This window comes from Daphnia magna, linkage group LG10 (assembly GCF_020631705.1).
Source record: "Daphnia magna isolate NIES linkage group LG10, ASM2063170v1.1, whole genome shotgun sequence".
NCBI classification, from domain to species: Eukaryota; Metazoa; Arthropoda; class Branchiopoda; order Diplostraca; family Daphniidae; genus Daphnia; species Daphnia magna.
The window spans coordinates 3908782-3977482 of record NC_059191.1 but is presented as its reverse complement, the minus strand read 5'-3'; the positions used below and the strand labels follow the sequence as shown (position 1 = coordinate 3977482).

Below are 68701 nucleotides of genomic sequence, written 5' to 3'. Positions count from 1 at the left end.
TATCTCTCCGTGGAAATCTGATCGACATAACTACTCTTACGTTTGGTACAGTCCGGCATACCTACCCCTGTGGTTATTGTAGTTCGAAATACCTTCCACTCCGATCAATACAGACCGATATACCAACCTCTTCAATTAATCCAGTCCGACAAACCTACCCAGTCGTTTTTTTTTTATCCGACGTACAAACCACTTCGTTTAAGATAGCTCAGACTCACCTACCATTTCTTTAGAAAAATCCGACATACATACCCCTTCGCCTAATATAGCACGACTGTCACTTGCAGGGCTGCCCCCACGGGCAGGATTGTAGGTGGCAAGGGACTTATTTTTGTTGACGTGTTAAGTTGCTATCGCCCCTTCCTAAGGTCAGTGTCCTTCAGTAATTTTTATGACGTAGGTATGCACGGCTTGTCTACTTGTTACAGACATTACCGTTTTCAGTGTTCAATTAATCAAAATATTTTTAATATTGTGTTTTGTATGTATTGAGACAAGCTCCAGTCTACCTCTGATTAGCAGCACTCAAAGATCTTTTCTGAAACAGTGCACCATCCGACATTAAGTCATGTTTTATCACTTTTTATTTTTTTTTTCTAACTTTCCATTACAGTTTATTAATATTTTGATTTATTTATTGGTTTCACTATTTAAAAAAAATCTTAATTTTAATCACTTTCTTAAAGTACGTATTCCGGATCGATCCCGATCAGCCAGATCAGTCAAACCGCTCCGCATAAAAATTGCTCAACGGCTCTGACTAGGTCGGAATTAACACAAAAGACCCGGCGACATATTGTTTTTACGGCATATTAAATAGCACCACTTAAACGAGTCTTGTAGTCAAATTCTGAACATTGAACTATAAACTTGATTTAACTAAACTAAATTTTAATATTCATTTTTGATAAATTTCGATAATAAATTAAAAACCCAAAAAAATGAAAACACTGACAATTATTAAAAATTGGTTTCCAATTATTTTGTAAAAACTGGAATCAGCTGTTGTGCCAATACGTTTCGATAGAAGACCGGGTGTTAGGTGTTTGGAGCTGACTCTGACTCTGAACGACTATTTTTAACTTAAACCACGATTAAAAATAAGAAATCTTTAGTTGAAATAGTAAATCAAGCAACTTAGTGCATAACAAAAAAAAATAACAAAAAAATAAAATAATACGGGGTAAAATAATAAGCACTCGACACCGCCTTATTTATACAATGACTAATTGTTCAAAATTGTCAACTAATTGTTCACAATGATTCCTACGTTTTTCATATGTTTAACCGGTAATTTTATTCAAATATACAAAAATAAAAAAAAAACTACAATACTTTACAACAACAAATGAAGATGGTCTCTCTCACTATTTAACAAATGAATGGAGAGTGACCATGTTGATTATCACGCATAATATACAATAGCGGTGCACACAATTGCACCGGACGACATCACACCGCTAGAAAACAAATCCGCAGTGATCTGGACCAATCAGCTTTTTTCAGGTTGGGATGTGTGGTGCACCGAGCTGAGGCTGATCGGGACCAAGCACTAATAATAAATACAAGAAATTTTTCGTTGCAAGAGGGAATTATGTGTCTTAGCGCAACGAAATATTTAGTTTCGATAGATTCCACCGATTAGTTAGCGTCTGCTTTGAAAAAAAATTGTCCTACAGCTCAACAGAAGCGAGCGAGCAGCGACAGAATTCAAATTTAAATAAGTTTAGATTTTTAAAAGTGTATGTCTTTAAGAATAATTTCATAAGAACAATATATTAGGCAAACATGTACTTTGTTTTCATGGACCGAGATGATTGTCTGTTCTCCCATTTGACGGTACTAAATCGTTATTCTTTATGAGTCTTCACGACTCCTACTTTGTCAGAAACCATCGAGAATGATTAATGTATATTCTGGTCCTGATCTGTGTTTCGTACAAGAAAAAATCTATATTAATAAAATAAATTTTGATTTCTTTCAATTCTAGTTGATTTTCCATAAATTTGTTTTCTAAGCATCTAGCTGGTTTCTGTTTTTCAATTTAAAAAATCGAGTTTTGCTTCTAGTGCTTGTGCTCTGTATGCAAAGTCTTCTGCTTATAATGCTGCTTTGGTAAAATTCTGTCAAGTTGGAGTGCTTTGATATTTATTATGAAATAGGATTATTTATATTGATGGTAGAAGTCAGTCTTACTGACAATTCTTTAGCTTTTTGGTTACTTTTATCTGCAGGATGTTAAAAATGTTCTTCTAAGATGTCTTTTCCGTCATTGTACGTTTTTGGGTGTTTTTTAAACGCTATCATAAAGCTGTAATTTGTATGCGTGTAGCTAAAATCTTTTTCAGGAAGTCTTGTCAGCTTCAGCGTCACGGAGCCGTACTCTTATCGGTTCACATTCCCGCTGTAAATGAGTATGCTTTAATTTCTTTTCTTCTGCAGATCTCTGTTGATCAATCATTTATTTATTCATTTCAATGTTGTGTATCTTAAATCAGGATAAGATAAAATAAGATAAGATAAGATAAGATAAGGTAACAAATGAACAACGTACATTCAAGGGGTATTAAATCTCCCAGAGGAAAAGATGAAATTCGGTTTACAATGTGAATCCTGTCCAAACGAGAAATGAGATATTTTATCATAAACTTCAATCCAAATCGGGAACCTGCGGTCGATAGTACGATCAGAAAATACTGTTTTGTAAAAACAGCAAAAAATCGTGGCAATCACCAATGAAGTTCAAGCAAATCTCCCACATAGCTATAACAGATTGAAGAATTTGAGCAAAATTTTCGATTTTCTGAACTGATATCCTTTCAAACCTTTCCAAAATTTTTCCATTTCTATAGCTTTTTTTTCATTCCATTTTGCTTCTTCATTTAGATCTGAACCCACAAATAATATATATAATAACTCATAATCGAAAAATTGTTCTTTAATGTAATTTAAAAACAGAACCCCTGCCGAAGCCTTCCCTAACGCAGTCAGAGTATGTTTCCCATTTTTCTCCATCTACTCATATCATAATTCTATACATTTTGTTAAATCTTTGCAGTTTGCTGGCCACCAGCAGATTTCGCCGTCAAACCACGATATAGGTACGGTTACAACCCAATGATCACCTTTGTCCTCCAAAAAAAGAAAATTCCCCAAAAAACAAGAATCAAACATATGCATTTTGGACTGGAACAAGTAAATAACTGTTCATAAATTATTACCCTAAATTCTGTTTTTTTGCAAGCAGGTTTATTTATTAGGTACAATGTACCAAAAATTAAACATATAAAAAAAACCAATTGCGTATCTGTATACAAAGGGCTTTTGATTATTTGAATCTAATAATATCTTGTAACAGAAGAAAAATGGAAAACAATGTGCAGATAATTATCGAATTTTGCAGAAACTGAAGAATTATTTTGTGTAAAACTAGTTTAGTTGTGTTTTTCTATGCAAAGTGGGAAAACTGCTATAGAATTTCCAGTCTCAAACCTATTGTAAGGTATTAATATTTTAACTTACTTTTTCATTGTCGTTTCTAGTAAAGTATATTTCAGTAGCACAAAAAATTGGGGAACAACTCTTTAGGAACTGAACTGTGAAAAGTGACTCTCTACTTTCTATAGAACAAAATTTTTTATACGGGTTTCATGAAGGTCGAACTACAAGAAAATAAAGTTGAAACGTTTGAAGGGTAAATCAGTCTGTAAAACGTCTAAGGAAGAAATTACATAGAAAAGAGGGGCGTATAGAAAATTAATGTTACGTAAGAATAAAGGGTAGGAAAAATAATGAAAATAATAAAGAATAAATTGTTTTGGTTCTTTGCATAGCTATCCGGTTCCAAAAGATTGCGTCTCGCAATCAATCAAGGTCAAATTTGGAACGGAATAGAAAGTGAGTCAAAACAAAACAAGAAAACAACATTAATTGATTCAACAGAACAGCTGCTTCTTGATGCGCTTGTCTTAGTGCGTCCCGGTGGAATTTGTTCCGTGGAGGCTCTCCTTGTAGAAAAGGGCATGATGGGGCAAAAAGTTCCGGGGCGGGTTGTTGAATAGAGGCGGGTAAGTTTACAATAGTAATGGGCGGGGATGGATTTGAGGGGTTTAATAACGCGGGGTGGCCTACTTCTATATCATTATCAGATGTTTTGGTGAAGAAAGTGAAAGGGTTACAAGTACTTAGAAAAGAACAACAAGGCATGTATCTTGCAATAAGGGAACATACTCCACAAAAATGAAAGAAAAAGAATCCGATAAATCCCATCCCTAGAAGACTACAAATGCTACTTGACCACCTAAGAATCTTAGACGACAGGGAAACGTTCTTTTCTTTTTGGAGTGAGGAAAGAAGAGTGCTCATGTGAAATGGATTTACAAGGTCGATGCTATGTTCTTCTTTAGCAGCAGCAATTATATCGGCGATTGCAGCTGCGGTGCTCATCGGGTGGGGGGTTAGCGCGGGGTGTAAACTTAGTGCGAGTAGCTTATCAATTTCATACGGCAAAGTGTTGATCCAACTATGTCCTTGGATTATTACACCGGGGACGATTGGATTCCAAGAACTATTTTTGTAGAAATGTGCTCGGCCGTTAATGTTGACGAAATTTTTGTGCCAGTAACAGGGGGTGTAAGGCGTCAGTTCCCATCCTTCAGTGTCTAAAGTGTAGTCGCCGAGTTTGGGTTGAGGACCACAGCTTGTGATTTCAGTGGTGATCGTTGAATTTTTCGGGGAGCATTGATAGACGCTGATCGATTCACCAGTGGCTATCAATTTGCTACATGTGGGTAAATTAAGGTAACTGGCAGCAAGCCATCCACTGTGTTGTGCGGTGGCGATAGCAGTTTTGTATGCCAGCATTCGATTTTCACATTGCAGAACTCGAATTTCTCGAGCCACTCCATTTATTCCATCGGTAGTTCGGTCTCGTGCGTATTGAAAATGTGCCGCTCCGCTGATTTCAGCCCGGATAATGTCAGCAATTTTTTCGATGTCTTCTTCCAGTGGTTTACTCGGATGAGCATTGGTATCAGTTAAAGAATGTAAACGTAAAATAACTTTGTCCATTCCGATTACTTGTTTGTAACTCTTTTTCGGATGAATTACAATATTCCTTGTTAGTTGTATTGTAAACAAAGTCAAGTTGTTGTTAGACATCACGAATTCTTTCTATTTCACTGTTGTTAGTCAGGTAACGTTGAGCGATACCTGTTTCCACAAGCCTTAGTTTGCACTGTTGAACTTCTCTTAACGATTTTTTCCAGACAATGGTCACTAGGTTTTGAGAAACGGATCCGTTGATCCCTCCCGGTATATCGCCAATGGGTGAACTTATCGTACAGTTAGCGCACTCAGTTTCTAAAGTAACTTCTTCTAATCGACAGTTGATCAGCTGATCAGCTGTGACTTGAAGCCAGCTACCCTGCACATTTGGAATACGTTCGAACGACCACTTATTGTTTCCTAAGTAGTCCATGCTTTTGCCATGGCACAATCGGGAATCACGAATTTTTTCACATTCATGTGCATTGACTTCTATTGGCACTCTTGATTGACTTGGAGTTTGCCAACCCCAGAAGTCAGTATAGATGTGTTTCTTTTCCAGCCATATGGTACACGAATGGCCAACAAAACGGGTGATTTGGGGAAGAGTAGAATAGACATCATAATATACTGGAATAGCGGGAAGGGGGCTTATTTGATAATCACAGTCATCGCTAGTGAATTTTAGGAACCCTTTTGTCTGAGCAGCCGTACAATTACAAATAGTGATGTTAAGAGCATGGAGGCGACAGAAAAACGGTATGATGAGGAGAGGTAGAAGACATAATCTATGAGAAAAGTAATTTCAAAATCAATATCAGGGATCCATTCTATGAATGATTAAGATTACTAATACAAAGTTTTTTTTGAATTTAAACACGGTTTAAAGATAGTCAAATTGATTCGGACGTAATTTACAAAAAAAAAATTTACAGCAATACAATTTCAGAATTTGACAACTGGTTTTAAAAGATTCCGAGGACGTAACCCGAGGCGACGCTCTGGTTGTATGGGTAAGGTTGACGTCTCTGGAATCGGTTTGGAAGGTAAGGAAATTGTTGGTGAACTTATCATTAAATTTGGAGTAGGAGGAATTGTGGGTGGGGGTCTCATCAAATTTTGAGTAGGAGTTTCTTTTTTAGAAGGAATTTGTTCTAACTCAGATTGAAGGTTTGTTTCTAGGGGTAGAGGAAAAGTTTCGAGTTCATCTACGGTTTCTTGTACGAATTTTTCTGCTTGTTTCTCAATTCTTACATAAAAAAAGTCGACACCTGGTTCGTCTTTCCAGATCATTGACTCAAAGAGGGGTTTTATTCGATTCACATGTACAAGCTGAGTTTGTTTTCCTACGTCTTGTTGTATTTCCACAGTACTATTGTTGTTTATTTTCAAAATTCAAAAAGGGCCTATAAAACGAGGAATGAGTTTTTTACTTATTCCCGCCAAGGCCGTTCGCATATCCAGTAAAACTTTATCTCCTACGTTAAATTTTTGCTCTTTTACGCGTTTATCGTACTGGGCTTTTTGTTGTTCACGAGCTTGGGAAACATTGATTTTGACAAGTTGAAAGGCTTCGTGTAAGCGTTTCATAAATTGACTTTTATAGTCTGAGGGAGTAACTATTACTGGGGGAAGAGGACGGAGGAATGGATCAATCGGCATGACTGGATCACGACCGTGATTTAGAAAATATGGAGTCTCAAGTGTTGACGAGTGGACAGAATTATTATAAGCGAAAACAACGGGGCCTAAAATATCCTCCCACCGCTCGAATCCATTCTCCAAATATTTCCTTATCATTTCAACAACAGTTTTGTTGAATCGCTCTGTTTGCTCATTAGTCTGAGGGTGTTACGCAGTTGTTTTCATGCGTTTAATGTTTAAAGCTCTACAAAGCGCAGAAAATAATTCAGAAGTAAAATTCCTGCCTCGATCTGTAATTATTGCTTTCGGGGGACCATGATGTAAAATAATTCGTTCTACTAAGGCTTTACTAGTACTGAGGGCGGTACAGTTGGTAAGAGGAATGACTTCTATCCATTTAGAAAAGTAATCCGTGATTACTAATATACAATTGTTTCCTTGAAGTGAATGCGGTTTGATTGGACCTAGGAAATCTAAGCCCAATACTTCAAAAGGTCTTGTAGCGAGGTCCAACGGGTTGAGATAGGCTTTCGTACTGTGTACTCGACGTCCCAGCGCACAAGGTTCACAAGAAGTGCAATATTCCTTAACATCCCGTAACATGGTAGGCCAATAGTATTTGTCCCTTAGACGAAAGAATGTTCGCCTTGTTGCCATATGTCCTGACAATGGGGAATCATGGTATTCTTGTAAAAGTTGCTTTCTCAGAGAAAGTGGAACAACCACTTGACACTGTTCAAAGTTTCTTCTTTTCACTGACGTAGGTTCGTAGTGTTTACATAAAAGACCATTTTCTACAAAGAAATAATCTATTTCACTGACCCAAGAAGGCATCGGGCCATCTTCTTTTTTCCAAGGTTCATTTTGTTCCAAAAACGTAACGATTGCTTTGCACCGAGAGTCTTTCTACTGTTCTTGACACATTACGTTGTTGTCTGCAGGAATGGCAGATATTAGATTCATCGGTATTCTTGAAAGAAAATCAGCATTTTCGTGTACTCGACCTGGTCGGTACTGAACACTGAACTTCATATTTGATAACAAGATCGCCCATCTACCTAGTCGCCCTGTTTCGTCTTTAAAAGTCTGCAGCCACTGAAGAGGCCTGTGATCGCTTACAATAACAAAAGGTTGATCTTGTAAGTAATGTCGGAAACGTTTTATCCCAAACACTACTGCTGCGGCCTCTTTTTCTATTGTCGAATACTTGATTTCCCCTTTATTAAGATGTCTGCTTGCATAGGCTATAGGTTGGTCCTTTCCGTCTTTCATCTGAGAAAGGACGGCTCCTAAGCCATAGTTACTTGCGTCCGTGTAAATCAGAAATTCCTTTGAAAAATCCGGATATATCAAGATAGGTTCTGATATTAAACATTGTCGCAAGTACTCAAAAGCTGCAATTTCATCTGTTTTCCAAGTTACACTATCAGTAGGTTTTCCTTTAGTCTGTGATAACAAGGGGTGGGCGATGGTAGAGAAATTTTTTACAAATCGTCTGTAGTAACTGGCTAGTCCCAAAAAAGATTGTAATTCTTTTACTGTACCTGGTCTTTTGTAATTCACAAGGGTTTCAATTTTAGCAGGGTCTGGTTTTATTCCTTCAGCCGTAATTACGTGTCCAAGATAGGAAACGGATTGCGCTAAAAATTCACATTTTGACAATTTCATTTTTAGGTGCGCGTTTTCTAAGAGGGAAAAAACAGCTAGTCTTCAAATTGCTAAAATGCTCTTCAATTGTTCTTGAAAAAATTATTATGTCGTCAAGATAAACGAGACAAATTTTTCCAATAACTCTTCGTAAAAATGAATTCATCAGTTTTTGAAACGTTCCCGGGGCGTTGGTTAAACCAAAAGCCAAACAATTCCATTCGTATAAATTGTCATCGACTATGAAGGCTGTTTTTTCTTTGGATTCCTCCTCGAGCTCAATTTGCCAATATCCGGAGGCAAGATCTAATGTGGAAAAATACCTCTGTCCCACAAGTAAATCTAAAAAGTTGTCAATACGAGGTAAAGGGAAAGAATCTTTTTTTGTAATTGCATTTAATTTTCTAAAATCTACACACAAACGGACATCCCCTGTTTTCTTACTTACTAATACTATCGGGGCTGCCCACGGGGACATTGAATAACGAATTATTTTATTATGCATCAGTTCCTCGATTATATTTTTAGCTATCTCTTTTTGCTTTTGAGACGTGCGATATGCCCTTTGACGAATAGGACCTTGTCCTTGTCTGTCAATGACATGTTTTACTAAAGAAGTATGGCCTAACTCACTTGTTTTAAAAGCAAAACTGTTATAATTATTTATTATTAATCTACGCAAATTCTCTTTGTTTTTCTCATCTATGTCTGGAAGAGCCGACTCAACGGCTGCTGTGTTGATTGGAGTTGAAGCTACGCTAATTGAAGCCATTGTTTTAACAGGCTTTCTTGAAGGTCTGGAAATACGAAGGGTTCCTAACACTGTAGGGCGAGGTAGAAATATGGTTTTATCTCTTCCATTAACAGCCACCACACGGAGCGAACGATTTGGTGTCGTAGAGATGTAGGGTTCCAAGCTAAGCCCGGAGGGAATATTACAGCATCTAACAAAATGACAAGTATTGAGAGGGTTGAAAGGGTGAGTTTCCTCTTCTCTAGTCTCTAGGAGACTAGTAGAATTTGGAGGAATTCTCAAAGATTTGCTAATCACAAAGGGATTTTCTGTTTCCTGGAAGTGATCAATTTCCGGGACTCGGTAGATGGACTGTTGTTTTCCGTTATAAATAAACTGATGCTTCCAAAGTGCATCGCGCCCTAGAACGCAATCTTCAACAATTCCATTTACGACTATGAATTTCTGCCTAAGTGCTTGGCGTGGCGTTTCTTCTGCCACAAAAAATTTAACGGTGATTGTGCCTTCCGTGACGAGGCGCCTGTCATTTATGCTGAAAAGATCCACATCTACCCCTTTAGTGACATTAATTAATTCCTTTCCTTCTTTAAGCTTATGAAAAAATGTGTTGCTAATAACACTTCTCTCGGCTCCAGTGTCAAACAGCGCTTTAACAACAGAATTTCCTATTTTTATTCTTATCCTAGGAACTGTAGATTTTACTGCTAAACTATTTATATAATGTCGGGGCTTTTTCTTAGTTCCACCGAGGGGCCCAACGCTTACATCGGTAGTTTTTAGTTTCCCCTTTCTTCAAACAAAGTTTTTTCCCATTTCCGTCATAACCCTCTGGAGGAGTGGGTTTCAAATTTTTTATCTGGGGACAAAAGTTTGCTCGGTGTCCAATTTCTTTACAACGAAAACATTTATCATTAGCTTGACTCTCCCTTGCTTTACAATTGTTTATTGAGTGATAGCCCCAATCGTTGTGAAAATAACAAAAATATAAATCCCCTGTTTTATTGATTGGAGGGTTTAACTGTGGTGAGCGCTGCGAAAAACTCACGTTTCTCCTGGTAGATAATTGCCTTTGCATTTTCCCCATGTGTTCTTCTAAATGTTTTTGGTGGGTGTTTGATTCCACCTGGGTACTAAGGCGATCTAAAGCCTCCTTTACTTTAGTCAATTCTCTATTAGGTTCGACGTATTTGGCCTGAAAAGCATTTAGTCTGGATCTAACTTGGGCTTCTTCTACTGCCATGGCCGTCATTTCAGCTTTTTCTATGAGTTTTTCAAAAGTTTCGAATTCTTTATACTTTAGTCTGGTCTGGACGTCGAAAGACAGCCCTTCCAGAAATCTGTCCATCATAATTTGCTCTCTGGAAAAAGCTGTTGCTTTATCTATCGTGGATTTTATAGGGTACGCTAAGTGGAAGGCCTTGCGTATACGATTCGCATAACGTCTCATATTCTCTTCGGGTTCCCGTTGCATATTATGAAATTCAACGCTTTGTTTAGATCTGGTCTCTGTAGAGTGGAAAAGTTTAATTAAACGCTCCTTTACTCTGTCATAAATTTGCGCGCTAATTGGGTTTTCAAGTTTAAAGTTATCAAACTCATCAGCCGCTTCACCATACAATTTGGAGCGTAGTAAGATAATTTTTCTTGACTCCTCAAAATCGCCTAAAACCAGTACTGATTCTAGATGTGCAAGCCAGTCATCAAAGCGACCGGAGCGATCACGGTCTACGTAAATTCCGACGTTACTAAATAACGTCATTGCTCGGCTTTGTTGTAACTTTTTATTTTTATCGATGGCGTTAGAAATTAAATTGTTTGTGTTTCCTATACTGTTTACTGTTGACGGACACATTACTAAGGGATTCATTTTAGGAATGGAGCTGGTAACTGAGTACTTTGGAGTTGCTCCGTTATTACTTTGCTTATTGTACATGCTTGGGATTTTTACACTTTGTCCACTTAACGCAAGTGGTTGTGTATTTAAAGGGGTTGATGTAAGATATGAAGGCTGAGAGCTAGTTCTAAAAATAGGCTGTCCATTATGCTTCGTTTTCTGAGAGGAATTAATGCAACGTTTAGTATTCGTTAGAACGTGTTGCACAATACAATCAGCTGCTTTAGAAGCATCCTCATAATCCATTCCGGATTCCATCAAACGGCTCAATTCTTTTACGTATATTTTAATGGGCATGTCTTGGTTTGTTTCTTCTGACGGTTTGTTTTGCATGATTTTGTTTGACTGCTCAACGATCGACGCTGGAGTAAAGGAGACCTTCCGACTTTGTAGTCCTTGATACGGTAAATAGTTACACGGAGTGGACGCTAACTGTGATTGAGGGATTTGAGTATTCATACTTGACTGTGAATGATTAACCGCCGGACAAGTGATTGTTGTGGTACTAGGGGTCAATTTAGGACAATCTAAAGGAATCTGATCACCTTGCGTGTGGATTTCCGCTCTTACAATTTTGATGGGTACGCTGTTTTTAGTAGTTTCCTCCTCAGTTTCGAGTGTTACTAAGGATTGGGGCACTAAGTCTGATTCTGACCTATTTTGTTGTTCTCCCGAGTGCACTGATTCATACTCTGAATCAGTACTTTCGTAGTATGTTTTTAGACCACAGTGCTTAAAGAGTTCAATTGGTGTCAAAATTGTGGGTTCGGTTAAGAGTAATGCTCTTAAGGCTGTTCCTACTTCTTTGTTTGTTAACTCTATTTTTTTTTCACTTCGAAGTAAATACTGCAATTCAAAAATAAGATCTTCAACAGGAATTTCCGTTATTCTCGTATTTCCGTATTGCTGATAAAACCATGCCCGATCTTGGTTCTCTTCATTTATTAGTTCTAGGTTTTGGAAATCTATAGAGATATCTTCTGTGTTTTCTACCCTATCTGTTGTTTTTTCAAGGTCCGTAATTGCCCGAGCCTGTTCTAGTAGTTGATTATATGATAAGAATTCTCTTGTCTCCTCGCCTATCAGGGGTTCGACTACGGTTTCGTCTTGTGATGATACTTGCATATTAAGTACTTCGTTCAACTGTCATCATTTCTCAATTCTTTAATTTCATTGAAATCAAGAAGATCAATATCGGATTGATGTGGGCTATCACTATCTAGTTCAACACCTAGATTTTCATTATTTCTCAAAATTGACGTCGACCCGCCTCCTGATCGTAAGGAAGTGAACCTTTCACGTACTGATCGAACAAATCTTTGTATTAGTGGCCCTTTTCTTACAGATCTTCTTTCTAAAGTGGTTTCTAAACCGCTATCCTCATTTGCACTCATCTTTTATAACGAACTAATTCCTAACAAAGCATGTTCTTTTATAACTATGAAAAGTTATCAAAAAATTCTACCAAATTGGAAGCCAAAAAACGAAGAGAAGGCAATAAGTAACACTTATTACCATAAAAATTTATAACAAACAATAAACAAAAAAAACACACGCTATTCAGCTTAACACGAAAGCCGAGTTCGACTCCGCTGCCACCAAATGTAAGTTATTAATATTTTAACTTACTTTTTCATTGTCGTTTCTAGTAAAGTATATTTCAATAGCACAAAAAATTGGGGAACAACTCTTTAGGAACTGAATTGTGAAAAGTGACTCTCTCTACTTTCTATAGAACAAAAGTTTTTATACGGGTTTCATGAAGGTCGAACAACAAGAAAATTAAGTTGAAACGTTTGAAGGGTAAATAAGTCTGTAAAACGTCTAAGGAAGAAATTACATAGAAAAGAGGGGCGTATAGAAAATTAATGTTACGTAAGAATAAAGGGTAGGAAAAATAATGAAAATAATAAAGAATAAATTGTTTTGGTTCTTTACACTATTGCCTTTAAAAATCGAAAGCCTTTCTGCTTTACATTTGATATCATTCAAATGCCCCAGGGTTTAAATGTCTAGAAAAAGTATAGACTATGTTTTAAAGTACACTCCCCTACCCGCCAGACTAACAAGAAAAACATCTGCAATAGAAAACAGAGTCACCTTCTCTTGTTCGTTATGGTCATTCTCGGGTCAGGTAAAGTTTGGATATAGTATATATATTGTAGCGGATAAAAGAAAATTATCCCTGAGGGATTTAGTTTACTAAATAACCGAAGGTTTTGAGGTCTTTATAGCAGCATAGGCTCCTCCTCCGTCGGCCGAACTGAGAAGCTTTATTCAGAATTTTTTCAACCAATAGGAATCTTTGAAAGTGAAAATGGTCAGTAATGACGAATTAAACATATTTCCAAGCTCAAATTGATAGATTTTAATTATGGCAAAGGTAACTAATAAGGGTTCGCATCGTTTTTATGCTTTAAACATGAACCCATGTGACATTCTTATCTTTTATTTGCATTTTTAAAAGTAAAAAATCGGCCATTCTGTACTTTTTCCCGGCATTTCAACATTTCAAACATAGATGACACCACTTGTTATGTAAACAATAGTAACTAGACTAGACTGATCCTATAGTTTACCACAACTTTACTTTCATGATTCTTAGTGAAATAAATCCACCCCCGAAATGTCAAAAAAATTTACATTTCTACATGTAATAGTAATGCAAAATTAACATGGTAAGCTTTTCTTATTTTTTGTTCCTGAAAAAGGGTTTCTTCGTCCACGGTTGTGTTTTGAATTTTTTTTTCTTGTTATTTGTAATTGCAAAAATCTTATAAGAAAATGTCTTGTGAATCTTAGAAAAAGCTTTTAAATTTCGCTTTATTTAATGAAAAAGAATTATGTTTTAAAATTTTCATGAAGAAAATTGTAAAAAATTACGTTAGTTTAAGAAGATGGCTACTGTTGACGATGATGATAGACGCTGAAACATTGATACTTAAGAGTATTTTGCACTATCAATTCGTAAAGTGGGCTGCACTTTTGGGAAATTTCCCGAGAGCAAACATTAAAAGACAGTGGCGCTACTAGGGTTTAATGGCTCTGACACGAAGGAAACGTCGGAACTTTGACTTTCATTACAGGACTTTCTGCCAATGAAACATTTCCAAAAGTTATTAACACCGTAATCAACTAAACTTAAAGTAACCTTAAATCCCGAAGGTGCCCAAGGGGCTTTATCCCATAAAACTGCCCCGCAAGATTGAAAACCCGATTGCAAGATCAACACCAAGAAACCAGATTTGAAAACCCTTTTCTCTCATTTTAAAATTGATTATTTACGCCCTGTAGAAGAAGAATTCATAAAAGAGTACGTTAAAGTCATCAGGCCCATTTCGGAAGCCTTGGATATTTTGCAAGCCGATGTTGAAGTAAATGTTGGTTACCTACTTCCAACTTTAAAACTATTACTGGATAAAATGGAAAGTTTGAAGCACAAATCGGACGTAAAGCACTGCAAGACCATTGTCACTACTATTATCACATCAATAAAGACAAGATTTGCCGAATGTTTCCATGATGACGACCTTAAGATCGCCGCAATACTGAATCCACAGTTTAAGACGTCATAGATTGAAAATTCCGACAAAAAAGAAAAGATTGATCTTTTGATTAGGGTTTATCTTTCCTTTAAGGAAAAAAATCCTGTTGAAGGGTAGGCACACCGGAAGGCACCCGAGGATCTTCCGTTGATTCAAAGAAACGAGCGGATTTCGTCGTTCCTGGGGTACCATGATCCAAGAGACCCGACAACCAAGGGGAGAATCCTCCCATGCGAAGAATACTTATCATATTTCCTCTGGTAGGCATTCTCCATACTCCCTGGTTGATCATAGCAGACCACGACGTCGACCATCACCCGGGAACTGGATAGTTGAAATTTAACATCCGGTCTTAACCTTTGCCCTGGGATGGCATTGTTGATCGTGACGCCGTGTCCCTGCTTGACTAGCAGCGACTCCAAGAGATCTTGGATGGTGTTGTGCCTCTTGGTGGCGGGCAGGAAACCTTCTTCACAGTGGTTAAGCACATGAAACCCGGACTCGTTTTCCTTTCCGCATCGGCGGCAACTCGTGTCTTGCTCCTGTGAGCAAAACCACAAGTGTCCCCGAAGAGGAAGGATGTCGAGCCGGGCCCTGTGAAGATATCTCCAGTCTCGGAAGGAGAGGGGCGTACGGCAGGATACCAGGCGAGCCATGTCTTTCGACTTGTCTTCCAGGGAGAGGCCAGTGACAACTACTCCCTGGTGGCTCTTGTCGGAAATTAGGTTCCTGGTATAGCGCTGCCGAGCTACTTTCCGAAGTTCACGGACTGCCTTGACTGGGCTTACTGAGACGTCATCGGCGACAATTCTTAGATTTTCGTCGCCGGATACATCAATCCGCACACCCTGTCGTTTGCAGCTTTGCGAGCAAGAGTCCAAAGATTGGACCCTGCCTCCACGTACCTCAGTCTGTAGAGCCCCCCATCCACGGATCCCGAAATATATTCCCTAACTGGCAACACTCCTGGATGCTCGTTTCTGAACCCTCGCCGGATGGTGTCATGGAGCTGCTCTCGGCATATGTTCCTCACTGTAGGGTCTCTACAAGTGAGGGGCTGAGCAGCCCTGGCGACGGTCCAGATATCGGCATCAGATGGGGGCATGTTCCTAGTATTGGAAATATTATGACAAAACCTAATAAGTTCTATTCTATCAACATTTTCAACAAGAGAATATTCCATCTACTGAAGCAGGGGGAGTAGCGGAAGCCCCTGAATCATCGCAACATCACACATCAACTGAAGTGGAATTCCCTATCTCAAGAAATGAACTAGTTCCTGTCTCGATATCTATTACTCCCACTGTTAACGAACTTATCACTGTTGTGGGATTAGATCCGAGTATGCAAGTACCTACATCTACGGTACGTAGATCAGCTCGAATTCGAATTCCAAAAATTATTCAGAGCATGGTTTCCTTATCTGAAGTGGTCGATAATCCATACGAGCCTATCGACTACCAAGATGCCATCTCCTGTGAAGATGCACAACTGTGGCGTGAAATGATGGATGAAGAAATACAAGCTCTAACTACCAAGAAAACCTGGATACTGGCTTCTCTACCCCCAGGTCGCAAGGCCATAAAGTGTATGTTTGTCTAAAAAAATACAAACCAGGATATGAAGCAGTAGCTTCGAGAAGAAAAGTATGCCTCGTAGCCAAGGGATACTAACAGCTACCTGGTATTGACTACACTGAAACGTTCGCCCCAGTAGTAAAAATGGAAACCTTCCGGTTGGTTGTGCCCTTTGCAGTAAAACAGGGACTTGAAATCTCTTCACTAGATGTTTGGGTAGCGATTTAGATTGCCCTTTTTTATTCCACAACAAATGTGGGTAGTGGAAGCCGTTGTTATCGAAAAACTGTGCCCTTCGTTATAATAAATAATTAATTAATTATAATGGGCAATCTATTTCACATTTCACTAGTTTTTCTACATACTGTCGTTTGTCTTTTTCATCAAATCCCTGTGCATAGTCACTTAATTCACAGATTGTTATAATGGGCTCCCTTATCAGCCCGCCAGTTTCCTCTACAACATCCATTTGTCGTCTACAGAAAGTAAACACGTCTACAAAAAAATTAATAATAAATAAAGTACAGTCTATATCGAGGTCAAATAAAAATTACAAGATTACCTGATAACGAAGGAATTTCGTGATCCAATTATGAATGGGACGGAAGATAATTTCAATGGAAAAAATTAAAACTAAAACTACAACGGGTGAAACTCCGTAAGCCGCCATGCAAGAACTGTTACTAGTTCGTGTCCAATTTTTTTTTCACAATTTCATCGAACTGGCAACTTCGGACGTTAGCCAACTCTATAGATAAGCTAGTTATTGACAATAGGGAAAAGTAAAAAAATATACAAGAAAAGAAATAAATGAAGCAAATCGAGAAAAAAATTTGCAAATTTTTGCCATGATTTTTTTTTATAAATTAACAGCGAACTAATTGACATAACGGATTAAAATTTTCACAACATGCGCGGACAATACATACAAACACACGGTACAAAAAAAATTTAGTACCATTTTATCAATTTTTTAGGACACTGTCTAACATGGGACAGTGTCCAAAGTGGGAACGGTCTCCCCTACTACATCACCGATGCCGATTTTTCCGGTATTTTTCTCAATAGATGGCGTTTACTGTAATAGTGATTTTAACACAGGTTTAAGGGTAGTTCTGATACGTGTTATACGTTTTCTCGTTTGTCGTTCTGCCGATCTCTTCTAACGTTTTTGTAAAGCTGAGATAACGGCTAACTGGTTAATCATGTTTTTGCGATTTTTTGGTTTGTTGGTTACGTGTTCCCCCTTTTTCTTCCTAGCAGTGGGTACAGGGCCGGTCCAGTTATAGAACCGGCCTGTGCGCTTTCTATAACTGAATGGTTCTATAACCAAGCACCCGATCTTAGTGCCACCTATCGTCGGTTCTTTCATCCCTCAAACTTTGATGGTCTCTTAGAATGTAAGGGCACATAACAGAGTGGTAATGCTGTTCGCTAGGGATCTAGAGTCCCGTGTTCGAACCGCTTCTATGACTAAATTAAAAAGATTTTAAATGTATGTGTAATATAGTCTATGGATATGAATGGTGAAATAAAGTGTATCTTCATTGGTGTATCTTCAACAGTTCTTCTAGTTCATCAAACCACTTCCTCTGTGGGTAAATCTCTATTACAGCAAACGCCATCTATTGAGAAAAATATCTGAAAAATCGGCATTGGTTGTGTAGAACAGTGTAGTACACATGAGGTCATTTTGATAGAATCCCTATCGGGAAACTTGTTATAGTTACATAAATACACGAATAAAGATAAAACAAAAGGAAATCAAGTTTTTCAAATGAAAAGTGTGCTAGTTTGACAGCAATATGGCAATTGAGTTGTTAAAAAAACCATAGTATGTTAAAAAAACATAAGTTTTATTATCATATTAATAAAAAATTTTCTTCTTGTTCTTATAGTTGTAAAATAATCATTTAGGCAAAAAATCTATAAACGGATTAAACATTTTCACTTAGAGATAAAATAAAAAATTTATAAAATTTTACTCACATTGATTTAAAATAGACTTAAACCGTCATACTCATATCCATAAATCTCTAGACGGAGTTCTTAACCACCATCCCAATACCGATGCAAATTTGATTGCAATGGTGAAATGTAATGATAGAAATATTACTTAGAGGACACAAATCTTTTTCAAAGCGGTGATTTTTTACACATAGTGGAATTATTTAACTAAAAGATAAGGATTCTAAGATACTCTTAATAAAAAAATTCAAGGAAACCCTGTTTTTCCTTAATCTTGTATTTCGGTTTTCGAAGCAGTAGCAATAGCAAGCGCCACATGGTGTCGACGTAACCCTTGTTTTTCCTCCGATTAGTTGTTGCTAGGTAACGAGTCACCGCCATAGGAGGTATACGAGTTTACAGGCCTTAAGCATTAAGTACAACATGGTCGCGCACTATCTCGTCTATGCTTTGCGACGAATCGCGCAGTCACTTTTTCTACTGAGGAAAGTCGACTCTTATCGACTGTCTATAAGAGTCGACTTCTCCATTAGAGTGTGCCTTTTTGAATGCTAGGTTGAATTTTTGCTTTTTCTACTGAGGACAAGTCGACTCTTATCGACTGTCTAGAAGAGTCGACTTCTCCATTAGAGTGTGCCTTTTTGAATGCTAGGTTGAATTTTTGCTTTTTCTACTGAGGACAAGTCGACTCTTATCGACTGTCTATAAGAGTCGACTTCTCCATTAGAGTGTGCCTTTTTGAATGCTAGGTTGAATTTTTGCTTTTTCTACTGAGGACAAGTCGACTCTTATCGACTGTCTATAAGAGTCGACTTCTCCATTAGAGTGTGCCTTTTTGAATGCTAGGTTGAATTTTTGCTTTTTCTACTGAGGACAAGTCGACTCTTATCGACTGTCTATAAGAGTCGACTTCTCCATTAGAGTGTGCCTTTTTGAATGCTAGGTTGAATTTTTGCTTTTTCTACTGAGGACAAGTCGACTCTTATCGACTAGTCTATAAGAGTCGACTTGTCCATTAGAGTGCGCCTTTTTTAATGCTAGCTTGTATTTTTGTACTGATTATTGTATTTACTTGTTTGAATGTAGGGTTTGAATGTAAAACGTTTGCAGAATAAATATATTTTAAATTCTCGTGTGTATTTTTTATGAACGGTTGATTTTAAAGGTAAATTTAATAAAGGTGATACTCTCACTTGGTGCTGGACTAGTGATGCTTATGTAAAGCATCCTCCCTCTCGGGTGAATGACTTTACGGATTAAGACAAATAGATTACCACGGAACTCGGAGGCGTTTACCCACAATGATGACAGTGTATTACTAGACTAGGCCATAAAATATAAGAGAGACTACACGCATAAGAATACGAGAACTAAAGGGAAACAAAGTGTAAGTGGAGACAACGTAAATTGATCTTACCGTAGTAGCGCGAGCGATACGGCGAATTCAGACACGAAATAGACACGAATGGAAATACAATTCAGATAGGCACTTACGGAAACAGGTAGTCAGAGAAACACTTGTAGAGAAAACACTAAGGCAAGTTAGACGTCGAACTAGTGTTGTTGAAGGCAACTGAACATTTAGCGAGCTGCTAGCTGTCTGATCTTTCTTAGATTTTGGGTTCACCATGAAACCTCGCATCTCGTCAAAGTGGCGTGATGCTGTTGACGTGTCGCTATGTCGCGCGTGCAGCCAATCAGAAGGTGTTTGTTTAATGGCTTGATTGGCGTCGCGCGTGCGACCAATCAAACGGATGTTTATTTAATGGCGTGATAATGCGTCGCACGTGTGACCAATCACGGAAGTTTGTTTAGTGGCGTGATAATGCGTCGCACGTGTGAGTCAGACAGCAGGTGTTCAATTAGGTCAACGCTAAGATGTCTATGACAAATGGTTACTATGCGGATTACAATAATCGAGTAATATGCAAAAGAAGAGTAAATGCAAGAGAGTAAAATGTAGACATAATTATATGCCAAGGGAGAGTAAACATAATATTATAAGAATGTGGGTGTCATAATTAAATGTATTTGTAGGCCTTCGTTACATCGCTCCCGGCGGTGCGAGATTACGTCCCGTAATCAAACTGGATGCATGGCGGTGCGGTTGGTGGTTGTTGAACGAGCCTCTTCTATTGGATAGCCGCAAAATTTTCTTATGAATCTGAAGATACCCAACCAGCAGCAGATACGTAAGATGACTAGGTCGAGAATACAGAATATGCTGATGAAGAACCACATTTTAATGGTCTCCCACCAGCTGGTATAATGTATTACTCCAGCGGCTGTCACTAACACACTTGATGCGCTGGGCTGGTGATTTAACGAAAATTCGGTCGGTGGATGTTCATTCATGGCGGCTACTATATCAGCCATGACATTCATGTGGTTAAGTAGGTTGTCGTTGTAAGCAGGGTTAGCACGATGTTCATAGTCGAAGAATTTGACGTCGTCATAACGGAAGGAATGTGCCAGCGTTTGTTCCGGCAATACCATGGTAGCGTCAACTCTTTTCCAGGTGTTGTTGCGAAAAGCGTAAGGCTTATCGTTGAAGTTAACGAATCCGTTGGTCCAATAGCATGGGGAATATTTAACTAATTCCCAGCCATCGAGATTAATGGTATAAATGTTGAATTTTGGCTGTGGTCCGCATGACGTAATTACAGTTTCAAATGTGACGTTCACTGAGTTACACTTAACCACAACAGCAGTTTGTCCGAAAGCTTGTAATTTCGTGCACTGTGGTAATTTTAAATGTGAAGCGGCAAGCCAACCGTTATACTGAGCGGCTGCAATTGCTCTTTCATGTTTTGCTTTCCGGGCATCACATTCTAACCTTTGAATCATACGCACTAATTCATTTTCACGATCGGTAACACGGTCTTGAATATATTGTTTATTTGCCGCTTTGTCTAAATCTTCAGCGCTAGATGGCGCGGGAGTCTCTACGGTGATTGGCGGAAATTTTTCCATGATGGCCGCCGTTACCAGGGACAATTTTGATTGGCCGACGATGTTAAAGACTGTAGTACGGTTGGAGCAGTGTTGTTGAGTTGGAACGCAAGGTGGCTGAGGAGTTAAATGGAAATCCAGTTGGCGGCGTTCATCCAAAAGACGAAAATATTTTTCATCTCCCAATTTCTTCGTTAGTGTGCCGGTTCCAGATTCAACAATTCGCAATGTATGTTGAGATTTCTGCGTGTACGTTTTGTTCCAGACAAGTGTCAGGTGATTGTGGGATAAGTTACCAGATTTTGCGGAAGCTTTGCCGATAGGTGTCGAAAAATCTTCATCTTCCATTTGTTGATAGAGCTGAACTTGTTCGAGCACACAATTCAGAATTTCCGAATCGATTGTTTGTAACCAGTATCCGACAATTTCCGGATAACGTCCAAAAACATATTTGTTGTCCGATAAAGTCATATGATGTTCACCACACCTTTTATTGTTTATCATGTCGTAGCACTCGGTTGGCGTCGTATCAATAGAAATTTTGTCCGGCACGATCACTAATTGGCCGAAAAAGGTCTTCGTAATCCGGCGAATGTTTATCCACTGTGCGCAAATAAAACCGGGAAATTTTACCGCGGCACGTTCATCACTGTACACGGTGTATTTCACTTGCACGGTATCGGTATTGGTTGTTTCCGGTATGCAGTTTGAATCGGAAAATTGAATAATTCCCATATTCTTCGGTTCCGAACAATCGCACACAGTGGTCTCAAATGCCTGCGGGTGTAACCCGTAAAAGCATAGTAGCAGTAGGAATGGTAACGAGGACATTTCTACACGTAAAAATATATGGTAAATGACATAACAAAAATAAAATGAACAGTATACTGGCCAACATAGTCTAAGTCATCATGTGGGTTTACTAACTAAGATAATCAAATATGAAAAAGAAATAATGGAAGTAAACGTCAAAGTAAAAGAGAGAAAACAGCAAGAAAAAATTCTGACGGCTTTTGAAAGGTCAACGATTTCCCGTCGGCTTTTCATCGGCTACGCCACGGCAAAATAATAGCAAAATAGGGGGTGTCGTAATATAACAGTTTTTTATGGTAGAAGGACACAATATTTTTTGAATAAATTGATATCGTTGGAAAGAGGGGAAACTGAGCTTAATTATCAAAAAGAAAGAATTGAAAAATATTGAATCATGTGGAAATGCTGACGAGAAAGAAACGTTTCAAAGTTTTACGGCGGAAAATTTTTTTGCCGTGGAAGGTCACGCGCATATCTCGTTTTTTTTTTTCCTAAGTCCAATGCAGGGGAAAAGTACAAATGGGGGGAAGAAGCGGAGGGGAATAAAATGGAATAGGGGGAGTAGAGAAAGTAGCCTTCGGCAAAAAAAAAGGAACTTAGAATATTTTCAATATTGCTGCGGCGGGGAAGCTGCAGTAAGGAAACGAAAGGGAAAGTGAAAAACTTAGCGTATGTTGGAGTGTGTAAGAATGGAATGCGCTAGCGGTGGCGCTGTTTTATGTGTAGTGTATATGGGATTAGTCTTTGCAGTGATAGTAAAGCTATAGAAAATCATAAAAGGGAAGTGATATATGGTGGGACTTAGAGAAATTTCAGCTGTTTCGTTCGTCTACGGATTTCTTAGAGAAATGGGAGTTGTTAAATTGAAATGGCATACATTACTGTCAAAATTTTACTTATTATTTTTTTCTTTACTTCACTTTTTACCATTTCCAATGTTGTATTGCTACTGAATAAGAGTAACAGATGGACTTCTAATAAATTCTACTATTTCTTTCAAGTTTTTTTTCGATAAATGTCTGCTACTTCTATTGTACAGAGTGAAATATGGGAAGTTTTGCAATTTATGGGCCTACTCAGAGAGGGAACAACTCAAATGCAAATATTTCAAAAGAACACAGAGGCAAGAAGAAATAACAAATTATTTTATACTTGTTGGACACGACATTGCTTTATGGTATCCCAACGTATGGAAAGTATGTAAGAAGTTCAATCGTCTAAGGAGGTAATTTTCTTTTCCTCTATTTTTTCCTTTTTTTTTTTTTTTTTTTTTTTTTGAGAGAACTCATGTAAGTTTGTTTTTGTGTTTGTTTGTTTGTTTGTTTTTTTTTCTTGTTTTTGTTTCCTTTTTTTTTTCAAGAAACTATTGTTCTCATTTTTCTTTGTTTGTTGGTTTTTGTTTTGTCAGAGTTCTTCTGTTTCTTTTTTTTATACCTTTCCTTTGTTTTATTTTATTTTTATTTTTCTCTACTATTAAGGGAGAGACTTACTTCTCTCTCTCCTTTCTTATGTTTTTTTTTTTTTCCTTTTTCTTTTATTATGATTATTATTTTTTTTTTCATGAGATACCATAAAACAACCAATGTATTTCTACTTAATAACTACAAAGGGTACAACAAAAAAGAAAATCACGACGGCGACGTCATTGTGGAGGCCGACGGGTGGTGGCTTGCGGCAACCCGTCTTCTTGTAGAGCTGCTCGGCGCAATCGTCGGATAATCAGGTCGAATCTTCTATGTCGCCAATGCAGGAACTCCCGAGAATCGGTGCTGGGAGCCGGTGAGTCGCGGTCGATGTCTGGATGGTGTTGAGGTTCGTACGGTGATACGGCAGGTGTTGATGCTGGCATCCCAGCTCTTGCCCCGGGGATGGTGATTACGAGGATGTCTCGTCCGCTTCCGTCCAATAAAGTCATTCGACCATTCCATCAGTAAAGCGAATTGGTTTTCTTCGATTTCTTTGCGGGCGTCGTCCGGTAGCATTTTGGTGTTCCGGCTTTTCTACTGACAAATCGTCCTTGGACTCTGTTGGTGGATTTTCGGACTCGTTAGTGTCGCGTGTGGAGTTGTCATCGGAAACTGGAGTGGAATGACGCTGACTTGTAGCATCGGTGCATATTTCAGCGGATGGCAACTGATTTTCTGTATTTTGATGAGATGAAACGGCGACGTTCTCTTGGCTTAACTTTTGCTGATCAATCCCTTGCGTCGGAAAATTAGTGTCAAATGGAAGGGCGTCACTGTCAAAGTTATCGTCTGGATCGTCACTGTCGGGTCCGATTTCTTTTTCGAAAATATCGGTAGTCTGAGTTGCAATCGATTTGCGGAATCGATTTTCAAAATCCAATGAGTTTTCAATGGATGGACAATCTTCAGTCTTCCAAAGCATTGTTTCGTACAAAGGTTTTAAACGATTGACGTGGGTACGCTGGCATATATAGGAATTATCTGCTATATCTACTGTATTATTGGTATGTACTTTTACAACTCTATAAGGACCTTTATATTTCGAAGTGAATTTCCTACTGTCACCTTCTTTAACTACACGAATATCTAATAAAACTCTATCTCCTACGACATATTTTCTTTCTTTCGCACGTTTATTATATTGTTCACGCTGACGATTCCGTGCTTTCTCGCTTTCTTCACGGACTCGCTGAAAGCTATAGCGTAAACGATCAGCCAAATTACCTACATAGTCGGATACAGATTTAAAAGTTTGAGGGGAAGCGTCTAAAAATTCATTAATGGGAAGATTAGGGTCTCTACCGTGAACTAAATAATAAGGGGTTTCAAGTGTCGAAGAGTGAACTGAACTACGATAAGCGAATAAAACATCGTCTAACATATTTTCCCAATTCGAATGTTCTCCGTCTTTCAATTCTTTTCTTAACATCGCGGTTAGTGTCCGATTAAACCTTTCTGTCTCGCCATTACTAGCGGGATTGTAGGCCGTTGTCAATCTTTGGTCAATTTTTAATTTCTTACAAAAATAACGGAACAATTTCGAGGTGAAATTCGTTCCACGATCGGAAATAATGGCTTTAGGCATACCATGTCTTACAATTATTGTTTTATATACACATTCTGCCGTGGTTTGGGCAGTTTGGTCTTTTAGAGCAACTGCTTCCACCCAGCGACTAAAATAATCAGTAATAACTAAAATATAACTATTCCCATTAGGCGAAGCGGGAGTAATAGGGCCTAAAAAGTCCATGCCAATTACTTGGAAAGGGGCTTTAGCAATTTCATGGGGGTGCAAAAGTGCTCTATATGTGGAAGAAGTGTTAGCTATACAAGTTTCACAAGCTTGACAATATTTTAAAATATCTTTTCTCATTGTAGGCCAATAATAATGATTTTTGACCTTCAAATACGTTTTATAAAAAGCTAAATGTCCACCCATCGGTGCGTCATGTAATTCTTTTAATACTAAATGGCGGAGCGATAAGGGTAACACTACTTGACAATTAATTTCGTTACGCTTACTATTTTTGGAAGGCACTTCGTGGCGATAAAGTGTACCTTCTCTAATTTCAAAATACTCAATTTCTTTAGCCCATTCAGGTTTAGATTGGCTATTTTCCTCATTGAGCTCTCCTTTCTCTAAATAATTTCTAATGGCTACACAAAGGTCGTCTTCTAGCTGTTTTTCGCAAATTAACTTAATATTATTTGGTACCGGCTGAATACTAGCTACTTTCAATCGTGATAAACAATCAGCATTTTGATGAATACGTCCAGGCCTATACTTTAATTCATAATTTGTAGCAGCTAATAGTATAGCCCATCTACCTAACCTACCGTTATTATCTTTCTGATTTTTCAGCCATTGCAAAGGACGATGGTCACTAATAATTTCAAAGGGTTTATCCAAGAGATAATGTCGGAAATGTTTAATTGCATCAATTACGGCTAATGCTTCTTTTTCAGTTGTACTGTATTTCATTTCGGCCTTGGTCAATTGTCTACTAGAGTAGGCTATTGGATGTTCTTGCCCATGCTGCATTTGAGACAGCACGGCTCCTATTCCATAATCACATGCGTCAGTAAAAAGCAAAAATTTTTCGTTAAAATTTGGATAAGCGAGGACTGGGGGAGTTACCAGAGAAGTGCGCAATTTCTCAAAGGCAACCTGTTCCTCCGTTCCCCAGGCAAAAGGTTTTCTACTTAGATCTTTATGCGTTAATCGAGTTAACGGCTTAGCTATTGAACCGAAATTTTTAATAAATCTTCTATAATATCCAGCAAGCCCAAGAAATGATCTCACTTCGTCAACAGAAGTTGGCGTTTTGTAATTCCCTATCTTATCAATTTTAGCAGGATCGGGTTTAATACCGTCCGTTGAAATAACATGACCTAAATAATTTACTGAACGTTTAATAAACTGACATTTGTTAAGTTTCAATTTTAAATTTGCTTCTTTTAATAGGGTGAAAATTTCTCTGATATCTCGTAAGTGATTTTCAAAAGTGTCTGAAAAAATTATGACATCATCCAAATATACTAATGCTTTACTTCCTAAGACGTCTTTAAGTACGTAATTCATTAGTCGTTGGAAAGTGGCTGGTGCATTACACAAACCGAATGCCATTCTTTTAAATTCATAAAGATTATTTTCTACAACAAAAGCGGTTTTTTCAATATCTGGATCGTGAACTTGAATTTGCCAATAGCCGGAGGCTAAATCGAGAGTTGTGAAGAATTTTTTTCCGTATAATTTATCTAAAGTTTCGTCAATTCTTGGCATGGGAAAAGAATCTTTCTTTGTAATATCATTTAATTTCCTATAATCGACGCAAAATCTTATTTCTCCATTCTTTTTCTCTACTAATACCACGGGTGAAGCCCATGGGGACTGCGAATATCGAATTACATTTGCTTGAAGCATTTCTTGCACTTTGTCTTCTAATAATTTCCTTTGGTTATTTGTTACTCTATATGGGCGTTGTCGAATGGGGCCTCGTCCTTGGGTATCAATTGTGTGTTTAATAAGGTTAGTATTCCCTAGTTCGGAATCTTTTGACGCAAACAAGTCGTGGAAGTCATTTAATAATTTAGAGAGCGGTGCTTGAAATTCAGTGTCGACTTCTGAAATTACAATAGGCTCAGTTATTTCGTTAGGCTTAGCTTCTCGTTGATCTAAAGCTATTTTTCCGATGACATGATGAATAATTTCAATTACGCCTAATTTGGTGTTTCTTGGGATTTTGACTTGGTTTAACGAATGGTTTTCAACTACAATATTATACGTTCCATCTCCCGATACTTTTCCGATAAATTCTTCAATATAAACTCCTGCCGGCAAATTTTCTACTGGTGTAAATATAAATGCGGTGTTAGGGGAAACATACGGAAATGAACCCTTTAGCTGGCCTACAATTACGAGCGACGTCTGACGAGATAGCGTCGTCTTTTTGACCGTCGTAACTGCCATTTCCGGTACCCTAAAAACAGAAGATGAGCCTTGCCCATCTCTAGCTAGATAAATGCTCTTCGTTTCTCCATCAAGCTTAAATGCGTGTTTCTGAATTGCGTCCCATCCAAGGATACAATCTTCAGAAATCCCATTTGTAATAATAAATTCTTGTTGTAAAATTGACTCTCCGTATCCAACGGGCAAAGTCACTTTTCCCAACGTATGTAACTTTTTCTCCCCTACATCATATAAATCGAAATCAAGCTGACTGCAGATCACCTGACCTCTAGGGGGCAACTTTCTAAATAATCTCTCGTGAATAATACTTTTAGACGCGCCTGTATCAAATAATGCTTGTAACGGGACCTGGAAAATTTTTAATGGAATTCTTGGGGTTGATTCATTCGTAATGGTTGTTAATTTCGCGACTTGTCGGGATTTAAAATGAGGCTCTTCATCAACTGACCCGAAGCTACAGTTGATCCCTACTGGTTTCCCTGGTTTTGCGGGGAACCTGGTATGTTAGGCCTATTGGTGCTTCTGAACTTAGGGCAATTATTAGATTTATGGCCGATGTCCCGGCAAGAATAACATATAGGCGGCTGAGCTTGTTCTAGTCCTTGACGTTGATAACGGCGACAATCTGCCTGAATATGACCGCGATAGCCACAAAAATTGCAAATTATCGACAGCTGTGTAGGCCTATTGTTGGTGTCGTTAGATGATCTCGGAAACGATGGTGTAGCGTTTGTAGGTCTATTCTGTGTGTTTGAGAATTGTCGATTGCCACTATTGTTAGGGAAGCGCGGCGGAAACGGTCTACCATTACTATACTGGTTAACAGTAGGCGTTTGAAAAGAAACTTGCTTCCTGTATGCTGCGTTTGCCGGATAAGAGACGTCATTTTTATTTAGTTGAAGTTTTTTCACGGTTTGCATAAGCTCATTAAGTACGTCTTTAATTTCTTCGCTTTCCGTTTTCTTTTTTTCGACAGGTTTATCCCCGTGGCGAATATTGGCAACTGCCTTATTCACAGCTTCTTTTTGGTCTATTATCATCTGCTTAATTTCTTTTAACTCTGCACTGTTGGTGTCTTGTGACCCGTCTATGGATCGAATAAACTCCTGTTTTTTGCGATCGGTTTCCAACGCTTCTAGTCTGAGGGCATACACCCGTGTTGCTGCAACCAGTTCGTTAAAATCTTTAAATTCCTTATATTTGATTTTTTTCTGCAATTTGGAGTCTAATCCCTCAATAAATTTTTGCATGAGAATAACTGCAAACGATTTTTCGGAATGACCTACGGGATACGCGCGTTTAAAAATTTCCTGTATACGTAGCGCGTAATCGACAACTTTTTCACCTGGCTTACGTTTGGCTTTGTTAAACTTTTGAAGATATAAATCAACATTTTCATCGCCATGAAAATGGTCAAGCAATGCTTCTTTAATTGACTCATAATTATGCGGATGTTCTTTTAAAATTGCCTGAATGACGGAAAAAGCTCTGTCCGTTAATTTAGCACGTAACATCTGAATCGTTTTTTCTTCCGACCATCCCGACCCATCTACTATACTTTCAAATGATTCTAACCGAGAGTCCAAACGAGTAATAGGGCTTCCGGTGAAAGAAGGAAGTAATTGTAACCGGGAGAAAGTATGCTGGTTATTTTGAAAATCGTCCAAATCTCTGACTGTTGCTGCTCTGGTGGGGGAAGTATTGTAGGCCATGTTGTTGTTTTGAACCGGTAATCGAAATACTAAATTTCCCTGTTGCGAAGTCTGAGACTGTGCTGGAACGCTGCTCGTAGGCGATCGAGATTCGCAACAACGTCTGCTGTCCGCCTGGACCGTTGTTCCGGGGAAAGGTTGTGTCGATTTGTAGGCTGGTTGTGTGGTTGACGAATAGGGCGGTGGACGGTGTGTCGCACTGGTATCGGTGGTTGAGGGGTTCTCGACAGCGGCGGTACTTGCTGTGGTGCCACGGATTGCTGTGGTATCTGTCCCGTGATATCCAGTGATAGCAGTTGTTTCAATTCGGTTTTGGTTTGGGAGAGCGTTCGTTTGATCACCTCTGCTAGCTGTACGTTGTTCGGTCTGCTGGCTCCTGGGAAAATTCCAACTTCCTCAGCAGTAAGTTGATCTCGGGCGTCAGTGGTTCCAGTGGAGTCAGTAGTTGCAGCTCCCGTATGTATAGCGTAAGGTTGCGAATGTCCGCCAGAAATATTTGTTGATAGGCCAGAGATACCGTCTGCAAGTGAATGGAAAGGTCTTCCACTTCTCGCGAGAGATGGCGATATTGATCCTCTCTGTGTCTGTATGTGGTCCCACAATTCAGGGTTAATTCCAAGATAGCCCTGCCTTTCTGCAAGTTGGTTATGCTGTGAAACTGTCCCAGCAGGAAGGTCAAGAACTGTCTCGCATACGACGTGAAAATCGCTTTCAGCTCGGACGTCTGTTGTTCCGTTACTGTCGTCTTCTTCGATTGTGCACTGAGTCTCACCTCTAGGATCGACGTCAAGTACTTCAGTAGGATCGATGGTTCCTTCCACGCCGTCGATGGGTTCTGGTCGTCTTGATATAGCTTCGTCAGTCGGATGTCCTGTATCAGACGAATTATCTGGGTCTGCACCTTCGGATCGTTCGACTGGAAATCCGCTTCTCTCTCCTTCAGGCTCTTGATCGCAAGTATTAGGGACGGAAGCTTGCTCGCCTTGGTTTGGAATATCTTGTCGTGATTGTTCTTGACTTTGTTGAATAGATGGCTCAGGCTCAGGTTCAAGTGATTTTCCATTCGGTGTGTTCTTCGTATGGAAGAAACCGAGAACTGTGCTTGCTAAAGAACTAGTTTTGGTCGCTACTTTCGGAGGAGATTTAGAGGGTGAAATACGTACAGCAAATCTAGCGAAAAAGGAAGGTGATCGTTTTCCTGACGCAACCTCGGACGTAGCGCTTGCTCGAGTTTTTCGGGAGGGAGTTGTATCAAGCCCCGCTACGGCTTTGTACGCCGCGTTCGATCGTAGTTTTCGTAACTGAGAGTTCTTTGGGTGTACTTTGGGATTTAAAACTGGGGAAGCGGATCTACTAATTGCTTCGGCAGTGGTCTCCAAATTCCTACCACTCTGAAGTGTATCTGGTGCAAACTGAGTTTCGGTAGTCAAGTTATCAAAATCAAGGGATCGAGCTACGGTTTCCTGATCGGGTAAGGTAACAGTTATTTCGGGCTGAAAGTGCTTGTTTACAGGGGAATGTACAAGTTTATGCCCACCAGTAACAACATCATCATTCATTGTGGTTGAGTTCCAAAAAGCGCTGCCACCATTATGTAAAGCATCCTCCCTCTCGGGTGAATGACTTTACGGATTAAGACAAATAGATTACCACGGAACTCGGAGGCGTTTACCCACAATGATGACAGTGTATTACTAGACTAGGCCATAAAATATAAGAGAGACTACACGCATAAGAATACGAGAACTAAAGGGAAACAAAGTGTAAGTGGAGACAACGTAAATTGATCTTACCGTAGTAGCGCGAGCGATACGGCGAATTCAGACACGAAATAGACACGAATGGAAATACAATTCAGATAGGCACTTACGGAAACAGGTAGTCAGAAAAACACTTGTAGAGAAAACACTAAGGCAAGTTAGACGTCGAACTAGTGTTGTTGAAGGCAACTGAACATTTAGCGAGCTGCTAGCTGTCTGATCTTTCTTAGATTTTGGGTTCACCATGAAACCTCGCATCTCGTCAAAGTGGCGTGATGCTGTTGACGTGTCGCTATGTCGCGCGTGCAGCCAATCAGAAGGTGTTTGTTTAATGGCTTGATTGGCGTCGCGCGTGCGACCAATCAAACGGATGTTTATTTAATGGCGTGATAATGCGTCGCACGTGTGACCAATCACGGAAGTTTGTTTAGTGGCGTGATAATGCGTCGCACGTGTGAGTCAGACAGCAGGTGTTCAATTAGGTCAACGCTAAGATGTCTATGACAAATGGTTACTATGCGGATTACAATAATCGAGTAATATGCAAAAGAAGAGTAAATGCAAGAGAGTAAAATGTAGACATAATTATATGCCAAGGGAGAGTAAACATAATATTATAAGAATGTGGGTGTCATAATTAAATGTATTTGTAGGCCTTCGTTACACTTAGGATACATTACAAAAGTGGTACAGGAATATACATAACTGAAGCTTTATTTAATTAAAACGTAAACAGCATTTGTTAATATATATTTAGATCTAATTTAATCTAGATTGTGCGAAAAGTTGCTCGCTAACCAATGGACAAAGTGGTAATCGACTCTTATTGACTAGTTGATGCTTATAGAGTAGTCGATGCTTATGGACTAGTCGATGCTTATGGACTAGTCGATGCTTATGGACTAGTTTGTATTCTGTTAATTGTTTATAATTATTATATCAAACTTTTTAACTACGGAAATACGGAATATTTTTTAAATAATCTTTGGTAATTTTATAAATTGATGTTAATTTATTAATTCTGGAACAACTCCTTTCAGTTGCTCTTGGCAAAAACCATTGACGGACCTTGAACTTTGGCAACTCGGCAACTCTGCATCGATCATCAAGAATTCAAGAGTAATAAAAATATTACAAACTCATTAGAGAGATAATAAAAAATCGCTTAAAGTATTTCCGAATCATAATGGAAGATGAAAATGCTGATGATGAAATAGCCTCAAATGAAAGAAACCTGAATAAAAAATTAATTAAAAGAGGATTTCAACAACCAGAAATCAGTCGGTACATTAAAGATGTTTCTTCTGCCAATTACAACACCAACAAGCACCGAATGATTCGAATCATGTTTATTGTAATGAAATTAAAGCTGGAACATAATTTACATAATACGAAATAATCTACTTTAAAAAACTAGGCTAACCAGCTTGCCAGAGACGCCGGTGTTGAATTACTCATTTTTGGGTATTTCCCAAATGTTACTGTGGGAAGTTGTGCAGCATGGGCATTTGGTGAAGAGACTAAAAATATTGTTACGAAACCAACAGCCAAATCATTTCTTAAACATTGGGAGAATGTTTTTTCATTAAAAGAAGGTATATTGTGACAAATTTGTTATTTAATTATAGTGAGATAATAGAATTTTTCTCCTAGATATACGTCAAAATCCAGCCAAGGCCAATGTTGATGTTGACAATGAAGAACCACAAACTGAAAATGTTGACAATGAAGAACCACAAACTGAAAATGTTGAAAATGAAGAACGACAAGGTGAAAATGTTGATGTTGACAATGAAGATGATCCACAAACTGAAAATGTTGAAAATGAAGAACGAGAAGCTGAAAATGAAGAACCACAAACTGAAAATGTTGAGTTAAACAAAGAAAAAGAAGTTGTCGTTGTTCAAGTATCACACACAGGTTCAGAAGGTGAAAGTGTGGAGCCAACGAACAAAGAGTCAGAAGCTGGTGGTGTGGAGTCATCGAACAAAGATTACTTTGAACCTGAGCAAGAATATTTTCCATCACACTTGATTACAGGAACACAGCATCCGTCCAGTACTGTTACCATTACACTGACACAAAGTGAAGATGGCACATTTTTCCCACCACCACATCTCATTGGTATTATGCATAAATTTTTGATTAAGTTGAGTAAATAGCTTATAACAAACTTGATTGTTATTTTTAGATCAACTAGATGCCTGGGAATTGGGTGTGTCACCTTCACTTGCTCCACCATCATCAGGACAGCTGTTTGAAATTGCAACAGGTAACACAATTTAATATCCCCTCGAAAAATTGGATTTCTTATGTCTTCATATTGTTATGTGATTTACAGAATCGACATGCGATGGAACAGGCCGAACAGGGGCTTCAAATAAGGCTGCGTCTGAACTTTCAGTCCCAGTAAATGGTAAGAAAAAACGCCAAAATAATTCGCAAAAAAACTAAAAGCTAAAATTAAAGTTTCACTAGGCACAAAACGAACAGTTCCCGTACAGGGTCCAGCAACAACTCCAGTTGAGTTCGATTCAACACCGACGCCATTCGGTACCACTAGTACTCAAAATCCTGCTGCTGCCATTTCTACGGAGCAACCATTGACAGACATTTCGCTAAAAGCTCGAACTACTTCGAGTGAATCGCAGGTTTTTCCCTCTGGATCAGAGTTAGGCTCAACTTCAGGAGAAAATGCACACACTAAAGGACAAGCTTCTCCAAAACGTTTGCCGGCTGAATTAACAGCAAAGGCTGCTTCCAATCCTTCGCTGCTCCCTCTTGTAACTTCGAGTGAAGCGCAGGTTCTGATCACAGCGGTTATTTCAGCTGCTAATACTTCCATCGGAAACCCAGTGTTGCCATTTCGTGAAACCGGACAACCAGTTACCACAAATAAAGGTAAAACGAATGTGATTCCTATTCGTAGATCATAGTAGACTTTGTTTTCTTATTTTTTGTTCTTGTGTTGATAAGCTTCGTACTTAACTGCAGGAAAGAAGGTGCGCCAGAAAGGAAAAAAACAGTCTCAAAATCATTTACCGGTTGAATTAACAACGATGACCGCTTCGAATCCTTCGTCGTTCCCTCCTGTAACTTTGAGTGAAACGCAAGTTCTTATCTCTTCTCCTAGTCCGCCGGTTTCAGTTGTCACTATTCGCAGTGAAATCCCTGAACTACCAACCCCTGAAACTGGACAATGGGGAACGGAAAATGGAGGTAAAGCAAGTTTAATTTAGTCTTTGTTTTTGTATTTTATAACCTTATTCTTGTATCATAATCTATGATCATTTTCAATGCAGTATTGGCGTCGTCGGATTCTGCATCCGCTTCAATTTTCAAACAACAAAAGCGGAAGAATGGTGTCGAAAGTGAAACAAGTACGAAAAAAAACGCGCTGTTTCAAAAAATGTTGCCTCAACGAAACAGACACAGCGGAAGTCAACAAGAACACCAAAACCGAAATTTTTAAACTGAGACGACTTAAAATTTGTACAATCAATTATTGTACACTGAAATAAAGAAAATTTCACCAATTTCGAGTATTTTTTCCATTGCATTTTATTCATTTGAGCATAAGGGATGGGTTGTAATTAATAAAGGTCGCGATTCTGGTTAGTTCGATACTACCGAAAAACTGTTATGGCGTATCTTATAATGGGAGGCGTTATAAAACCATAAAAGTCTCTAAAAAAATACTCTACCTATGGCTTGTATTAGTTTTTCATCAAATCGTGGTCTAATGGTGGAGCCGACAGGCTTTCAACTACGGTGTTCGTAGTTTGGTTCCCGGCATAGTCAAATTTCCTATTTTACTCAAATGCTGTCGATTATCGACGATGTTAACGTCGGCTTCGAATCAATATATTATTAATTTTCATTTTATTAACTCCAAATTATGTTTATGAGAACTAAATCAATGAAATATAACGCCGCTATAACGTACAATTTATTTCCTTGTATAAATAGTTGATTGATAAATTAATTACAAAGATTTATTAAAAGATAACCTAGCCCTAAGTTTATTATCTCTTTGTAAAACCGCGTAAAAAATGGCCGTCGCCATGCTCGTCGAGGATTGGTCAATAGACATTTACAAATTAAACATTTAAAAACATGTTATAAAATCCATTTCTTTGCATCAAAGCATTCTTCGTGACACAAGGATCACGAAAATATAAATATTTACTATGTTTATTAGTGTTAAATGGGCAAACGAAGAGCCCAAAGTCTCGGTGTGTAAGTCTTCTCTCCCCCTCTAATAATGTAAAAATTTTAATCATCAATAACTGCTACAATTGAAGTCGGAAAGTTTTTATTTTTACGGGAATCGAAAGATCTCGTTGAGCTCTTTCGATTTCTGTAAAATTTAATACGAAAAATATGAATGGAAAAAGTTTCGAACAAGAATTTTATTTTCCGTCTTTTCGGTTAGATCCAGTTATAGTCTAGATCGAAAAACCGAAAAAGTTTTTCATGTTCAAAGATTTTTTTCCTTATAAATATTCGATATTAAATTTTACAGAAATCGAAAGAGCTCAACGAGATCTTTCGATTCCCGTAAAAATAAAAACTTTCCGACTTCAATTGTAGCAGTTATTGATGATTAAAATTTTTACATTATTAGAGGGGGAGACAAGCTTACACACCGAGACTTTGGGCTCTTCGTTTGCCCATTTAACACTAATAAACATAGTAAATATTTATATTTTCGTGATCCTTGTGTCACGAAGAATGCTTTGATGCAAAGAAATGGATTTTATAACATGTTTTTAAATGTTTAATTTGTAAATGTCTATTGACCAATCCTCGACGAGCATGGCGACGGCCATTTTTTTACGCGGGTTTTACAAAATATATGAAATTTAGGGCTAGTTTACCTTTTATTAACGTTTTGAATTAACTTATACATCAACCATTCATTTATATAAGGAAACACAAAATTGATGAAATTTATCTTTATTTCAGTGTTGTACAAATTTTCAACCGATTCTTTATTCAAACTGGAAGTCGATGATGCTATCTAATTCTGTATGATCGCCATCAATTTCGCATTCTCCTTCACTATCTTCCAACTCGCTCTCCATCTCTTCATTTCTATTTTCCCCTTCGCGATCTTCCAGTTCATCTTGAATTGATTCTTCGTCATCATCATCGCAATCATTTTCACTTTCGCTAGCCCAATCATCAATTTCATCACTTACGACAGGTGTTGCGAAGCTGTTGGAATGAGGGCTGGTATCAACGGGAACCCAATGACAGTCATTAAGCAAGCGAATTATTCTCCTAATTTCGGAACGCATTATAAAAGCTTTTCCACGGACTAAGAGATCTTCAAATTGGACGAGATTTTCGGACTGTTCTTCTAACTTCTTTTTGCGTCCATCAGGCCACAATGAAATCTCTTCATTTCTTCCTCCACCTGCACAATCTCTTCCTTGCTTCTGGCTGCAAGCATCCACGCATCAAGTAAGTTGAAATTTTCTTGGAAAGAGACTGAAAATTTATAAGTTAGCCCTAACTAATTTTTATAAATGAATTTTGTTTTCATACTGTCGTAAAGAGATTGCCAAGGAAAAACTCCACGGTAGCAGTCATCCATGGTTACCACCTCCCCATCTAGTTGAGGATTCAATACTTCAATGATCTTTCCAGCCTTTTCGATATACTTTCTCATCTCCTTTTTTAGTGCGATGCGCTGTTTGGAGGAATCTTAAATAATAACGAATTAGCACAAACATTTCAAAAAATATTTTTCATCGATACCAGTTTGTGTCGCAATACGATTCTTTAGGTTCTTGATAATTACATGGATTCCTTCCAAGCTTCGTTGGGAAACCGATAACGGGGTTTTGGGGGAAATTCTCTTGTCTTTTAAAAATAAACGAAGAGTTTACTCAAATTGCAAAATAGTTTATTCATTACTCATAGACAACCACTACATACTTTTACACTTGCGGGCTTCTTCTTTTAGCTTCTCGAGAATTACTGGTAGTTTTTCAAGTATGTTCATGCCAATGTCATTTGCAGTTTCCATTTTTGCCGCTTCCAGCTTACCTCTTATTGACGTGATCTGAAAAATTCGTTTACAGTTAGATAAGAACACAACAGGCGGACAGACACTGGATTCATAGTAAATAACTAACTTGAATATAATAATCCTTCAATTTCTTTGATCGAGCCAAAGACTCCGGATTAGGAGGTCCAAGTTTAATAATTTCTTTTATCTTTGTCGTACAACGGATCAGCGCCGCATTGGCCTGTAATGAAATATAAAAGTCGGCGTTAAACGGCGTTTTCGAATAGCTGGTGTACATGTATAAATTATTTCATTATACTAACGACTAGTGTCGACCAATCATTTGCTAATAACGAATGATCTACAGGTGTCGACTAGTCCATTTCATAAAAAACTAACCTCCGCAAGTTTATCGTCGATATTTTTTTTTACGCCCAACATTTTTTCTTCCCTTTCCGTCACTAAACGATTGAACTCGCTTTCATAACGAATAACGTTTGCTTTCGCCTGAAGAAAACCAATTGCAATAGAATTACCATTCTTGTTCTATATTAAATAAAAACTGCAAATATTTACCGATGCCAACATTTTCGGTAATAGCTTTGGCATTCTTTCTTCCTTCTCTGTGTTGTAATAAATCATCGCTTGAGTAAGATGATCACGACGGTCTGTATAAAACAAATAAGAATGTTTGACATAACAATTAAGAATATGATTTTATGACGCGTTTTCAAACACACTTGCTCGACTCATGTGTTTCGTCGAACTTCCATATCTTGCCATCTTAGAGTTAGATTGCTCCGTGGTTTCGCCTGTCGTTAACCCAGCCCCTTTCATCCAGTGCCCACTATACAAGATCTATTAGGAAATATGAATAAAAACAAAAAGTAATGAATTAATACGAAGACAATTTTACCTGACAATACCAGGCGTGTGTTTTTCCATGCCATCGCGATAAAAAAGGTTTCATAGTCTCTGTGTGCGGTTTGATCTCGTTATTCGCCTTGGAAAGGTCTTCCGCAAAAGTCCAGTATTGACAAACAACGTCGTAACAAAGAAAATCACATCCACTTCTGAATGCATAGTCGTGCAGATAATGGACATGGCGGTACGTCTCTCCTTTTGCCATATCCACACCTCGTAAAAGATAACCATGCCGACATGTGCAGAACACGATTCCTGTTTCTGCTAGTCCTGTACGGTCATTAACGGAGTCAGACTTTCCCGCTTTATAGGATGCACCACCGCATGTATCTTTTGATACTTTCCCCAGCTAACAATACAAAACCAATTTATTTTAAAAATTATTAGATTCATTTGTTTAAAAGAGAGAAATTAATATAATTACCTTTGGTTTAATTTGATTTATTTTATCTGCGTGTTCTTGGAAAACTGCATCGGAAACAATACCGATGTCATTCAATAATTGAGAATGATCCACCCTGAAAGAAATTTAAACTTAGACCTTAGAATGAAATCATATAAAAACTCTTGCATTTCTAACCCTTTTGAACTCAACCAACGGTACAGTTTCATAATGCCATCGATGTGCATGGCCAGTGGTCTTCTCCCACAGGCTTTACAGGTGAAAAGCTCTCGAAGCTTTGCTTCTACTTCAACCAGGTACTCCATATATTGGTAGTATTTATTTGAAATGGCAAAGGTTTGACGGCAAATCGTTCCCGACCGACCAGAGCGCTTGGAAATTTCACACAATGTTTCAATAAATTTTCTCTCTGAAGTGCCAGGTGTTTTATGAACTAAGTGGTTCCACATGATCAGCAAATCTGCTGAAAAAAGGTAACTCATGTTTTTGGGTGACCCAGGCCACCATCCGGATGAAATTAAATCATTCTCGGCTGCTATCATCACACCTTCACATTCTGAACATTTAAATTCCGGATAGCTCAAATCAAAGCGTCCTATAAATAAAAAAAGGAAGTTTTTTAAGTTCAGGTATCGCCAGTGAACGGATAATATATACCTTCTTTTGTAACAACTGCGATTTTTCCTGATCCAGGATGGAGACGAAGTTTTCCAGTTTTTAAACATTTCTGGCAATTTGCAGGAACAACACACGGAACAGCAACGTCTATAATCAAGAAAACAGATACATGCTAAATGTTACAATTTTAAATCTGGACTCTCCATTTTTACCTTGTTGTATCACTTTTCCATCCGTGTCAATAAAACTAGTAGGCAGCAGATTTTCTGATACTGCATCAGTAAATAGCGAACGTTCATGAAATGGAGAATTGCAGTGTAGAGTTTGGTCGCAAGTTGCACAACATGTGACTTTACAAGTCAAGCATTTAACATACACTTTTAAATCTTGTGAGCATATGCTGCACACATTTCCATTATAAGCTTTGGCTGATACAAAAGCCTTGTACATAATATCTTTTGCGCTTTCCCAGTCATCTAAGCGTTCTTTCATTCTTTGATTCCAAGGTTTGCGTGTTCTTTGGTGAATTGAATCAGATTCAGTTTCTTCATTTAACAGCTCTGTTTGATTAACTTCATCTTCTAACATAGTTCTTCTTTCCAGATGAATGACTCTTGTAGCATCAAATACAGAAGGAACTTGGTTGTTGCCTTCATCGACAACAGAAAGAAACTCTTGATTTTCCTCATGGCTGTTAGATCCTTCAACATTGTTTTCTTCAATAACATGAGTAGGCAAGGTTTCTTTATTACTTTTAGATTTCTTTTGGATGTTTACAGCTGATTCCTTTTCATTGGCTTCTTTGAAAAGACCTTTTTCCGCATACCTGTTCCAGAAAAACGCTGTTTCAATCTATTCAGTTTTGCCTTTTCATTCCACCTCTTTCGACGAGCCTTGGATTTATCAGTAACTTCCCGATGTATAAAATTTTTATCCTTTACTTTCTTGACTTGCTTCATTTTTTTAGTATAAAATTTGACGTATCCAAATTGACGCATCTGGCTAAACAATTCTGTGTTATTATTTTTGATACCGACTTTCATGCAGAGTTGCCAAAGTCCATCAATGGTTTTTGCCACAGGCAACGGAAAGGCGTTGTTAAAGAATGATTAAATTAACTTCTAATTTATATAATTGCAAAATGTTATAAAAATATTCCAGATTTTTTTAGTTTTTTTAGTTTAAAAGTTTGTAATAATAATTATCAATTAACAGAATATAAACTAGTAAGCATCGACTAGTCAGTAAGCATCGACTACTCTATAAGCATCAACTAGTCAATAAGAGTCGATTACCACTTTGTCCATTGGTTAGCGAGCAACTTTTCGCACAATCTAGATTAAATTAGATCTAAATATATATTAACAAATGCTGTTTACGTTTTAATTAAATAAAGCTTCAGTTATGTACATTCCTGTACCACTTTTGTAATGTATCCTAAGCATCACTAGTCCAGCACCAAGTGAGAGTATCACCTTTATTAAATTTACCTTTAAAATCAACCGTTCATAAAAAATACACACGAGAATTTAAAATATATTTATTCTGCAAACGTTTTACATTCAAACCCTACATTCAAACAAGTAAATACAATAATCAGTACAAAAACACAAGCTAGCATTAAAAAAGGCGCACTCTAATGGACAAGTCGACTCTTATAGACTAGTCGATAAGAGTCGACTTGTCCTCAGTAGAAAAAGCAAAAATTCAACCTAGCATTCAAAAAGGCACACTCTAATGGAGAAGTCGACTCTTATAGACAGTCGATAAGAGTCGACTTGTCCTCAGTAGAAAAAGCAAAAATTCAACCTAGCATTCAAAAAGGCACACTCTAATGGAGAAGTCGACTCTTATAGACAGTCGATAAGAGTCGACTTTCCTCAGTAGAAAAAGTGACTGCGCGATTCGTCGCAAAGCATAGACGAGATAGTGCGCGACCAGCCTGATTAAGTAGGCCTTGGGCGATGCGTTGCCTGGCAACAAGCCGACAACCATTCAGAGGCTAAAACTGGGTTACGATTGCGCTATCTGGCGCTTTTTGCTGCTACTGCATCGAAAACCTAAATACTCGAGTGCTCTCGGTGTTCGCGCAGTTCCCTATAGAGCAGTAAAACATCCTGCGTTGCGCGTTTTCCACAAATGCGCAAAATCTCATTTGTGTCCAAGTTGGTCTGCTGCGGCTGCAGCGTCTTATGGAGAAACCATCTTCTTCGCGTTAAAAATTAAGTTTTCATAACTATAATTTAGATTTCCCTCTTTTCTTCCTAACAGTGGGTACCCTATTCATTATTTCCTTTCCCCTTTTTTTTTCTAGCCCCAGTTCTATCTAGTTTATTTTTATTTTATTATTGTTTGTAAATGGCTCGTCTCTGTTAGCCGAAGAAATTCGTTTGCTGCCAGAAATTCGTCTGCTACAAGGGGATGAGCAACAAACCATTCACAAACAATAGTGAAATAAAAAAAAACAGATAGAACTGGGGCTAGAAAAAAAATTGGGAAATGAAAAAAGGAATAGGGTACAGTGCCGGTCCAGTTATAGAACAGCCTAGCTATGGAACCGACTCGGTTATCGAACCGATTTTTCTTTGCCGTGTTTCAGCACCACCGTTGGCCGTATACTGGGGTAGCCACGGCCATGTTAACTCCCCCTCTCAGATTTTTTCCCAAAAGTTTATGCCAATTTCGCGTATCGATTGTGAGAAAATGAGGCAAGATATCGATTAAAGTGTCCCATAACCGTAACTGCCACCTATGAATTGAGTTTTAAGGGTTGTTATTGTTATAACAACCCATATGTTTATGCAAAAAATTTTTCACACTAATTAATTAAGCCACTTTTTGTTTACTTTCTGAAGTACAGACGACGAAAATGAGCGAAAACATAGCGAAAACGTAATACATAACAAGTTCACAACACAGCCGCTGTGGCGCTTTCGTTATGGGACAGAAAGACTTTCAGGCCAAAAAGGCAATGGGAGGGCCCGCCATAAGCGTGGCTACACCAGTATTCTATTAATCTGATTGGACTGTTCGACATCTTTTTTCGTAATTGATTTTATCGTGCCACGCAGCATTCGATGGCCGATTCTGTCTGCTATGACTGTATTTTATTATTGTGTGAAATATGAATAAATTTAAAAGTTTCGCTGAAAAAGTTAGTGTTTCGTTTCACGTTATTCATCGTTTTGTTTTTTGTGTTAGTATAAAACTATTTCGTGTTCCGACTCGATATCTGTAAAATTTATTTAATTTAGACTTATAGTTTTTCCGCAAAAAATTATTTAAGTTTTACATAAATCATGGAGGAGGGGGTTACCCGATACCTGTGAAACCGCACCGACCTAAACAAAAATTTTAAACCGGTTTACTACCTTAGTTAAAATTTGTAATGTAATAATTTTGAACAAATGGATAGATCTTATCAAGAGCTAGCTTTAGCTTTAGTTTCACGATCCGTCAAACCACACCGACAAAAATATCCAATCGGTTTACTACTCGGTTAGGTATTTGTTAAGCAAAAATTTAACGGAATTGGATAGCCCCCATCATCGGCTATCCATTTCTGTAAAATTTGTTTATTTAGACCTAATATTTTTACCTATGAAGCTATTTTAATTTTGTGTACTGGGATAGAGGGATTACCCGAGACACGTTAAACCGCACCGTCCTGCCTACCTGAAAAATAGCTGATCGGTCATTACTTGGGTAGGTGCTTTTCAAGCGGTTTTCTTTCGTTCAAAATACCCCCTTTAAAAGATATGACCCAGCCTTAACTTAAAAAAGGGTGGGCAAGTGAAGGAAAATTTATAAAACTATAATGTATTGCACAAAATAAGTCAAATAGGGTACACAGTAATGATATCTGGTTTTGGAACCGGTTCCAATACCCGAATGCCCATGAGTGGAAATTCACAATGATTACAGTAATTTTAATGAAATAATACCGTTGCTTAATTAAGTAATATTCTATTAAATGAAAACAAAATTTTAAAGTTAAAAGGCATTGTATTACGGAAAGGAAACAGAAAGAAAAATAAACAATAGAACAGTTTCGGATGCTGCGTTGCAAAACTTAAAAAAATCCAGGGGGGTTTCGATTGCAGGGGGAGATAGGAAAAAAGGGGGTTTTTGATTTATTTACCCTAGTAATACTTTTCCAATTCAGGAAATGTTCTAGAATACTACACTTTAAGACATTCTGCGTCTTCTCCAGTCTTTATAAATAATTAATCATCCCTAGTTTATCTATTATCCCCATATCCACATTTGAATCACCCATGTTTACATATTTTCTTGACACTAGAAACGTAAAAAATACTAAACAGCATCCCTAGCCTTTTATTTGAATTAATTTTCATGGATAAACTAGGGATGATTTTATTTATAAAGACTGGAGAAGACGCAGAATGTCTTAAAGTGTAGTATTCTAGAACATTTCCTGAATTGGAAAAGTATTACTACCTAGCCTTTTACTTGAATTAATTTTCTTGGATAAACTAGGGATGATTAATTATTTATAAAGACTGGAGAAGACGCAGAATGTCTTAAAGTGTAGTATTCTAGAACATTTCCTGAATTGGAAAAGTATTACTAGGGTAAATAAATCAAAAACCCCCTTTTTTCCTATCTCCCCCTGCAATCGAAACCCCCCTGGATTTTTTTAAATTTTGCAACGCAGCATCCGAAACTGGTCTATAAACAAAAATAATAACAAACTCAAAACAAAAAATAACGGCTCGGGGGTATTGTGTTTTTTGAGCCTGACAGGGTTCAGGTCACTGAACGAGATGGAGTTGCAACTGAATGCGTAAGGCAAGTTGGGCTAGTATAGCGAACTGAGCTGCCTATCTCTTGCTGCAAATTGAGGCCAGGGACCTGAACCCTACCAGGAGTTGTCGTCATGTTTTGCCTGACAGGGTTCACTTCCCTGAAGCAGAGTAATAGAGGGGATGGTGGCGTCGCCCTGTCGAAATTCTCCATAAGGCTATGTCCGAGGTTTTTCAAGATTTTTTCAATTGTTTGGCGGACGTTACAGAATAGCTCTCCTTTAAACGCAGCGCCGCCACGTGTAGCCTTCAGTCAACATAAGCAAGAAAATCATTCTTCATTCCTTTCCACGATTTCCACCCCATGGCTGGTAATATTCAAGGGAATGTCTCTTTCAAATCCGTTGAAATTAAAATCTTCAAGAAAAACTTGCTTCTTTTGTGGTGTCAATTATCAGGATGAAAACAAAAGAATTGGTATTTTTGGTGTACCTAAGAACAAGTTTTCTAGTTGGCAATTAATCATTCCAGAGCTGAAGCAAGCATCGTTACTGTGTGAAAAGCATTTTGATGAGTCAGATGTTTTAAAAGGATTTACAGATGGCACAGTGTATCATCCCTATGGAAGATGGAGATTAAGTATTTCTGCTGTTCCTCAACATTTCTTGGGTATAATTAATATTATTGTGCTGTAAAACTTCTAGTAAGTTCTAACGTTACTTGAAACAGGTATAAAGGAAGCTTCTTCCAAAGTAGTCAAACGTACTCCTCTGAAACAACTGTTTTCAGTCAACACACAACAGAAGAAACGTGATGGCATACAAGCTAAAATTTCTAGTGTTCATTCTATGTCCAACAATCACCAAAACCTACCATCACCTCTGGGTAATGGAGCAAACAGACACAAACCATTAAAAAGAACTGTTGGTACCGAGAATACACCACCTAACCAACATAACAAAAAATTGAAACTTATAAGTAAGTTGTTATATATTTCAATCAGTTTTTAGTAACTATATTTGTATTTTTCAAATTAAATGTCATTGCAGGCCACCAAGCACCTAGTCGTGTTTCTAAAAGCAATACTCCATTTCAATCGGTTGCTTTACCAACCCTACAACATCCAGAAACAGAAATCATTGGTGGCATTGATCTCATGGAGACTGATGAGCCTTTTAATTTGCCAATTGAGACTCTAACCACAGTAGAAGAAGACACTGCTAGTTGTGAAACTACTACTGCATTTCAATCGGCTGCTTCGCCGCCTCATCAAGAAGATGAATCACAACTCAATGGTGACAATGATCATACAGAAACGGGTGAGCCTTTTGAGTTGTCCATTGACAAAGAAACCACAGTAGAAGAAGACACTGTCAGTTGTGATACTACTACTACATCTAAATCGGTTGATTCACCCACCCTACAACATCCTGAAACAGAAATCATTGGTGGTAGTGAGCTAATGGAGACTGGTGAGCATTTTAATTTGCCAATTGAGGCTGAAACCACAGTAGAAGAAGAAACTGTCAGTTGCGATACTACTACTACATCTAAATCGGTTGCTCTACCGCCACAACAAGATCCAGAAACAGAAATAATTGCTGGCAGGGATCTAATGGAGACGTTGAAATGTGAAAATGTGGTAACCAATTTTTTTGATAACGATGCTCATATTTATGTAACTAATTGCTATGAGGAAGTCATGTCAGAGTTATGTAAACTAAATGTTTTGAATGTTTGCTGTGATAAACACGAAGATTCCTTGCCCTATTTAATAATGCAATATGCACATATTCGTTTTCACACAGAGTCTAAGCGATTTCGAAACATACATCTGTCTAGTGATCGAACGCAAATGAAAACTAACAAAAAATTGTCAAGAATCCCAAAAAGTGCTGAAATTCAATGTGAAAAAGTCAAAGAAAAAGAAACAGCAAATACAACGGATAAAACTTAAAGTTTGATATTTATTTCATTTCATGAAAAAAGGAAAAATATTTATAAATCATCAACTATTTGCATTATGGTATAATTTGTAGTATAATTTAAGTGTAACTTTACATTTGAGATTTGTTGCTTTACAGACAGCATGTTGTAATCTTATTTTACGGACTCGCGGGGAAATTTCAGTTTAGTTCTTGGAAAAATCCGCAAGGTGTCACCCTTTTTAAGGGAGACGGCTCGGACATAGCCTTATGGAGAATTTCGACAGGGCGACGCCACCATCCCCTCTATTACTCTGCCTGAAGCCTGAACTAGGGCTCGGCCCCGATCGTTTTCGATCGGGGCGAACCGCGGTTTGCCGGCCAAAAATCACCAAACCGTCGGTTCGGTTAAGCCGTTTTTTACTTCGGTGCGGTTCTCGGTTTGGAATTCGTCAAACCGGTGCGAACCGCCGCCATTTTGAAATTTTTTGAAAATTTGGCGGAAATTTCAAATCAACCAATCAAATCGCGTTGAGCGTAAATCGCGTTTTTTAGTATTGATCTTATGTTGAAATCCTATAGTTTGCCAGCTGACAGCGAAACAACGATTGATAGTGATCCCAAACCCAAACACGGAAGTTCAAAATCCAAGACGGACCATTCTTTCATAGCTGCTATTATATCCACAAAAACTACTGAATCAAAGCAGATGAATTGAAACAGTATGTGAATGAGGAGACCGAGTCCAGTAACTGTGATCCGACCGATATACTAAGTTACTGGGACCAAAGGTCTAAAAGATGGCCTAAATTATCAAACATGGCTAGAGATATGTTAAGCATTCCAGCCACTAGTGCAGGCAGTGAGAGGGCGTTCAACACTGGAAAAGATTGTATTGCAATTGCTAGGATGAGCCTTAATTCCGAGACTGTTGAAGCCCTCATCTGCTTGCGCTCATGGTTTAGGCCTAAAGCCGGTTTGATCAACGAAATTGATTCACGTTCCCACAATCTGACTGAATTCGATATTGAAAACATTGACGAATGATGATTAAGAAAATTGTTGTAATGATGTGGGCAAAAATACAACTGGTTTTTCACATAATTTACGACTTATACTGTTGTGTAAACTGTGCAAAACTTGTTGTGTAAACTGTCTAAAACCACGGTTCTTACGGGTCACACCGCGGTTCTTACGGGTCACACCGCGGTTTTTCCTAAAACCGCGGTGTGTTGTTGTTTTTCCTAAAACCGCGGTGTTGTTGTTTTCCTAAAACCGCGGTGTGACCCGTAAGAACCGCGGTGTGACTCAACAAACCGCGGTAAAACCGCGGAAACCGCGGTGCGATCGGTTCCCAAAAATTGATAAACCGAACCGCACCGGTTTGGCCTTTTTAAAAAAAGGAACCGCGCGGTTCGGCCAAAATCGTACCCGATCGTCGCGGGGCCGAGCCCTAGCCTGAACGAGATGGAGTTGTTTGATACCGGTTAAAAAGGGAGATCTGGCAACTCGTCTAGGGTTTTTTATTTTTCAGCCGTGGAAGCACTGAACTCAGTCCTGACAGCAGTTATACGAGAGTTTAGGCTTCTCCTTGGATTTGAATAAATAGTTTGGCGGTAAAGAATACAATAGTCAAAATTTGCAAAGGGTCTGTTTCAACGTACAATGAATTCTGCAAATAAAGTTGCTGATATATTTGGCGCTGCAGGGCTAGGTAGTTACATGCTAGTATTTTTTTTGTTATTCCTTAAAATTATTGTTGTCTTTGTTTTTTGTAGCTTTCAGTACATTGGGAAAACTGACCATGCAATTGCACTCTTCAGAAAATGCCAATGCTGGGTAACTATTTTCAGATATCTTGAGAATTTAGCTGCATGTATTTTCATAGAAATTGTTCCTCATAGATCTAAATGGAGTGAAGATGAAATTGAAATGCTAAGAAATTCTATTAAGAGATTTGGAGAAGATCTCGAAAAGTTATCAGAACACATTAAAGACAAAACTGTGTAAGTTGAGATAAAAATAGTATGACAGATTGCTGAGCTCAGACATTAATTTCTATGCAGAACCCAAATCCATGGAAGTTTGAAGAAAAAGTGTTTTGAAACTGCAGGTGTTTCATTACCAAGAGTTATTAATCAGAGTAGTACACAAACAAATTCACATCAGAACATAGCTTCTAGCCCTCAGCAGACAGTTGTAGTTGTTCAGCAGCCTCAAATGATGAACAGCAAACCCACCGCCGAAGTTACACTAAACATGTTGAATGCTAGTGAGAATGAAGTTGATGTGGAAGGTTTGAATTTCGAAGGAGCAAATGAAGTTGTCACATAATGTGAGCCTTTCGCGAATTATCTAGCAATGAAGCAAACGTATAATACAAGATTTCGAAGCTGTAAAATGAAACGTGTATTATGTTGCAAACAAAATGCATCAATATATTTTAATGGTGCTCAGTCATTGTGTTCTGAATCTTTCTTTTTCTTCTTCTTCTTTCCTGGCTCGAGCTCCTAAAAAATCAACATGTTATTTAATGTACTGATGCAACAGGTTTAATCAAATCAAGTTTTCTTCCCATTATTAATCTCTTTAAATATGTCACTATCAAAATAACCCAAGTTTATGTTACACAAAAGGACAATTGTAATGAATTTACCTGCATTGTTGTACTGTCCTCTACATTCAAAGACTCATCATTGGTAGAGACTTTATCTTTCTTCTTCTTCTTTTTTTCTTTTGTTTCAGTTAACGACTCGGGGGTTGCATCGAGGGCTTCGCCACCATCACCAAGTAATTCCTTATTACACACATGTAGAATTTCGACCCTTTAACCTCCATAATATCCAGTATAATTTGTTTACCCTTTCTTTATCCTTTTTCTTCTTTTTTTTTTCTTTTGTTTCCGGCATAGATTCTAACTGGGACTCTGCGACCATGCTCGTTTCACTCAACTTCCGCTTTCTATCCTCGATATCATCAGACTGCTCAACTTTTTCCTTTTTGACGTTGCTAGAAATATACCATCCGGATTATGACGTAGAATTATTACCGAGTATAAAGCTAGTACTTAAGATCCACGTATGAGGTTAACCAATCTTTGGGTGTTTTATCATTTGGCTTTCCATACTGGTCCAACAATCCTTGTTTCACCATAGATTTTTTTCACAGAAGCCTAAAGAAGAAAATTGTTGTAGCAACATTTAGTTTTCCTGATAGCAACGTTCTACTTTAGGCCCTAATCCCCATTTTCTAGGGTAGGTGTCACGCTCCATAACAACACGCTTAATTTTGGCCACTATTCCATGGTCACACGAAGCCATAGTTGTCGTCGTCATCAATGCAATGGCAAGGGCGATAGCTTCACCTTTGGTTGTGACTATCACGATCTCCTCATTCAACTCAATTCCGTTTTCATATCGCAACACACCCGGCAGCATGATTTTGGCTCCATAACAAACGGCATTCACCTGTAGTTTCGTCGATAGATCCATTAAAAAAAAAAGAACTTTGTGAATTGAATTTATACTTACAGCACTGTCTTTCATGATGATACGTTTGTGAGACATCATCAACGCTTCAAGGGGGCGAATCACTCGCCTCAAATACGTCTCGTCCTTATGATTATCATGTAACCATTGGGCATCGATAACATCATGCATAGTCATTAATCCTTCTTTTTCACTTTGTATCCCTTTAAAGGTGAAAGTTAATACTTAACATAACTACGTACAAGCTGTCTTTTACCAGAACGAACTCTTCTTAATTCTGCCATCTGAGCTCCAACACCTAACACTAATCCGAGATGGACGCAATGGGTTCGAACGTACGTTCCGGCCTCGCAACTAAGCCAATATACACCCATATTCCTCTCGGCATCGTATTCATGGAACTTGGTTTCATAGATGGTTCGCACCCGAAGTTGACGTTTAACAGCCGAAATTAATGGTGGTCGTTGAAAGAGGGCTCCAGTCAACTTTTCTAGAGCTCTTGGAATCTGAAACAGAACAAGACATTTATAATAATGCCTTCCACTAAAATAGTGAATTATCAGTTGTAAGATGCTTCATCGACTAAGTTGCCTTCAATAACTTAAGTTAACTACTTACAATAAACTTATCACCAAGCACCATAATTGTCAGTTTTGTAGTTGTGAGAAAACATACCTGGTTTGTGTCTTCAACAGAGGAATGAAGCTTAAAAATGGCAACATACTCTTTACCAGCACCCTGTTGAGATTTAACTAATCTTGTAGCACGATCGATGCAAACAATCAGACAACCTAGAACAATAGGTTTTTGAAGACGCACAACAGTAAAATGTATCAATGTTCACACACCTGTCACTTTAGGATCCAGTGTGCCAGAATGGCCTGTTTTTTTCACACCGTAATATTCTCTTAACCCAAGCAACTACTTCATGTGAACTTGGATTAGACGGCTTTGTCAAGATTAATAAAACCACCATGAATGTAATCCTTAATTGGTCTCTTCAGTGGTGAACATCCATTTGGAAGAGGGGTATAGTGATTTGTCCTGGTGTTCAACTTGTCAAAATTCTGGAAACAGAAACTTCAGAACAATTTACTAGTAACACATGTTATTCAGTTTCTTACCTTAAGTAACAACGGCCACTGTGAACAATCAAGTTTAGCTACTGGCTTTTCTGATGGTTCTATGACAAAGCTTCCATCTCCTTGGATGTCTCCCAGTGATTTCTTTGACTTCTTAGTGCTTTGCTTTTCTCCTAGGATTTCTAGAATAGAATAATGAAGACGAACACACAACTGAATCTTCAAAATTTTATAAGAAACACTGCTGGCCGTTTCTTACAATTTAAACGATGGACAATTGATGAAAAATTTTACTGGTTACAAAGGCTTTTTTTATTGTCAAGGATGATATAACTAATTGTTGGTTACTATGAAACTTTAAACAATTTCATGAAGAACTTACCGGAAGAATACATCGTGGTTCACACGTGGTTCGAAATTCTGTGTTTAAAAGCTAGAGGCCTTCTACTAACAGCAATGAAACTAATAATGAAAAGCGGAAGACTGAAGGCATTGCCATTTTTTAATTTTGTCCATTCATCTAATGTTTGTTCTCGTAAAATAGTATGTTTCTAGGCAGATATTTACAATATTACCATTGAACATTTTGAAAAATTTGAAAAAGAATTATTATTAATTTAACTTTAGTACAAAGTATTTTAATTTACATGTTAAAAAAAAAAGAAATAACCATAGCCATAGCCAACCTTGTTGATGCACTGGCGCTAGCTTTGTATGGGTGCGTTTTATCGTCAACCTGTAGTTGAGCTGCTCAACTTTTTGGTTGACCATAAAACGGTTTTTACGTTGGTTGAGTAGAACTTTTTGGTTGACCTACGCAGTTAACCATAAAACGAAAATTGATCTCAACATATTGTAAGCTCCTCATCCTTCCCCATCCCTTTCAGAAATGCTTAATTGTAAATTTGATAGAAATTTTTAAAAAATAAAGTTTTTGGAAATAACGGTGTGTGTAAATTTTTCAAAAATATTGATAATAGTATTACGTAGTTTATTGAAATTTTCTCAAATTTTTTAATATATTGATTAGTGTGGAGTAACAGACGTAAAACGTCAACATGAAAAAATTGTAACAACAAAATGCAGATGACACAATTTCTTCAATGTCTATTCAGTAGTTATTTACTTATCTCTAATCTAAAATTTCTGGAATGGTAATAAATGTTAATGTAGGAATTATTACAAAGTTTAACATATTTTTATTTTATATTTTTTTATTTTACATATTTTTATTTTTTAATTTTATATTTTACCTCTTGGCCTGTTTTAAGGCCTAGAGCATGGTTGTAGATATAATGGTTCCCACTGTCTGTGTTATAAGGTCCCATAAGAAAAAAATTGAAAGTTCTCCGTCAATGATCTTTCCTCAGGGCATGGTTACTACGAAAGTGCTGCCATCTGCCCACACAATCTCTAACTGAATGGCTTACTGCAGAAACGAAGAATTCACGTTTTAATGGCGGAAATGCAGATTAATGTAAAATGACACGCAAACCATGTTTCGTTTTTAATTGTAAATCTTCTTATAACAAAGAAAAGGAAAGTCTTGCGTTTTTCCATCCACCGAAGTTGTGTCTAAATTCCTGGCAGGAAATTATTAAAAAGCCAGGACTCACTTGCCAGTCCAGAATTTGCAGTATTCATTTTGAAGAGAACGACATACTCAAAGGGAGAGAAATTCAAGGCGTGTTTTACAGTTATCCGAAATGGAAATTAAAATCAGGTGCTCGGCCCAGTAAATTGCTAGGTATTCTCAAATTTTAATTATCCATGACAATGTTAACTTATACTAATACTGCTAATTCTGTATGTTTCTAACAGGAAATGATGTCAGCGTACTCGAAAGACCTGCTGCAAAGAAGTATGTTCACAGTGATAGGTTTAAGTCACCATATCGAAATATAACAGCAAAGTCTAAAGCTGCTAATCCTAAGCTGCAGTTGGACAATCAATCATTTTTGTCGAATAACAACACCAATGTATTGATCCCATCACATGCAAAGAAGTCAACGTCAAATAGCATAGGTAAATTAAAAACTAAGTGTAATAAGATATTTTTTAAAAACATGACATGTTATGTTACAGCTATACACCAACTTGACGCTGAAAAAGGAAAAGTAAATGATATGGAAGCAGCTGAACCTGTGGCATTACCATGTGTAACAACAGAAGACATGTTCCAGGAACCTACTACTGAAACACTCCTACACATTCCACCTGAAAAAGAAATGGCATCTGAATCTGAATCTCAATTGAGAGTAGAATTTGAACCAAATGATATGGAAGTGGATGAACTGATTGGAGCACCGGGTGAAATGACAGAAGAAATGTTACAAGAAAATTCAGAACAAACAGCACGGGAGACAGAAATGGAAGGATACCTTGACCCAGCTACATACACTGATGTTATTGCGAGAGTCAAACTACCTTCCTCTTCGTGGATGTGGCAAGAAGATAAGGTTAACAAAACCCTCGTGTGTTTCAGTCATTCATTTTCTCCAGATCGCAAAATTGTAATAAAAACAATCTCAGTTGTCTCCATGAATAAGGTGGAATTGTTCCTCAATGGAAAACAAATATTTCCCCGTAATGTTAAGACTAATTTCAATGTAATTGAAGATTTATCTAACATTATTGGTGCCGTGGAAGTAAGCAATGTGTGTGATGGAATTGTTGAACTATCACTAGCGAATGTTTGTGTGACGTCCCGATGTAGCGCTGTGAAAGACGGAAAAATCATACGATCTAACCGGTGCACAGGACTTACTGAAAACAATGTTTGTTTGAATTGCAAATTCCTTAAGAAATATCTGATGACTCGCAAGAAACAATTAGGTTGTAAGGCTGAGAGGACAGGAATTCAAAAGAAAAACCAACAGCAAAAGAGAAATTTAGCAATGAGAAGAATTCTCCAACAAGGAAAAGTAATTATTTTTTTGTTATTCATAAATTAACATACGATTACTATTAATATATTTTCTATTTGTAATTTTAGTTGGTCTCTGGAATTGTGTCAAATTTAGAAAAAGAAAAGCAGACTTTGACTATTACAAACCAAAAATTGATTAAGGAACAGAAAAAGAATAACTTTGACGAAAAACTAAAGTGCCTGAGTCCTACGGTAACAATGAAATACTAATTTAATTACCTCATGACTAGACTATATGTATGCTTCCCTATTTGACCAATGTTTTCCAATTATTTCGATAGAGATATCATTCCTTATTCCAACCCTCACATTTGTGAAATCCAACTTATTCGCAAGACTATTCAAAAATAATATTCCAGACGATTGACAATGACATTCCATACTTACTAAAGACCATATCATATATCAGTTTATTAATAGATTTTTCAAATCTCTATCAGGAACAGTTAATCGTGAAAACTATGATGGACAAAGCTAAAGCAAAACCGGGAAAAGATAACTGTAAGAAAGGAATGCGTTACGACCCTTTATTTTTGATAATTTGTTGAAATTTGATAATTTTTGAAATTTGTATGTCAAAAATCAAAGTACTCAATCTTTGTCCTTTTTTTTGTGACACACACCGTGCTGACTCGTATCCTTATTTAATAATGGAATTCGTACAAGTTAGATATCATTTTGAATCAAAGCGTTTTCAAGAACGTAATTTGGCAGAAGTTGATAGTAACGTGCGACAAAATTTCAAGATGGCAAAACTTGCTTAATTTTTTTTTTCTAAATGTAAATTGTATGTATGTTAATACACATTACAAGTTATAAATTGAACCAATGAAATCTATTGTTATCATCTGAAATTAATCTTAATTAGAAAATCGTCAATCAATCTGTTTAACGGATGCGCAAAGCCGCAAAGTACGCATAGCTCTGATTTGTTTACGAGGGACTTAGAAAATTTCTGTGTTGTTTCAGTGTAAGCTTCCACCCTTCCAACACCAGGTCGCGGGGCTGTCGCAGTAACCAAAGATCACAAAAAAATCAGCTGCCTTATGGGACCTTATAACACAGACAGTGGGAACCATTATATCTACAACCATGGCCTAGAGGTAAAACCTTCACACTTTGTATTCATTGCGATAGAAAAACAAACGTGTACCACGACCCACGTTTCACGTCCCTATCTAATGAAAGCCGTCTGCTGTGATGGCTTGAACAAAAAAAAGGTTGCCAGATTAAAGAAAATAAGAATTATTATAAAGTGGGAGGGTCAACCCAGAGTAATAGAATACTGGTGTAGCCACGCTTATGGCGGGCCCTCCCATTGCCTTTTTGGCCTGAAAGTCTTCCTGTCCCATAACGAAAGCGCCACAGCGGCTGTGTTGGGAACTTGTGATGTATTACGTTTTCGCTATGTTTTCGCTCATTTTCGTCGTCTGTACTTCAGAAAGTAAACAAAAAGTGGCTTAATTAATTAGTGTGAAAAAATGTATGTATAAACATATGGGTTGTTATGACAATAACAACCCTTAAAACTCAATTCATAGGTGGCAGTTACGGTTATGGGACACTTAAATCGATATCTTGCCTCATTTTCTCACAATCGATCCGCGAAATTGGCAACAACTTTTGGGAAAAAATCCGAGAGGGGGAGTTAACATGGCCGTGGCTACACCAGTATCCAGTATTCTATTACTCTGGTCAACCAGTGGTCCCACCAGTGCTGCCACTTTGGTGGGAAGGTCCCACTTTCTGGGATTTTTGATTTCCAAAAGTAGAAATGTGGGATGGGATGGGATTGGGATTTTTGAAAAAAGGTGGGATTTAGAAGTAGAAGATAATTAGATAAATTATTTTGGGGTTTGGCCAAATCGCCAGTTAGTGATAAAAAGTGTTATTGTCTTATTGGGTAATAGTAATAAAAATATTATTGGCTATTGGGCAACCTTTGCCAAATGACTGCGCACTTGCGCAGTGCTTCAGTGTGCAGACGACAGTTTTTTGTGTTTCAATCCAGTGCCATCGCTGTCTCTCAATCGGAATTGGGCGTATCTCAAGATATGAGAATCAACTCATTTTACATTCATTGTAGGGATTTCTATATTACTGCGATCTCTGATATGAAATCTCGATTCGATTTTACGGATCCAGTTTATGAGGTTGTTACTATGCTACATCCGGAAAATGCGCGAAATCTGAAACCTCGAACACTGAGTGCATTATTTGAAAGATTTACGGTTTTAAATAAGTTCTGTGATCGTTTAAAAACCGAAAAAAGAATGGAATGCTCATGCCCTACTCCCTACGTCTGCTTTCGGGGTTCTAACTGAGTCCGCAGTTTTTCGCTTGCCTGCGGAAGAATATTGGCAAAAAGTTTTTGTAAATGACGAGGCCACTTTCGCTAACTTGTGCGTTTTCGTTTCAATGCTTTTTAGTTTAATCGTTAGTAACGTAATAGCAAAAAGAAAATTCAGTGAACTTAACAATACTAAAACGGACAAAAGAACTAGTATAGATGATGATACCGTAGTTAGTCTAATGAGAATAAAGTCTTGGTTAAAAGCTCATGATAAGAGTGCTGATGAAGTCAATATCACCGACGAATTAGTCCAGGCCGTTATTAAAGTAAAATCCAATGCCACCATTCCAGATTCTAAGTCATTTTAAGTTTTGTGCAATAAACTTTTTACTAGTTTTATATGATGCGAAATTTCCTCCCATGTGCCATGTCCTATATATCCCCTATGCCATTTGTTTCACCAAGACAGTTTAACGCTCGATAAATAAAATACAATTTAACTCCCCGAGTCAGAGACTTATATTTTGAAATAAAATTTTGGGAAAATAGGTGGGATTTCAAAAAACAGGCGGGAAACGTGGGATTTTATAAAGAAAAAGGTGGGATTTCCTTGGGATTTTTAATCGGAAAATGTGGGAAAATTGGGATTTTTTACATGGTTCCAGGGGATTCCGGGTTTTTTGGCGTGGCAGCACTGGGTCCCACTTCGAAAATCGGGAAAACTTGGAATTTTTTACAAAAGACCTGAAAAACCTGATATCCAGATCACTGTAAACCTGCTGAAAACTTGCACATTTTTCTAAAAACCCTACTAAAAACTTGAATTTTTTTTTAAACCTGAAAAAACTTGCTGAAAATTTGTAATATTTTCATGAAAATGACCTTTTTAAGTCTTTATCTGTATTTCAATTTCAATTTTTGAAACAGTTGAACATAGAAGATCATTAAGAATAAGACAAACAGAAAACGTTAACTGGATTAAATATTATGGAACGAGAATCACATTGTGCATCACGAAAACTTTCGATTTTCATTGGAAAAATTATCAGAGAAATTCTCTGATAGAAGGAAAGGACTTCTATTTGACTCCATCACTTTCACCAGGATCGACAACTGCATTAGATTTGACTTTTGATACTACTTCAAGTAGTTCGTCAGGAAAGATATGATTGTAAGCGCTTTTTCCTTCATTTAAAAACCATTTTTTAATATGCAATAAACTCACGAGTGTGTCATTTTTTTTTCGTCAGTTCAAATCTGATGTGGACGAAGAAGACATGAATTGGGGCCAACTACTTTGTTTAACACCAAAATTCTGAGCAAAAACGAAGTAATAGTTTAAATAAATATAAAGGATCTGAGGCTTTGAGCATGGTTTTTCCTTTTTCGTTCAGCAGAGCAGACAATTAGACGAAAACGACAAGGCGTAAACGCGGCCAATTCCAATTTTTTATATGTGGCGTTGTCAACTCATCTAATTTACACCGCTTTTTTCTTAAAAACTGAAAAAATGTCCAAAAAAGACACAAAATAACTGAAAAAACTGTGAAAAACCTGCAAAAGTGATAAAAACCTACAAAAACTTGCAAACCTGCAAGATAAAAACGAAAACTTGTCCAGACCCTCAAAAACCTGCAAAGTGGCAACACTTGGGTCAATCAACTTGAATTTAAGGCGCGTTTTGGCGTCTACCTGGTTGAGTTGAACTCAACCATAAGGTTGACACCAAAATGGATTCTAGATCAACTCGGTTGGTCGAAGTCGGACTAACCAAGGGTGCGTTTTATCGTCAACCTAAAGTTGAGCTGCTCAACTTTTTGGTTGACCATAAAATGGATTTTACGTTGGTTGAGTAGAACTTTTTGGTTGAACTACGCAGTTAACCAAAAAATAAATATTGATGTCAACCTATGGAAAGCTCCTCCTCCTTTCCCATCCCTTTCTGAAATGCTTAATATGTAAATTTGAAAGAAGTAATATAAAATAGTTGTTTTAAGAATTAACGGTTTTTGTAAATATTTGAAAAATTTCGAAATCAGTATTATATAGTTTATTGATATTTGCTAAAATTATTAAATATATTTTGATTAGTGTATAGTAGCAGACGTAAAACGTTAATTGTAACAACAACAAAGCAGACAACACACTTCAGTTGTTTACTTATCTGTAATCGGAAATTTCTGGAATGGTAATATATTTAAATGTAGTAATTATTACAAAGTTTTACATAAATTTGTTAATTATTTGATTTTATCTAAATAAAAATACTTCAGGAGCATATCGGTGCTGAAGTATGGTTAGTGATGGCAGTTACCCAAGTTGCTGAAGATATTTTGTTTCAGGACTCGAGTAGCGAAAGCAGTTGTATCGAAAATTCTGAGAGTGAAGAAGACGACCTCTCAGCTGTAGTGCTTAGCTTGCTTAAAGAAGACCATCCCAAACAAACAGGTTACTTAGCGGTTGTAACACTGTATTCAGACCGTAACTTTTGGAGACACTTTAGAGTCTCTCGCTCTACATTTAACAGGATGCTACATTACTGAAACGTAGAAGAGTTTAGAAAGGAAGTTTGCTACCATGGTGGGCCTGAACCACTTACCATTAATGAAATGTTGCTCATGACTCTGCAATTCCTTGGCAATCAAGGTGCTTTGCGTGTCTTTGCTGACAAGTTTGGAAGAACCGAGTCAACTGTCCACAATGCAGTTGGCATGGTTTGCCAGTTCTTCTTCGATCATCAGTCTAACTTCATTCAAGTGCCTCGCAGTAGAAGTGACATCATATATGCTGAAGCTGCATTTCAGAAAAGAAGTGGATTCCCAGGAGTGGTTGGCGCGCTTGACGGAAGTCATATGACGTTCCATCCCAAAAAAGAAAACATGAAATCATATCAAAATCGCTTACAGTATTGCAGTTTTGTTCTGATGGCGATTGTACAAGCTGATCGTCAGTTTAGCTACACTTTCGTTGGATCGCCAGGGAAGAATCACGACTCTTTCATTTGGAAGCAATCGAGCCTTCAGCAACAACTGCAGCTTAATTGTGATTTACATTTCGATTCCAGGAAATATCATTTAATTGGCGACTCCGCTTTTCCTTTGACGAAATGGTGCATTGTTCCTTACAAAAGAACTGACGGAGGAGGACAGTTATCAAGATCGAAAAAGCTGTTTAATTACAAGTTATCCAGCACTAGAATAGTCGTGGAACAGGCTTTTGGGGACTTGAAAAATCGTTTTAGAAGAACCCAAGATTTGCATCAATCCATCGATCGTGCAGTAAACATAGTGGTAACCTCCTGCGTTCTACATAATATTTGTATTCGGAATGGTGATATTGAAATTGATGGGAATCGAGCTCCCGCCAATTGTAATGTTAATCGGGAAATATTCAATGATCCACTTCGAGGTTCTTGTAATGCAGGAGTTTTAAAACGTGACATGTTATGTGATCAAATCCAACCACAATTTCATAACCGCGTACGTGCATTTCATTGAATTATTTGTGGCAATATACCAACAAGCGTAACGTTTTCGGGATTCAAATTCTTTATTTCATTTCTTTTTCATTAAACAACTGCACAACGTGAATTATGATCCAAGATCAACAATAACTTACAAAAACATTCTTTGTTATAAAAAACGTAAAGTTGACAAACAAGAAACCCTTCTTCTTCTTCTTGCTATTCTTCTTCTTCTTACTATTCTTCTTCTTCTCTATCTTCGTCTTCCTCTTCTTCTTGCTTTTCTTCCTCTTATTCTTCTTGTTCTTCTTCTTGCTCTTATTCTTCTTTCTCTTCTTCTTATTGTTGCATATTTTCCTTCCTTTTCTTCTTCTTCTCTCTCTTCGTCTTCCTTTTCTTCTTGCTCTTATTCTTCTTTCTCTTCTTCTTCTTGTTGCTCTTTCTATTTTCCTTCCTTTTCTTCTTCTTCTCTTCGTCTTCCTTTTCTTCTTGCTCTTATTCTTCTTTCTCTTCTTCTTCTTGTTGCTCTTTCTATTTTCCTTCCTTTTCTTCTTCTTCTCTCTCTTCGTCTTCCTTTTCTTCTTGCTCTTATTCTTCTTTCTCTTCTTCTTCTTGTTGCTCTTTCTATTTTCCTTCCTTTTCTTCTTCTTCTCTCTCTTCTTCTTGCTCTTATTCTTCCTATTATTCTTCTTTCTCTTCTTCTTGTTGCTATTTCTATTTTCCTTCCTTTTCTTCTTCTTCTCTCTCTTCTTCTTGCTCTTATTCTTCCTATTATTCTTCTTTCTCTTCTTCTTGTTGCTCTTCCTATTTCCCTTCCTTTTCTTCTTCTTCTCTCTCTTTTTGTTCTTCTTCTAAAAAACTGACACTTCGCTTCCCAACAAACAATAGCATGTACACAAAATCCATAAAAGAAGTCAATGCTTAAATTTGCACTTAGAATATAAACATATTCTATTTGTTTGCACTAGAGAGTTGCCTTGTAAAGACTTCCAGAAAATTAGTACGGAATATCAGCATATCCTCATGACGCTTTTGCTTTGCAGCCTCTGACTCTTCATGTCTTTTTCTTCTTTCTTCCCGTTCGGCAGCGCGTTCCGCTTTGTTGGCAATTAAAATGTCAATAGCCTTTGCCACATTTGTGGCTTTGCTTGTTTTTTTTGGCTTCTTTGGTTGTGAACTGAAAGCATAGCCATCATCATCATCGTCAGAGAAGCGAAGTTGTCTGATGTAATCATTATCATTAGAAGGGTTTGGTGTCTCACTTCCACTTGGACCATCACTAAAAATTGCATGTTCAGTGGTAGATGTCCTTTTCTTTGTCCCATCATCTACAATGAAATGAGAATGAAATTAGAATGAAATTAGAATGAAATGAGAATGAAATGAGAATGAAATGATTATGAAATGATTATGACATGAGAATGAAATGATTATGACATGAGAATGAAATGATAATGAGATGAGAATGAAATGATAATGAGAAGAGAATGAAATGATAATGAGATAAGAATGAAATGAGACTGAGGAGTACTAAAATTAAACCATGTTTCGTAATACAAGGACTATGCTTACCTATATTTGTTTGATTTTCTGTAACCTTGCTCAATCGAGTAGGATTTTGTTTTCCCATTGAAGAATCACCAATATATTCGGGATATGCTGCATTACCCTTTCCTAAAAAAATGGTTGTTACGACCATAACAATTTAAGTACGTAATTGTGGCATTCATGTAAAGAACACAATGTTATAAACATAAGACTAATAAATTATACGAACCAAGAATTTTTTCAATTTCATCAAAGAATGGGGGCTTGCAATCAAGAACATCTTCTCCCCTCCAGTTCCTTTTGCTGCGAGCACAAATTTTTGTACTCTTTGTTTAAGTTATTCCACTTCTGTTGCGCAGACTTTCCAGGATCAGGTGTTTTTATCTGGAACCCGTTCTCAAGCATCTTTATGGCAATCTCTTGCCACAGACCTGAATTTTTGGTTTTGCTGTCGCAAAGTCTGGGCCAGTAATGTTCAACGATCTCTGTAGTACCACAATGAAATGTTAGCAATAAGAAAATCTTAAGAAATAGTCTAAAATAAATACTTAAGAAAACTTTGGTTGCTTCAGCGTTGATTTTAAGTTGAGAGGCTGTTCTTACATTATTCCAGCAAATTCGCTGGACTTATGGTGGAGTAATTTCCTTGTTCACATCCACTTTTGTAGAAGTTTCATGGACACTACTACAATCGGAGCCTTCATCACTTGAAGGCTCGAATAGCAACAATTCCTCCACTGTCTTTTGCCGCTTGACACAACTCCCAGCTCTAACTCTTTGCCTTAAAACACCTTCATCACACTTTGGGGTGCGTTTTATCGTCAACTTTTTAGCTCAACGCGAACCTAAATTGAGCTCAATCAGTTTTTTTTCGTTAACGAATTCGTCACAGTTGAGCTTTATTTCCGTTTTATGGTTAACAAAAAGTTCAACCAAGGTTGTGATCGACCAAATTTTGCGAGCTCAACCACAAAAGTTCAACCACAGTCCAGACTGTGGTTGAACTAAATTCAAGTTGGTTGACCCTCCCACTTTATAACAATTCTTATTTTCTTTAATCTGGCAACCTTTTTTTGTTCAAGCAATCACAGCAGACGGCTTTCTTTAGATAGGGAGTTAGGGACGTGGCACGTGGGTCGTGGTACACATTTGTAATTTTTTTTCTATCACAATGAATATAAAGTGTGATGGTGTTTTAAGGCCAAGAGGTAAAATATTAAATAAAAAAATAAAAATATATAAAATAAAAAAATATAAAATAAAAATATGTTAAACTTTGTAATAATTCCTACATTAACATTTATTACCATTCCAGAAATTTGAGATTAGAGATAAGTAAATAACTACTGAATAGACATTGAAGAAATTGTGACATCTGCATTTTGTTGTTACAAATTTTTTATGTTGACGTTTTACGTCTGCTACTCCACACTAATCAATATATAACAAAATTTTAGCAAATTTCAATTGACTACGTAATACTATTATCAATATTTTAGAAAAATTTACAGACACCGGTTATTTCCTAAAACAACAATTTTTTTTTATTTCTATCAAATTTACAATTAGCATTTCTGAAAGGGATGGGAAAGGAGCAGGAGCTTTCCACATGTTGAGATCGATTTTCGTTTTATGGTTAACTGCGTAGTTCAACTAAAAAGTTCTACTCAACCAACGTAAAAACCGTTTTATGGTCAACCAAAAAGTTGAGCAGCTCAACTACAAGTTGACGATAAAACGCACCCCTATGCATTGTGATAGAAAAATTTTTACATACGTGTACCACGACCCACGTCCCTATCTAAACAAAGCTGTCTGCTGTGTGAACAAAAAAAGGTTGCCATATTAAAAAAAATAAAGAATTATTACAAAGTGGGAGGGTCAACCAACTTGAATTTAGTTCAACCGCAGTCTGGACTGTGGTTGAACTTTTGTGGTTGAGCTCGCAAAATTTGGTCGAGCACAACCTTGGTTGAACTTTTTGTTAACCATAAAACGGTAATCGAGCTCAACCGTGACGAATTGGTTAACGAAAAAATACCGATTGAGCTCAATTTAGGTTTAGGTTGAGCTAACAAGTTGACGATAAAACGCACCCCAAGTTTACATTTCAGTTGACACCAAAATGAAAGTTGAGCCGAAGTCACGCCCACCACTTCATTATTCGGCGAAAACCACAATTTTCATAAAATGTGGCAGTGGTGTTGGTGTCCCCTCTCCCCTTCTCTCTATCTTAGGTTGTCTGCTATGTGCTGTCAATATTTATTAATTTTATAATTTATACGCTGTCGATTCTCGATTCAGTGTGCCCAACTGATTACTGCATCAGGTTTGAAAGTTTTGTTAATTCTTTTATTTTCTTGTTCCTAATTTTACCCCTTCTATTTTTTTCCGCCAGTCTTCAAGAAAAATGGTGGACAAGGGAAAATGAAAAAAAAATAATAACGTCTGCTAGTTTTTTTTTAATTATTCGTGAATGCTTTGTTGCCATATAACAATTGTATTCGGCAAAGAAAAAGGGGTTGGGTCGTCTGCTTCGGTTCTGGTTCTACCATGCTCTAGGACCATGGTAGAACTCGGCCATATAGACTGGCGGTTGAAGTTGAACCTCAAACAAGGGGGGAAATATCAGTTGTCGCCAAAACATTGGTTCAGTTCAACCAGGTTGACACAAAAATGCGGTTGATCGCAACTCAACCTCATTCCTGATCAACCAGGTAGACGCCAAAACGCGCCTTTAGTTCAATCACAGACTGTGGTTGAACTTTTGTGGTTGAGCTCGCAAAATTTGGTCGAGCACAACCTTGGTTGAACTTTTTGTTAACCATAAAACGGAAATCGAGCTCAACTGTGACGAATTGGTTAACGAAAAAATACTGACTGAGATCAATTTAGGTTTGGGGTTTAGCTGAAAAGTTGACGATAAAACGCACCCTATTTTATCCAACTTGTGGTGCGTTTCATCGTCAACTTTTGAGCTCAACCCGAACCTAAATTGAGCTCAATCAGTATTTTTTCGTTAACCAATTCGTCACAGATAAGCTCAATTTCCGTTTTATGGTTCACCAAAAGGTCAACCAAGGTTGAGCTATACCAAATTGAGTGAGATCTTTTCTAAAAATTCAACCACAGTCCAGACCATGGTTGAACTAAATCCAAGTTGGGATGCGTTTTTTCGTCAATTTGTAGTTGAGCTGCTCAACTTTTTGGTTGACCATAAAATGCTTTTTCGGTTGGTCGAGTTGAACTTTTTAGTTGAACTATTGTATTAACCATAAAACAAAAATTTAGCTCAAGTTGAAGAAAGCTCCTCCTCCTGTCCCATCCCTTTCAAGAACGTTAAATTTAAATTTTTATTAAAGTACTGAAAAATAGTGGTTTTTAGATATTTCGGTGTTTATAAAGTTTGTACAAATTTCAATATTATTATTGCATTGATAATTGGAATACACTAAAATGATTTAAAATATTTGTAATTGTGTTGCAGTAGCAGACGTAAAATATCAACGCAAAACGTAAAAAAACAAATAACAAATTTATGTTATTCAACTAGTAACTTTGGGCCCGTCCAGGGCCGGGAGATAGGTGGCGCTAGCGTATTTTTAACGCTTTTTTCGCCATTTAATTCTGCCAAACTGTTAACGGTTAATTTTTGCCCGTCTACTCTTTAAGCTTTCTGCGTTCCCATTTTTTGCCCGCCGACCCATTCACTGTCTCTACCCGCAAAGGTGTCCGCCTAGTTGCCCGTCCTCCTCCTCATAGTCTGCACGTCAACCTATTTTGCTTGCCAAAACGACCACTGTAGGTGCCCGTCGACCCACTCTTTGCTTCTGCCCGTCGATCCACTTGCTGCCTTTGCCCGTCACATCACTCACAGCCTCTGTCCGTCAACACCCTCTCTGCCCGTCGACGCACTCTTTGTCCGCCAAAACGCCCGCTGTAGTTGCCCGTCGACCCTATCGTTGCCTTACCCGTCCGCCCCCTCATAGTCTGTGCCCGTCAACCCAATCCCTGTACCTGCCCGTCGACTCACTCACAGTCTCTGCCCGTCGACCCAATCACTGCCGGCCAAAATTTCCGCTGTATTTGCCCGTGGAATCACTCAGTCTCTGCCCGTCGTCCCACTTGCTGCCCACAAAAATGCCCAATGAAGTTGCCCGTCAACTTATATATTGCCTCTGGCTATCTAATCCCTAACAGTCTTTGCCCGTTGACCCCCTCTCTGCCCGTCAACCCGCTCTTTGCCCGTCGATCAACAATCGATCAGCAAAAATAATCGCTGTAGGGGACCCATCGACCATATCGTTGCCTCTGTTTATCATCCTCCTCACAGTCTCTGCCCGTCAACCCACTTACTGCCCACCAAAATGTCCGTTTTAGTTGGCCGTCAACCTATTTATTGCATCTGTCCGTCGGCTCACATGCTGTCTCGTCCACCCGTCCTACTTAATGCCCATGGACTGAAAAATTGTCAATTTCCACGATTTCGTCCAACTTTTACGCATCTAGTCTTCCAAAGTCCTATCCCACCAATTCCTCCCAACGCCAGCGGCAACTTACAGCCAATCACAGGATGCGCTCATTGCAAGAGACCCAAAACTCCTTCCATATTTTTCCTTAGATTTTTATAGAGTATAGACTAGTATACGGCGGCCCGTCCCAGGACGGTAATAGGTGAAGTCTAGTATTTAGTCGGACCTGTCCTTAAATCCCTTAATCCACTTAGAGCCCCTTAATCCACTTAAAGCCTATTTATCCACTTAAAGCTTCTTAATCCATGTTAAGCTGCTGAATCCCAGAAAAGCCCCTTAGTCTACTTTCAACTTATTAATCCACTTAATGGCCCCTTAATCCATGTTAAGCCGCTGAATCCACGTTAAGAAACTTAATCTTCTTACCAACTTCATTATCCACTTGTATCCTCTTAATCTATGGTTAGCCGCTTAATCTACTAACAATTTATTAATCCACTTTAAGCCCCTTAATCCACGCATTGACAAGTCGTACCACTCATACACGTAACAAACCATGGAGGGAAAACAAATCACGGTTGAGCGCACTTGGGAACTGCCTCCAAGGCCAGGCTCCTTACTTTGTCCTTTACTTGCAGTTTTTGTGCTTTACCAATGCCCGTCCCCTGCCCGTCTTTTCCAACCTGTCCTTTGTTTCCGCCCTGCCCGCGGATCTCGCCCTGCCCGCGGATCTCGCCCTGTTTTCCCCAGTTCATCTTTTTACCCGCCCTGTCAATTGAGCTGTCAAGAAAAAATGTCAATATTAGCGCGCGCACAACGATAGTTCCCCGGAAAAACAAACAGACAGATACACAAACAAATCCCTCCCACAAATACCCTTTGCGCATTAATAGAAGTAGTAGACGATGCTTTTCCTCTGCCCGTCGTTTCAAACCTGTTATTTGTTTCCGCCATTCCCGCTGGTCTCGCCCTGCCCGCCGTTTTCCTACGTCCGTCCTTTTACGCACCCTGTCCGCGCTAATTCCAAAGAAAAATGTGAAGCCTAACCGGCGGCAGTTCGAATCCTCTTCAGGTGGTTGACCTTTTTCCAGATAGTCAACCTTTTTCCAGGCAGACAAAAGTTACGTGAACCCTCTCGAACCGATGGAAGCGCGCGCACTGGAACAAAAGGGAATAATCTCTTAATGGTGTTGGAACGCAGTCAATTGAGCTGTTAAGAAAAAAAATGCAATGGTGGTTCTTTGAGGGATGAAAAAAGGAAATGGTGTCTAAAGGTTGTTGGAACGTAGTCAATAGACATATTAAGAAAAAATGAATTGGTGCTTGTTTGAAGGATGCAAGAGGGGAAGGTCTCTCAAGTATGTTGGATTGCAGTAAATGGATCTGTTGAGAACACAAAGAATAGGTGGTTGATTGAGGGATGCAAAAAGGAACAGTCTATGAAAAGTGCAGGAACGCATTAAATGGAGCTGTTGAGAACAAAATGAATTGGTGCTTGTTTTAAGGGAAGCAAAAGGGAACGGTCTCTTAATATTAATGAATAGCAGTCAAAAGAGCTGTCCAGAACACAATGTAATAGTGGTTGTTTGTGTACTGAAAAAGGGAATGGTTTCTTCAACGTGTAGAAACACAGTTAGTGGAGATGTTGAGAACAAAATGCAGTGGTGTTTGTTTAAGGGGTGCAAAAGGGAATGGTCTCTTAAAAGTGTTGGAACGCAGTCAGTGGAGCTGTTGAGAACAAAATGAAGTGGTGGTTGTTTGAGAGGTGCAAAAGGGAACGGTCTCTGAAAAGTGCTGCAATGCAGCAAAAAAGGCTGTTGAGAAGCCAAGGAATTGGTGGTTGTTTGAGGGATGCAAAAGGGAACGGTCTCTTAAGGGTGTTGGATTGCAGCCAGCGGAGCTGTTGAAAAACACAATAATTGGTACTTTTTTATGGGATACAAAAGAGAATGGTCTCTTAATTAGTTGTAAGTACTCAATGAATTGTTGGTTGTTTTAGGGTTGCAGAAGGGAACGGTCTCTGAAAGGAGTTGGAACACAGTCAATGTAGCTGGTGGGAATACAATGAGATGGTGCTTGTTTTAGAGAATGCAAAAGGGAACGGCCTCTTATGGGTATTGGAATACAGTCAAAGGAGCTGTCCAGAACACAAAGTAATAGTGGTTATTTGAGGGAAGCAAAGGTAACGGTCTCTCAAGGTTGGGGGCACACAGTCAATGGAGCTGTCAAGAACACAGAATTGATGGTTGTTTGAGGGATGGAAAAGGGAACGGTCTCTTAATATTTTTGGAACACAGTCAAAGGAGCTGTCCAGAACTCAAAGTTATAGTGGTTGTTTGAGGGCTGCAAAAGGGAACAGTCTCTTAAAAGTTTTGGAAAACAGTCAGGGGAGCTGTTGAGAACAAAATTCAATGGTGGTTGTTTGAGGGGTTCAAAAGGGAACGGTCTCTTAAAAGTGTTGAAACGCAGTCAGTTAAACTGTTGAGAACAGTATACAATAGTGGTTGTTGGAAGGCTGCAAATGGGAACGGTCTCTTAAAAGTGTTGAAACGCAGACAGGGGAGCTGTTGAGAACAAAATGCAGTGGTGGTTGTTTGAGGGGTGAAAAAGGGAACGGTCTCTTAAAAGTGTTGAAACACAGTCAGTGGAGCTGTTGGGAATACCATGAATTGTTGCTTAGTTTAAGGGATGCAAAAGGGAACGGTCTCTTAAAGGTGGTGAAACGCAGTCATTTGAGCTGGGGAGGACAAAGAATAGGTGGTTTTTGAGGGATGCAAAAGGGAACGTTTTCAAAGGTGTTGGAATGCAATCAAAGAAGCTGTCCAAACACAATGAATAGGTGGTTGTTTGAGGGGTGCAAAAGGGAACAGGCTCTTAAAAGTGTTGGAACGCAGTCAGGAGAGCAGTTGAGAACAGTATCCAAAAGCTGTTGTTTGAGGGATGAAAAAGGGAACGGTCTCTTAAAAGTATTGGAACGCAGTCAGTGGAGCTGTTGAATACAGTATGCAGTGGTGACTGTTTTAGGGGTGCAAAAGGGAACGGTCTCTTAAAAGTGTTGGAACACAGTCAGGAGAGCTGTTGAGAACAGTATCAAACAGCTGTTGTTTGAGGGTTGAAAAAGGGAACGGTCTCTTAAAAGTGTTGGAACAGTCATTGGAGCTGTTGAAAACAGTATGCAGTGGTGACTGTTTAAGGGGTGCAAAAGGGAACGGTCTCTTAAAAGTGTTGGAACGCAGTCAGTGGAGCTGTTGAGAACAAAATGAAGTGGTGGTTGTTTGAGGGGGGCAAAAGGGAACGGTCTCTGAAATGGGCTGCAAAGCAGCAAAAGGGGCTGTTGAGAAGCCAAGGAATTGGTGGTTTTTTAAGAAATGCAAAAGGGAACGGTCTCTCAATGGTGTTGGATACAGTCAATGGAGCTGGTGAAAACTCAAAGAATTGAGGCTTGTTTGAGGGATGCAAATGGGTCGTTAGTCGTTATTTGAGTACTGAAAAAGGGAATGGTTTCTTCAAAGTGTTGAAACACAGTCAGTGGAGATGTTGAGAACCAAATGCAGTGGTGGTTGTTTGAGGAATACAAATGGAAACGGTCTCTTAAAAGTGTTGGAACGCAGTCAGTGGAGCTGTTGGGAATACCATGAATTGTTGCTTGGTTTAAGGGATGCAAAAGGGAACGGTCTCTTAATGGTGGTGGAACGCAGTGGATTGAGCTGTTGAGGACAAAGAATAGGTGGTTTTTGGGGGATGCAAAAGGGAATGGTCTCTGAAAAGTGCTGCAATGCAGCAAAAAAGGCTGTTGAGAAGCCAAGGAATTGGTGGTTGTTTGAGGGATGCAAAAGGGAACGGTCTCTTAAGGGTGTTGGATTGCAACCAGCGGAGCTGTTGAAAACACAATAATTGGTACTTTTTTATGGCATACAAAAGAGAACGGTCTCTTAATTAGTTGTAAGTACTCAATGAATTGTTGGTTGTTTTAGGGTTGCAGAAGGGAACGGTCTCTGAAAGGTGTTGGAACACAGGCAACGT

At 38.1% G+C, this 68701-nt stretch overlaps 11 protein-coding genes and 1 pseudogene across 14 annotated transcripts; 5 read left to right on the top strand and 7 right to left on the bottom strand.

The window, feature by feature from the left end:
- LOC123476961 overlaps positions 1 to 6339 on the bottom strand; it is a 10368-nt pseudogene extending 4029 nt beyond the window's left edge.
- A 3566-nt stretch (positions 6340 to 9905) lies between these two features.
- LOC123477000 lies at positions 9906 to 10889 on the bottom strand (the record flags this gene model as incomplete). Its single annotated transcript, XM_045180092.1, has 1 exon — positions 9906 to 10889. A coding segment is annotated over exon 1 (945 nt), but the record flags the coding sequence as incomplete, so codon positions are not given.
- A 9187-nt stretch (positions 10890 to 20076) lies between these two features.
- On the bottom strand, positions 20077 to 21452 carry LOC123476872. The gene has a single exon (XM_045179809.1). The coding sequence runs from the start codon at positions 21373 to 21375 to the stop codon at positions 20158 to 20160; it is 1218 nt and encodes a 405-aa protein (XP_045035744.1). The 5' UTR covers positions 21376 to 21452; the 3' UTR covers positions 20077 to 20157.
- Positions 21453 to 31796: 10344 nt separating this feature from the next.
- LOC116934830 lies at positions 31797 to 34373 on the top strand. Its single transcript, XM_045179427.1, has 8 exons — positions 31797 to 32102; positions 32166 to 32343; positions 32402 to 32872; positions 32940 to 33020; positions 33090 to 33164; positions 33227 to 33649; positions 33743 to 33967; positions 34051 to 34373. Exons 1-8 carry the CDS (start codon positions 31935 to 31937, stop codon positions 34218 to 34220), a joined length of 1791 nt encoding a protein of 596 aa, XP_045035362.1. The 5' UTR covers positions 31797 to 31934; the 3' UTR covers positions 34221 to 34373.
- A 1311-nt stretch (positions 34374 to 35684) lies between these two features.
- Positions 35685 to 37616, bottom strand: LOC116930448. The gene is given in 9 exon segments (XM_045179753.1): positions 35685 to 36128; positions 36131 to 36244; positions 36302 to 36460; positions 36515 to 36619; positions 36695 to 36821; positions 36895 to 37008; positions 37167 to 37274; positions 37344 to 37435; positions 37508 to 37616. Coding segments are annotated over 9 exon segments (1302 nt in total). The 5' UTR covers positions 37605 to 37616; the 3' UTR covers positions 35685 to 35742.
- A 46-nt stretch (positions 37617 to 37662) lies between these two features.
- Positions 37663 to 39671, bottom strand: LOC123476960. The gene is made up of 6 exons (XM_045180036.1): positions 39592 to 39671; positions 38925 to 39538; positions 38752 to 38859; positions 38272 to 38689; positions 38116 to 38209; positions 37663 to 38040 (listed from the first exon to the last, which is right to left on the bottom strand). Exons 1-6 carry the CDS (start codon positions 39669 to 39671, stop codon positions 37663 to 37665), a joined length of 1692 nt encoding a protein of 563 aa, XP_045035971.1.
- A 4122-nt stretch (positions 39672 to 43793) lies between these two features.
- On the top strand, positions 43794 to 45436 carry LOC116919838. Of its 2 annotated transcripts, none has more exons than XM_045179829.1 (3): positions 43794 to 44117; positions 44208 to 44456; positions 44528 to 45436. In XM_045179829.1, exons 1-3 carry the CDS (start codon positions 43865 to 43867, stop codon positions 45433 to 45435), a joined length of 1410 nt encoding a protein of 469 aa, XP_045035764.1. In that variant the 5' UTR covers positions 43794 to 43864; the 3' UTR covers position 45436. The 2 variants fall into 2 exon arrangements, with proteins under 2 accessions (XP_045035764.1, XP_032781780.2); XM_032925889.2 differs by having other exon boundaries at positions 43795 to 44147.
- Positions 45437 to 46924: 1488 nt separating this feature from the next.
- Positions 46925 to 47859, top strand: LOC123476843 (chromatin complexes subunit BAP18-like). The gene is made up of 4 exons (XM_045179701.1): positions 46925 to 47117; positions 47182 to 47242; positions 47308 to 47409; positions 47470 to 47859. Exons 1-4 carry the CDS (start codon positions 47069 to 47071, stop codon positions 47735 to 47737), a joined length of 480 nt encoding a protein of 159 aa, XP_045035636.1. The 5' UTR covers positions 46925 to 47068; the 3' UTR covers positions 47738 to 47859.
- Positions 47789 to 50503, bottom strand: LOC123476842 (H/ACA ribonucleoprotein complex subunit 4-like). The gene is given in 14 exon segments (XM_045179700.1): positions 47789 to 47913; positions 48060 to 48200; positions 48265 to 48412; positions 48471 to 48565; positions 48567 to 48575; positions 48631 to 48870; positions 48934 to 49094; positions 49148 to 49397; positions 49567 to 49682; positions 49740 to 49785; positions 49787 to 49843; positions 49845 to 49958; positions 50016 to 50155; positions 50356 to 50503. Coding segments are annotated over 14 exon segments (1587 nt in total). The 5' UTR covers positions 50369 to 50503; the 3' UTR covers positions 47789 to 47856.
- Positions 50504 to 51261: 758 nt separating this feature from the next.
- Positions 51262 to 53727, top strand: LOC123466286. 2 transcript variants are annotated; one of them, XM_045179747.1, is made up of 5 exons: positions 51262 to 51720; positions 51795 to 51998; positions 52059 to 52897; positions 52969 to 53094; positions 53343 to 53727. In XM_045179747.1, the coding sequence occupies exons 1-5, from the start codon at positions 51456 to 51458 to the stop codon at positions 53448 to 53450; spliced, it is 1542 nt and encodes a 513-aa protein (XP_045035682.1). In that variant the 5' UTR covers positions 51262 to 51455; the 3' UTR covers positions 53451 to 53727. The 2 variants fall into 2 exon arrangements, with proteins under 2 accessions (XP_045035682.1, XP_045035683.1); XM_045179748.1 differs by lacking the exon at positions 53343 to 53727 and adding an exon at positions 53184 to 53275.
- Positions 53728 to 56882: 3155 nt separating this feature from the next.
- LOC116935335 (protein ALP1-like) lies at positions 56883 to 58734 on the top strand. Of its 2 annotated transcripts, XM_045179815.1 has the most exons (3): positions 56884 to 57383; positions 57469 to 57643; positions 57723 to 58734. In XM_045179815.1, the coding sequence occupies exon 3, from the start codon at positions 57805 to 57807 to the stop codon at positions 58690 to 58692; it is 888 nt and encodes a 295-aa protein (XP_045035750.1). In that variant the 5' UTR covers positions 56884 to 57383; positions 57469 to 57643; positions 57723 to 57804; the 3' UTR covers positions 58693 to 58734. The 2 variants fall into 2 exon arrangements, with proteins under 2 accessions (XP_032798550.2, XP_045035750.1); XM_032942659.2 differs by having other exon boundaries at positions 56883 to 57383; positions 57469 to 58734.
- A 652-nt stretch (positions 58735 to 59386) lies between these two features.
- On the bottom strand, positions 59387 to 60489 carry LOC116936085. The gene is made up of 3 exons (XM_032943289.2): positions 60436 to 60489; positions 60231 to 60332; positions 59387 to 59986 (listed from the first exon to the last, which is right to left on the bottom strand). The coding sequence occupies exons 2-3, from the start codon at positions 60286 to 60288 to the stop codon at positions 59610 to 59612; spliced, it is 435 nt and encodes a 144-aa protein (XP_032799180.2). The 5' UTR covers positions 60289 to 60332; positions 60436 to 60489; the 3' UTR covers positions 59387 to 59609.
- Positions 60490 to 68701: the final 8212 nt, after the last annotated feature.

Bases quoted from the DNA above. Each gene is read 5' to 3' on its own strand.
- LOC123476843 (XM_045179701.1), top strand. From the start codon at position 47,069: ATGAATTCTGCAAATAAAGTTGCTGATATATTTGGCGCTGCAGGGCTA. The intron at 47,243-47,307 runs GTAACTATTTTC...TGTTCCTCATAG, and splicing joins TCAGAAAATGCCAATGCTGG to ATCTAAATGGAGTGAAGATG. The intron at 47,410-47,469 runs GTAAGTTGAGAT...ATTTCTATGCAG, and splicing joins CACATTAAAGACAAAACTGT to AACCCAAATCCATGGAAGTT.
- LOC116934830 (XM_045179427.1), top strand. From the start codon at position 31,935: ATGGAAGATGAAAATGCTGATGATGAAATAGCCTCAAATGAAAGAAAC. The intron at 32,103-32,165 runs GTAATGAAATTA...TTAAAAAACTAG, and splicing joins TGATTCGAATCATGTTTATT to GCTAACCAGCTTGCCAGAGA. The intron at 33,968-34,050 runs GTAAAGCAAGTT...TTTTCAATGCAG, and splicing joins ATGGGGAACGGAAAATGGAG to TATTGGCGTCGTCGGATTCT.
- LOC123476960 (XM_045180036.1), bottom strand. From the start codon at position 39,671: ATGAAGCAAGTCAAGAAAGTAAAGGATAAAAATTTTATACATCGGGAA. The intron at 38,690-38,751 runs GTATATATTATC...TTTTATTTATAG, and splicing joins CGCAGTTGTTACAAAAGAAG to GACGCTTTGATTTGAGCTAT. The intron at 38,041-38,115 runs GTAATTATATTA...TTGTATTGTTAG, and splicing joins TAAATCAAATTAAACCAAAG to CTGGGGAAAGTATCAAAAGA.
- LOC123466286 (XM_045179747.1), top strand. From the start codon at position 51,456: ATGACACGCAAACCATGTTTCGTTTTTAATTGTAAATCTTCTTATAAC. The intron at 51,721-51,794 runs GTATTCTCAAAT...TGTTTCTAACAG, and splicing joins TCGGCCCAGTAAATTGCTAG to GAAATGATGTCAGCGTACTC. The intron at 51,999-52,058 runs GTAAATTAAAAA...GTTATGTTACAG, and splicing joins GTCAACGTCAAATAGCATAG to CTATACACCAACTTGACGCT.
- LOC123476872 (XM_045179809.1), bottom strand. From the start codon at position 21,375: ATGGAAGATGAAGATTTTTCGACACCTATCGGCAAAGCTTCCGCAAAA.
- LOC116919838 (XM_032925889.2), top strand. From the start codon at position 43,865: ATGTCTCTTTCAAATCCGTTGAAATTAAAATCTTCAAGAAAAACTTGC. The intron at 44,148-44,207 runs GTATAATTAATA...TACTTGAAACAG, and splicing joins TGTTCCTCAACATTTCTTGG to GTATAAAGGAAGCTTCTTCC. The intron at 44,457-44,527 runs GTAAGTTGTTAT...ATGTCATTGCAG, and splicing joins CAAAAAATTGAAACTTATAA to GCCACCAAGCACCTAGTCGT.
- LOC116936085 (XM_032943289.2), bottom strand. From the start codon at position 60,288: ATGGGAAAACAAAATCCTACTCGATTGAGCAAGGTTACAGAAAATCAA. The intron at 59,987-60,230 runs GTAAGCATAGTC...ATTTCATTGTAG, and splicing joins AGAAAATCAAACAAATATAG to ATGATGGGACAAAGAAAAGG.
- LOC116935335 (XM_032942659.2), top strand. From the start codon at position 57,805: ATGTTGCTCATGACTCTGCAATTCCTTGGCAATCAAGGTGCTTTGCGT.